General features: G+C 41.4%; 1 protein-coding gene across 1 annotated transcript; it reads left to right on the top strand.

Annotated features, from left to right (window-relative positions):
• The first annotated feature begins 7,626 nt into the window (after nucleotides 1-7,626).
• Nucleotides 7,627-55,444, top strand: pmepa1 (prostate transmembrane protein, androgen induced 1). The gene is made up of 5 exons (XM_049590177.1): nucleotides 7,627-8,193; nucleotides 45,073-45,227; nucleotides 48,342-48,395; nucleotides 48,501-48,871; nucleotides 49,275-55,444. Exons 1-5 carry the CDS (start codon nucleotides 8,097-8,099, stop codon nucleotides 49,585-49,587), a joined length of 990 nt encoding a protein of 329 aa, XP_049446134.1. The 5' UTR covers nucleotides 7,627-8,096; the 3' UTR covers nucleotides 49,588-55,444.
• Nucleotides 55,445-68,053: the final 12,609 nt, after the last annotated feature.

Raw genomic sequence — 68,053 nt, 5'->3', positions numbered from 1 at the left:
TTACCACAGTATTATTCCTGTCTATATTCTGAAGGTTTCTTCATATGACATTTTATTCCTAAAAACATGGAGATTTTTTTTTTAATGGCTGTTATTATTTATGGAGTAATAAGAAACAGATATCCAGAGTTCCCTCTGTAAAAAAGAAAAAGAAAAAGTGAAACAATAACTCTGCTCTTTAGATTTTTGTTCTGAAAATGTGCAAATCAGCACATATTCAACTACGATAATACCTCATGTGCATATTGAAACATAAAACTTTAGAAGACTTTTGATACAAAAAATACTTGACTTACTGTGTATGATAAGAGGGAAGTTTCAACATGTTCTCATCACGTCATCACATATCGCTGCTTTATCAGTGATTTCTTTCATTACACCCAAGGTATCCTGTAGCATCTGCTGTCGACGTTTCAAGGTGCTGCTACCAATGCTGGTACGTCAACTAAAGCACGTCGTTTGGTTTAAATAACTAAAGTAACTAAAGTGGTTAGATTTAGAAAAAAACCCATCACGGTTTGGCTTAACGTTCATACGGGAAGTGTACTATGCTGGCCTCCTGGGTGAAAGTCCAGGGTTTGTTGGACCCATCCACCACTCCTGCTTGCCCTACAGGAATTTACCAGCTTCATATTATGTCGTCAACAGCAGCGTTTCAAACTGATGCCATCCAGCGGCGTATCACCGCTGCAACAGGTACCATCTGGCCTCGTTATGAACTGACTCTGTCCATCTGTGTATCATACCGCTGCGAAAGGTGGCCTTTGACATACATCCATGTCTGACGCCAAAATCACAGGCAAAGCGATGGTATTCGACAACTTTGGAATGAGAAGAGGCTAAAAGTTTCATGGTATCACCTGGGGTGTGTAGTGTAATGTACTGATTTACTGAAGACATATACTGTACCTTTTAGTTGACCTTTAAAAGATATGTGTTGAAGCAATATAATCTGTGCAACTGACAAATTACACATATTTCATGTATTCTTATGACACACACACTCACTGAGCACTTAAGCATTGTGGTGGAGAAGTACCTAGGACTCACTGTGAATCATTTCTAAAAATAGCATGAGGATGGGTTCAGAAAACACTAGTGGAAAATTAGGGGAATTACAGCTTGTCCTGAGAATGACCCTAGTAAGAGGAGGCGGTCTTAGATCTAGGAAAAACATTACTCAGCAGAAATATGACACCATTATGGTGGGAAAAAAGTGACTCAGCAGAGGTGGGATATCGTTACGATCAGAGCCAAGTGGGAAAGAGATGACTCAGCAGAAATTCTACAATAAAAGAGCGAGCGCAAACAAAGAAATTTCGGTCTTGCTCCGGAGCTTGACTCATTGGGTTGTGATGTGTTTGTTGCCTGCGAGCACATTAAACTCAGTTGCATCTGATTCTACTTGTCTCCAGTGATTTTTTTTACCTCTGAGTATTTGAGTTTTTGATATCTAATGGAAGACAAAGAAAGTCCGTTTGAGAGGAGAAGAGCGAGGTCGCGAGCTAACTGGCCCAGCTCCCGACCATTTGAATTATTTTTCTACAGGTGTCTCCCCTTAAAGACATTAAAAGCTATATTTGCATGTTATTATATAGCGAATATGCTGAAACTTTATGTTTAAAGCAACAGGTAGCTATAAAACAACTGCTTTTCATGCCACAGTCCCTGCTGGAAAAACAGTGAGGAGTTGCTACGATACACTCATGTTCAGCGCTGCTGGAAAAACACAAACAGGTCTCTATGTGCCACTCACATTTGGTTCCTCAAAAGCCTTTGGAAATTCATGGCTTGCTAAATCACAATTGGATTTGTTGTTTGTTCAGGTTTGGCAGGCGCCTCGCCCAGGTGACACACCATCCATCATCCCTCCACCTGATCAAAGTTAGCTTATATATTATGTCTCTTCGGAAATGTTGATATGATGTGTATGAAATGTGGTATAAACGTATAAAATACCGAAAACTAAAGATATTCTTTTTGGAATTTTTGTTGAAGTGACCCTTAAAAAGTTAGTTGTGATCACATCTACCAACAGAGGTTTTGGTTAAAAACTTGACCCCTCAACAGCTGTATGTTCTGCCACAGTGCCTTTGAGCTGCCTCTTTCTGATCAGCAGCTTTTAACACTGTCCTTGCAAAATATACACTTTTTAAAATGTTTTATTCTCTGTGCGACACTGACCAGTGAATTTAGGTCATGTCTGTTGTTTCCTCTCTACAAGATTAGGGCTTTGCTGAGTCCAGCTGGGCAATAAAACCACTTTAACATGCAGCTATAAACTCAAGCAGACCTAATTAGAAAGTTGACTCAGATGAGACATGCTGTTACAGTCTCGCCCCATTGGTCCCAGGGGCCTGTCAATCATGGAGCTGACGTAATGCTGTCTGGCTCTGCAGACACACACACACACACACACACACACACACAATAATATTCAACATTTTGAGTCGGCTATTATAGCACTTCTGAGATTAAAAACATTTTAAAAGTTATTTTAAAAGTATTGATATCTGGAAACACTGTTGTTAATTTTGTTTTTGACAAAGTTCGTAATGAGTTTTTGACTGCATGTCAGCTGAGCCTGGTGAACTGAGAACAGGGGGCTCGTACTTTGGCAACATAGTTTGAGTAACAATATAATATGCTGTGTTGTCTGAAGTTCTTTCCACCCCTATCCCGACCCTTCATCAGTGACGGACTCAAAATAAGGGTTAATAAAGCAACGATTCACCAGTGGAAGGTTTTCACTGGGCTGTAAGGTGCTGGATTTTAAGCACTGAAAGGTAACTTATAGCTTTTGGAAGTTGTCTAGATTAAGTCTGGCCAACTCTTAAACACAGCTGACTCTGAAACAGCTGTACTGTATCACTGACACAAAAATAAAAGTAGCTGTCATATTCACCGTGAGTCAGCTGTCAGTGAAACCCCAGAGAGACTGTATCGCTGTGTTGCTTCTGTTGCTTGAATTCAAGATTTTTTAGCAAACTTCCGTTGTCTGTGCACAGAATTTTCGCTGATGAGGACGATAACATGCGGCTGACAGCTCCAAAAAAAAAAAAAAAGCCAGTAGGTGGAGATTTTGCCGTTTCAACAAAACTTTAATGCAATCGTGCATGTTAGAGTCCTTCTCCAGCTGAACCAGTCCATCCCAGACTTCCTGTTGACACATGAATTGGATGAAGACTAGACCTTATGAATGCTACTGGCAAGGGTGTAGATTTCATATCAACTGTGGGGAGCATACAAGAAATGAAGGGTTTAGGGTTCATGTTCTAAACATGAAAGCTACGCCTATGGTTTATAGACTGAATGGATCAAATTCCGATCATGAAACGAGGCATGTCTGAGGGGCTGTGGTAACCAAACCAACTGTTTTTTCGGGCCAATATGTGCCACGTGGTGATCCCGGAAAACTGCAATACTCAGTGTGGCCACCACACCAAAATCACCTCACAGATTTTGATCGATTGATTGTAACCCCTGTTTCTATCTAGAAATGGTCTTTGCTTTGGTTCAATGCTCTGGAAAAAGCACCAGTTGCAGTAATTTTTTTTATGTCAAAATTGTATTGACATTCCTTAAACATGTTAAAATCTTAACATTACTGTTTATGTTCTTTTAATTCGTGAGCACAACTTCAGTTAAGCCAATTGCAAAAAAAAAATGTTGGCATTGTATATTTCTACAAAACATGATACATTATATTTGCACATAATTACATAGCGGTGTGTTAACGTGTAGTTAAGATTAGGCACTAAAAACAAAGTGGAAAACTATGCTGTAGAACAAGTGCTTTTCATGTTACAATCCCTGCTGATAAAAAACAGTGAGGAGTTGCTACAATACAGCTGTCCTAAAAAGCCGCTGGAAAAACAGCGATGGGTTGCTTCACAACAGCAACTTTTCTTGCCACCGCCCCTGCTGGAAAAACAGCAACAAGTTGTTAGAAAACACATTTGGAGCCTCCAAAGCCACTGGAAATTCATGGTTTGCTAAATCATGATTTGATTTGTTGTTTCGTTTGTGTTTGGCAGGCGTCTTGCCTCGGTGACACACCATCCATCATCCCTCCACCTGATCATGTGCTCATATACTACATCACGTTAGCCCCTTTTACACTGCCAGATTTTTGGCGAATGTTGGATCATTTTGCCGGCAAGCTGCAAGCGTTTAGACGCACAGACCCCGATTGGCGAGTTGATCTGAGGTGCCCAATTTTCCGCCTCGTAGGGTAGACATATTAGCAGAACCCTTTTGGTTTAAAAAGAACGAGGCGCCCTTCTGCCACAGGAGGGGCTGTTGATGACTTGTGGGAGGAGCTATTGATGATGCAGCACATGCGAGCCACTGGTGGTGGACTAACAGGAAACAGCTGATAGCAGAAATGAGCAGCTAGTAGCAAGAGGGAAACACAAACCTGACAGACACTGTAAAGATGAGCAACTGAGGAAACAAGGAATTGCGTTCCCTCCTTGTTCTCGCAAATGAAGAGGCCATTAACCGTCAGATGACGGGGACGGTGAAGAACGGGCCGACTAATGAGAGAATCACCGAAGGACTAGTCTCACTCACCAGACCTTTCTCAAGAAAAGAAAGGTCTGGCTGGACCGACTCTCACTTTAAGATTGGAGGAAAAAAACGCTCCGGCTGCTCGTATTTCTTTCAACCAATCACAATCATTCTGGGCGGTGCCACAGCAACGGTGCGTTTGCAAAAATATTGCCGGGGGGAAACAGGTTTTGGTGTAACACGCCCACAAAAATATCGCCTACAGGAAAATGGCAGAAAAATGGCTACATCCCCGCAAGATCAAACACCGCAGAAGTTAGTAAAGGACGTGTTGAAAACGGTTGAAAACTGCTACACAACTGGAGGTGGTAGGGCGGGACTTAAGCGGGTGGCTTGTTCCGCCCAATGAGAGGCTACGGAAGGACTGACCAGCCATGGCTTCCCTCCCACGTCACTGTTAACGTCACACGCTGAGCTACACGTTTTGTTACTTGCTCACGCCCACTATTGCCCCGAAAAAGGCACATTCTGTATAAACAGAAGTAGGTAGGCGGCATTTTGCTGCACTCCCCAATTTTGTTTTTATAAGACTATAAGACTGTTTGCATGAACCAACCAGCATCTTCAACTTTTAACTTTTATCGTTCAACTATCAAAGGGTAAGTTTTAAAAATCTAATCACTAATTTATTGCAAAGGGAGGGTCATGCATTTCCTGCCAGTTACTCACCAAGGCTCAAGGAAAAATGTTTGAGGCTTCAACACGTTCTCATCCTAAGTCATAACATATTGCTGCTTAAATGTTTATGATTTACGCATTAGGTATCCTTCTGCGCCTGCTGTTGACATTTCAGGACAATGCTACCAATGCTGGGACGTCAACAAAAGCACGTGGTTAGGTTTTAAAAAAACACTCACGAGTTCTACATTTGTATGGGAAATGAACACCGGGCTCCTGGGTGAAAGTCCAGGGTTTGTTGGACCCAGAAGGACTGTCCAGGCCCCTATGTGGGGTTTGGCTTGATAATCTTATGGGACATGAACATGGCTCTCGTGGGTGAAAGAACGGCTTTGTTCGTCGGTGTCTGACGCCACAAGTCACTGCCTAAGAGCCAGATTTCAGAGTGGCGTATCATACCGCTGCGAAAGATGGCGTTTAGCGTCAGGTATCTGATGCCAAAATCACTGACAAAGGGGTGGTTTTCAATGATTTCTGACAGAGAAACAAACAAACAAAGAATAGACACCGCCCAAACACAAGTGGTTGGGTTTAGGAAAAAAGAACAGGGTTTGGCAAAGTCGGTGTTTGTCATTGCCGTTAAATTATAATGGCGTCAGCTGCGTATCATGCTGACGTGAAAGGACAGCTTTGTCCATCAGTGTCTGACACCCAAGTCACTGCCCAAGTGCCAGATTTCGACGACTTTGGAGTGAGATCAGGTTGAGCTGACGCCACCCAGCAGCATATCACACTGCTGCAAAAGGTGGCTGAGAAGGAGGTGGTTAGCAGTCCGTACGTTTACATGCATGCAGTAGTCGAGCTAAGCTCATAGCTAGGCTAATCAGTCAAGTCGGACTTCTCGTCTTGTCTGAGTATACATGCAGAAGAGAAAATTGAATTTCTGCCCAAGTATGTCTGACTCAGCCTCGATAGGCATGCTGTGTCCTTTTTAATATAGGGCATATTGAACTAGTTCCTGTTCTTGTTCAGAGACATATTTAAATAAACCAGCGTTTCACGTTTTTCTACCATCCATAAACTTTTACTTTAGCTGTCGGAGCGTGAATGTAGTTTCTTCATTCGTCCAGAAGTGCGTCTTCTGCTTCTCGGTCGCCATGGTGTTTGTTTGTTTGTTTGTTTTTCCGGGAGTTACTGCACTGCTGCTACGTCATCTCCTTCTTCTTCCGGGTGAAAGCCCGCAAAAGAAAAAGTGGTGCATGCGCAAAACGCTGAGTCCGACTCCAGTCAGACTATGCGGTTATGTGCAGCAATAGTTCGATTTTCAGTTGAATTATCTAGGTGTGTTAGTCGAGCTATGGATAGTCCAATTTCAGTCAGACTAAGCTGTTTACATGCATTTAAAAGTCTGGTTTCAGTCGGAGTAAACCAATAATTTTCTCAAGCTGCATGTAAACGCACTGCGTGACTTGTGAATTAGAATGGACTGGGAGCTTCTGGGAGGATAAACAACAAACAAACATACAAGAAGTGATACCGCAAATTGCCGTCTTTTTTCCCCCCAAATGCAAGAGGTTGGGTTTCAGAAAAATGAACAGGGTTTGGCAAATACGGTGTTTGTCAATGCTATTAAACTATAACGGTGTCAGCGGTGTATCATGGCGACGTGAAAGGACGGCTTTGTTTATCAATGGCCGGATTTCGACGACTTCGGACTCAGGGGCAGATTGACGACCTGCTGTCCATCGTCGGTCAGTAAAGCTCTGAGTATCCTGCAGCCACTACCACCATTTCCTCCTCCATTGTTTACCAACTGTAAACGTGTTGTCGTGACCACCACAGAAGACCCGCCTCTCAAATCATCCGATTAGTCAATGGGAAAAAAAGATGACAAAAAAGGGGCGTTTTGAGTTTGAGTTAAAGTTTTTTCCACTCAAGGACTTGAAAGGATTTGAGAAACTCGTCGCGACGCAAAAACCATGAGCAAAAAGCTTCATTCTCATTAAAAACAATTACAAAAAAAGCGCCTCCTGCTGCAGAGTTGCTGTCTGTGTGATCAGGGCCAAAGGTGGCTTCAGGTGTCTGACTAAACAACAAACAAACAAGGAGTCAAACGTCAGCCACCCTCCTCCTGTGACAAGTAGAGAACAGTCCCTTGGTGCATTTCCATGTTCAAGGTCTTGCCTGTTTCACAGACTGCAGTAGTCCTCTGGAACAAATGTGTAATTTTGGGGCTAAATAAATAAAACTGACTGGACTTGTCATCGCCTTTGTTTTTCTTTTATCCCTCTGTGTGTGTGGCAGGATTGTGATGTGCCAAAAGAGCAAGTGGAAATTGGAAATGAGAGACAGACACAGGCAGACAGTGTCACCGATTGAGAAAGGGGGGAGGAGGAGAGACAGGGAGAGTCACTGAGAAATCCCTGGAGACAGACAGCCACAGAGAGAGAGACAGAGACACAGAGAGACACAGACAGGACCAGACAGACGTCCGTTAGCAGTTTAGTCGCCGGTCACTCGGCTGAGAACACGGAACCGTTCAACACGACCCTCAACGGACATTTAAACTAGTTAGCGCTGAGCTACACGTCCAGCAAAACTACATTTAACGGCGGTACCGACACTTGCACGGTACGCCGAGAGATAAATAAATAGATTTCGGAGGAAGAGGAGGAGAAACCAGAGAGAGGAGGAGGAGAGAACCGAGACAGGAGGAGGACGGACGGACCGGAGGGGAAGGAGAGGAGGCTGGAGAGAAAAGAGAAAAGGGAGGATTTTTTGGGGGGAGTTTGGTGTGTCCTTTTTTCGCTCTCCTCTCCTTCTTCTTCTTTCTCTTCTATCTCAGCCTTTTCCTCCCCTCGTCGTCCTCTCCTGGAGCATTAATGTGTCATTTTAGGAGGCTTTAAATGTTGAACTTGATGGGTGTTTTAAACGCCACCGCCGCCAATGTCTCCTGTACTTGTAACTGCAAGCGCTACACCTCCCTCCAGAGCATGGAAATCAGTGAGTAACTTACATTTTCATGACTTTTCTGTGTCTCTTAATCACTGACTGCTACTTTGGTTGTGTCTGTGCATCGGGACTGTGAAGCTACACACTCCGGGTTGTGTATTAATAAGTCAAAGCAGCTAGTTTTTGTGTTACACCTCCTTGTAAGTACAAAAAGGGGATAAAACTGGCTTCATTTTACAGTTTGTGGAGAGCTAGCAGTCTGTTTGTCATGTGTGATATTGAGTCGTGTCTCAGTGACATGTATGTCTTTTTACCTCACTAATGTTGAATCAATCTAATTTTAGTTATAACACGTAAGTTGAGTTTCTGATAACCGCTTGAACGAAACTGTATGGTAGCCAGAGTTAGCTTAAACCGCTAGCTTAATTAAAAGCCGTTAATGCTCCGTGAACCTTTAACCCGTCTGTGATTGATAACTCTTGATTTTGAACTTGAACCAAAACCGCAAGCTTCCCATCTCTTTCCTCAAAGCCGAGCTCGATAAAGCTAATGTTTTGTGAGATTTATAGTGTTTTCAGGCTTTTTAAAAGCTGTTTTGTTCGCCGTGGAGGTGAAGTTTGACAGATTGAGTGATTTTTCGGTGGGGTTCCGGAGCCGTTGGCGTTGTGTCTGCCGCTTTTGATCTTAACTGGCTTCATTTGGGGAAAACCTGCCCTCTCTCTGGGGTTTTTAGCGGTTAAATATAACCGTAAGTGTGTTTAAACTGCCAGGAAGTTGCCGTTGGGGACACTGAGAGCTGTACATGGCAGGAAAAGGTGGGTTTGTTCGGTGGGAAAAGGGGGGAGCTGGAAGTTTTGTCGCCGCTTCGTCATTCGAGCAAAGCCAGACGTCTGTCTAGCCGTCTGCCCCTGCGCGCGCGCGTATGGGGTGCGCGTGCGTGTTCATGTGTGTGGTCGTATCCGGGAAATCCCTGTGTTTGTGTGTGTGTGTTTATATATGAGTGTGTATCTTTGTGTTGCTGTTTGGTGAAGCAAGGCACTAAAGCCATCCCGGGTTTGGGGTTCTACTCCCAGGCTGTTCATTTATACAGCCGTAATAATGAAAGGTCATTCAGATGAAAGCTCTGTGTGTGTGTGTGTGTGTGTGTGTGTGTGTGTGTGTGTGTCCAGCTGAGGTCACTAGCAGGGCTGACTCAGAGCTGAAAGCAGGCAGGATTCAACTGTTTGGACCAGACGATGCATGTTATGTCAGAAAATGGTCGACATAAGTATTGTCCCAGTTTCCCAGTCTGCCCAGTTCGAGGCACTGAATTCAAATGTGTTGTTTGTCGGAGCAGCAGTCCCAAACCCAAAGACACTCAGTTTAGACTCATGTAAGACAAAGAAAAACAGCAAATTTTCACACTGGAGAAGCTCAAAATTGACTCAAAATTAGGATTCTTGCAGATTTTTGACCAAAAAAAGTGTTTCAGGTCAAATTTGTAAAGGTAGAAGTATCAGAAAAAGAGTAGAAGATCTAAACAATTAGTGGATATACAGAAAAAGAATCGGCATGAGCAGTTGTTTCTTTTATTTTAAACAAAAGTGCCAAATCTTCTTAATTTCTAGCATCTCAATTGTGAGCATTTTATTTTGTATTTTATTTTGTCACATGTGATAATGACCGAAAGATACCAGACTAAACTGCAGCTGACAGTTAATTAACGTTAATTAATTAATTAATTAACAATTAATGTGGCTGATATTTTGGGCAATAACATGCCAGACAAAAGTGAAAATAACAATTTCTCACAATTTTCTGAAGCCCAATGTAGCATTCTTAAATGTCTTGTTTTGTGCAAACAACAGTCCAAAACGGTTAGCAATATACCGGTTTTGAGGTATACCGTGTTATAATGCATAAAAAAATGCAACTTTATTTTTGTTATTTTCAAAGGGGAAACCTTTTACACATACTTCTATTAGTAATAAAATATCTGTTCAGCCTAATGACAGTATAAATTCTGTTAAAGCGTAAAACCATGATATTTTCTGAGATGATTATCGCATTGTGAAAATCTCATATCTTCCGACTCATCAATTAATCCACTTTCTGCAGCTCTAAACTGAAAATGTTTAGGTTTTAGAGTGTTCCTCAGACAAAACAAGCATTTTATAAACCAATAATAATCAGTTTATCCAGATAATAATAAAGATATTATCAATATAAACTTAAAGCAGGCATTCAGTCTCACAAAACAAGACTACTTTCTTTGAGTTCAATTCACACGACATGATTCAAGACAGGAAACCACGCAGATTTGAACTCAGCGTGGCCACATATCAACCAACCACCGACTTAAAAGGAGTGTTAAAATGACGACGTGACGTGCCGCCGCTTGAAAAACAGTTTGTTACAGACTTTAAAAAGAAGTGTGATTCAGTGACTCTGTGACCTTTCTTTCCCACCTAAGATTTATTTAGAAACTGATTTTCTTGGATGGATGGGGACATATTTTGACAGGCTTATTATGATTTTCCAGTTTTAGATTTGGAAGAAAAGATCGTTGAGAACACAGTGAGTAATGTGCTCCTCTAATCGTGTGTGGGAAGGGTTCACGCCGGTGTCATCCGTCATGTACTCACCATGCAGCCTACTTGAAATGACATTTGTCCTGTGCAGATGCTTACTGAGTCGGAGTAAGAGATGTAACAGTAACAGCAGTTTTGTAGGGGTATTAGTAGATTAGAAGTGGCAGTGTTACTTTAAACGGATAGTGTGGATCTTTTGAAGTTGGGTTGTTTGAGGTACCGACACTGAGGCTAGGTGATGTACTGCTGTGGACGGGGTCAGCAACAAAACACATTTTAGCCACCTATAAAAATCAAAATCAGTTTAAGGTTACAGTAAATTTTGGGTGTTTTCCCTGCTTTGTCTGCTGATGGGGAACTGAAACCTTGCGCTCTTGAGAGCCAGACTCCATTGAGAAAAACACAAATTTAACATTGCTGAACACATGAGCTTCTGGTCTACCGCTGCTTTGATCACTAAGTTTCTTTGTGTGATTGTGTGACTCTGGTGTTTTGAAGGGTTAGCTCGGATTCAAAAGTCACACAATAACACAAACAAACTGATCGAGGCAGCGATAGACGAGCTACAACCTTGTTCAGTGAGCTTAAATTACCGCTTTTCTCTATGGAGTCTTGTGGCGTTTTGCTGCAGCTTCTGCCCACAGCAGTACATCGCTCAGCTTCCGTGTCTTGCTTACAAAATCTGAACTACCCCTTAAAGTTAGTACAATTGCAGTATCACTACTAGTGTTAGTGGAAGTAATAGCAATATATTGCATGACCACAAGTATGTGGACACCCAAACATTACACCCATATGTGATGGTTGAACACCAAAGGCATTAACCTGCTGCTCCAAACAGCCTCCACCCTTCTTGTTTTTGGTTGTAATCAGCTTTTCAGCTCATCATAAAGGGCTCAGTGTGAATCAGTTCCTTCACACCAGACTGGCAAAACAGCGCATTTATGGAAGGGAAATACATATGGAGGTATTGTCATGTTGAAACAGGAAACTGTTCCTGCCAAGAAAGCTCGAAGCACATTATTGTCTGAAAAATAGTACATCATTAAGATTTCCCATCAGTGGATACGAGGTGGCCAAATGCACATTAAAGTATGTCCACATAAATCTGAGCAGTTGTAACGTTAATAGGTTTAGCAATAGTAATAGCAATCAATCAGTGTAATGCAGATGATCGCCCAAACTTGTAGCAGAAAGGCAAAATAAGAATGCAGGCAGACAAACACACAATTCCTCTGTCTGAGAGCAGACATGATGTTTAGTCTGGAAGGCAGAGGGAGGGAAACAGATAAACCAAAGGAGCAGAGACAGAGGACTGCAGAGACGGCAGGGAGAGAAGGGAGTGAGAAGAATATGTCAAAACTTTAGAAACAAGGAACAAGGTGTCAGCAGAAGAGAAACCGAAATAATCGAAAAGAGATGGAGAGACATTTTGGTGAAGTGAGAACTGTGTAGGAGTTGATACAAACCTGGTATGGAGGCTGAAGCTAATGATGCACCAGTCTTTATTTTCGAAAACAAGGTTATGTTTAAGATGTTTCAGCTGCACTGGACTTTATGCAGTGGAGTGTGACAGGAAAGATGAAAGACACAGTGGAGGAAAGTATAACACAGGATAATCCACGTTATACACTTGAGATGTAGTGATCAAAGGACGATGTCGACATGATAGAAAAAAAACAGGGTTTCCCTGCGACTTTACTTCAGAATATGTTAAAAATAGACCAGTATCTGGGAAAGAAGCTCTCAGCTTATAACAGACATCTGATGTGAGACTGAATGTGAGACCTGATTAACAACAGAACTGAAGACACAAAGCTGTGAACAATGAGAATTACTTATGATGAGCATTTCTAATCTAGGTATCCAAAGAAAAATAGTGATCTACAGCTGCTTTGTTGCAAATATGTCATTTAGATAAAACATAACAGCAACTCAGCTACCTGGTTTTTGGAAAAGGATAGTTACATATTTAATTACAATTTGCAGGAAAGCTCAATCAGTCTTCTTTCAGCATTGGCAGTATAAAAACAAAATCAGGGAGTGTAGCAAAATGCCGCCTACCTACTTTGTTCATACAGAATGTGCCTTTTTCGGGGCAATGGGGGGCGTGAGCAAGTAACAAAATGTGTAGCTCAGCGTGTGACGTAAACAGTGATGTGGGAGGGAAGCCGCGGCTGGTCAGTCCTTTAGCGATTCTCTCATAAGTCGGCCCATCCTTCACCGTCCCCGTCATCTGACAGTTAATGGCCTCTTCGTTTGCGAGGACAAGGAGGGTGCACAATTCCTTGTCTCCCCAGTTGCTCATCTTTACAGTGTCTATCAGGTTTGTGTTTCCCTCTTGCTACTAGCTGCTTATTTCTGCTATCAGCTGTTTCCTGTTAGTCCACTGCCAGTGGGTCACACGTGCTGCGTCATCAACAGCTCCTCCCACAAGTCATCAACAGCCCCTCCCATGGCGGAAGGGCGCCACGTTCTTTTTAAACCAAAAAGGTTCTGCCAATATGTCTACCCTACGAGGCGGAAAATTGGGCACCTTGGATCAATTCGGCAATCGGGCTCTGTGTGTCTGAACGCTCACAGCTTGCCGGCGAAATGGCCCAACATTTCTCGCAAATCTGGCAGTGTAAAAGGGGCTACTGTTTGTCTGAATGTACCTGTATTCACCCTCTGTCTGAAACGCTCCATTTAGTGCTTGTCTCTTTAAGCCCAGTTTGCTCTAATTGGTCAGTGTTTCTGGGTCTTGTGCATCGGCCAGCAACCATCTTTTGTTCTGCAAAGTAAAATGACTGTTTTTGTCAATGGAGTCTGGTGGTTTTAAGATAGCGGCTTCAGTTCCCAGTTGGAAAAAGCTGTCTAGTGCCAGGGTGAAGCGTTAAAAATATTGGAAAACATAGTGTACGCTAAGCCGGATTTGCTTAGCGACACTTAATTTTATGTATGTGATGCAGAGGTTTACTCCCCAAAAGTTACTGTAAGCAAACATTGTGATTTGGTCTATATTGTGACATCACAACTTCACAGAAGTCCTGACAGCAGTTTCTGAATATGGACTGTATTCATTTCTCTGTGGATCAAGCATTTTGATGCTTTCACAGTATTTCTATAGCACCTAAACCTGCTGTATAGTGTCAAAGACATGAAATCTGACTTTCTGCAGAATGGGACCTTTGATATTATCGTGAAAAGGAAGCTCAATTTAACCTGTCGTCCCATGCACCTGCAACAGCTGGATTTATAAATACTTTGAAGTCTCCTAGTTTAGATAAATGCAGACTTCCCAGACTTGTGAAGGAGATGCAGAGACCCTGACTCACTTCAAACTACCACTCATCTGTCTCTCATCTGGATCTGTGAAGTTGTAATTGCAGGGTTACATATACCTGTTCCACCCTCCGACATATAAAAGCGCACACACACATTATGCAAAAACACATCTGTTCTGAGCAGCAGACATTGCTAGTCAAAGCACATGACATCAGCATTACTCACAGGCTGGCCGTGTGTGTGTGTGTGTGTGTGTGTGTGTGTGTGTGTGTGTGTGTGTGTGTGTGTATGCGGTGAAGTCATCGCTTGTATCAGTTCTGAAGAATCATTTCCTACCAGCAGCTTGGTTTCCCTGTACATTTGTTACTACATGTCTGGCAGTCTTGACACCGACACCTCCACAGTCTGTCTCGATCGCCAACATAAATGTTGTCTGAGTGTGTGTGTGTGTGGGTGTGAGTTCAGCTGGAGGGTAGTGGTATTTATTTTGATTATTGAATTCGAGGAAAGAGTCAGAGTGTTCCTGAAATGAACAGGAGGTGACTGCAGCGTCTGGCACAGGGAAGACATGCTGTGACTGTGCGTCTGCTGTGGTTAGCACACACTCCTGTTAACTGTTTAGTCACAAGTTTGATCCCTAACACACTGAACCCTCTAACTAACACTTCTTGACTTATGGAGGTCTTATTTTTAGGTTGCTCATCGAATATTGATACCTCAAAATACATATTTTTTCCTCTTACCTGAAGTGCTGTGTGTTAATAGAGATCGTTCAGGCATGAGTTGCCAAATGTTGGAGATATTGGCCATAGAGATGTCTCCCTTATCTCCAATGTAATGGAACTATGTGGCACTCGGCTTGTGGTGTTCAGAGGGAAGCGTCTGCTACTGCTAGCCTCACCTGAGCTAGCTAAGGTTAAAGCTCAGCCGAGGAGGACTCTATTATTATTTACATCTCGCAAAAGCCTCTCGTCCATGAGTAGATGCACACTTCCTTCTGCACGATGATACAGTTGAAGGGTGTAGTTTGGTAGAAAGAAAATAGTTCCTATGTAAAACTGCTCACAACAAGGTCTGCGGATTATCGTGAGTAACTGGGTCATGATTTCTTGGAAGACACGTATATTTTTTGGGCGCTTTTAGCACCACAGGCCGAGCGCCATCTAGTGCCATTATATTGGAAAGAAGTCAGACATCTCAACGGCCGATATCTCCAACACTCGGCAACTCACACCAGAACAATCTGTACTGATAAATACAGCACTAGAAGTAGGAGAAAAATACATATTTTTGATTTTGGGATGAACTGTCCTTTAAAGTTAAATGTAAAAGATTTATCTGAGATGTAGTTCTGGGCAGAAACAATTAACAGCACGTAGAAACACCCTGAAAATGAGGATATTAACAAGATATTAAATAGAGTGGTGCAGTCTTTGGCTGAGCACAGACGCCGGCTTGCAGAGAGCGCTCAACAGCCAAGTTTCACTGAGGCCTTTTGGCAGGTGACACAGGGCATTAATGTTAATTAATTACAGCTAGAGAAACACCAGCAAGTCAGGCTGGCTAAAAATGAGAGGCTTGCTTACCTGAGTGTTTTGCACACTGGGAACAAAAGAGAACAAGGATAGACAAAAGATGTGTTTGCCTGTGAGCCTAAGGAACCAAGTGGAAACAGCTGCGCTGTAGTTTGAGTCGTGGTTTCATTTGGAAGTTTGGTTACTGCGTCCACATCATCCGCTCAAACTTTACATTAATATGTGTACAACAGCAGCAGCAGTCAACAATGTTACTGTATTTTTAGCGTGAACAAAAGTCACTCTCACATCTTTGTGACTGTCATGTGTCATTCTGTCACTGTCATGTGTCACAAACATCACTCTCCACATCCTGTTCAGGCGGCACCTCCCGTGTGACACAGTGATGATGTTTACTAATCAGTGTAAAAATAAGAACAGTGTTTTTTCTTCATCCAGTTCCACTTTTGACAGCGTAACTGTGGTGCAAAGCTACATCCCGAGGCAACTTGCGTTCAGCTCCATCTTTGATCGCTCAAACTGTAATAGCCGTACCAGAAGCAACTTTTACACCATTTAAATGTGCCGTCACTGTGGCTTAGCTGCAGCAGTGTGAGTGAGCCAGGAGACACAAAAATGGAAAGAAAGACAAAGAGTTGAGAAGACACATAAGTTCAGGCTCACACTGTAATTGAACAGCGTTAGTGTTCATTATTGTTACCATTGGTTTAATGTTTAAAACAAAAAAGTAGAAAAAGCAAAAGTAGCAATACCTCAACGTAAAAATACTCAGGTAAAAGTTAAAGTTCTGCATTCCAAATCGCACTTAAGTACAAAAGTATTATAGCATCAAAATATACTTAAAGGTATACCTTGTAGGATTGTCAGTGACTGTTGTAAACACGCTCACAAGTAAAAGAAAAAGCCAACCTCAGATTCAGTCATGTTTTAGCCTCGCGGTATTTGCATTCTTTGGGCGCTGGGTCTCTGGGATGCCTGCTGCTTATGGTGTGGCACCTGGTCGCTACCTTTTTGTAAAGCTCCTGCCTCACCTACACGCTGTGGCGGTACATGCCGACATCACAAGCACAGAATCTAAGAAGAAAATAAGAAAATCCAGGCAGTCTGTGCAGATAAATACTGCAGAGAGCGTGTCATAAATGATGATTACCTCTGTATGAGTCAACACCAAATCCTGCGTAGTTCAGAAAATAAAAGTACACATTATGCAGAATCGCCCGTTCAAAGTCATGTTAGTTATATTATAATTATTGAGGCATATATTTTGACATCACTTTAATGTTGTAGCTTGTAAAGCTGGGGGTGATTTATGTACTGTTAATTAGATTAACTTTTAATCATCATCTTTTAATCATCATTTACTTGCTCACTTGTGATATTTACTCAGAAAATATTTTAAAAGAAGTCTAGACTGTTAAAACTTGTACTGGGCCAACCTTGTGATAATTACATTTTTTCTTGATTAGCATACACAAAAGATGTCAGAGGCAAAATCTGATGGGGTTAATGTCTTAACAAAATGTTATATATTTATTAAATTCACAGTAGTCGTATTGAGTAACCATTTTATTTTCTAAACTTGGTAAGAATTCACCTAATGCTCATCAAAATACTCCATAATTCTTATATAGTTTTGATTTAGAAGGGCGACAGAGTTGACCTGTTCTGGTTGAGACAGACCTGATAGCAATATTATTTAATGAATTTATCAGAAAATTGGAAGCTTAATAGAACTTGAGCAGGATTCCCGCCTTTTTGGAAACCAGAAAGTGAGACAGGAGTCCGCAGGATTTAGCTAACTCCTTTTAAATCTGATTTAATTATGTTTTTGTTGAAATTGAGGGACTTGACAAAAATCTGGGACACGTCTTTGAAGGGCCAACACTTCCATATTAAATATGCTTTAAAACAAATACATTTGTGACACCGGTATTATCAGTAGGTACTGTTAGATTAGATTTTGAAGGCTTTTAACATGTTTTTTTTATTGTTTGATGTCATGTTTTACCCCAGAAACGGACTTAGTATGTTGGTAAGTTATCATGTTAACTGTTTTGTTTTTGGTGGACATGATTCGTCTCAGTTCTCAAAACTGGATGAGTTGATGTACATTTTGCATTAATAACCCGAATCTGCAAAGTAACTGGAGTTACCGAATAAGTTACATGGAGTACGCCAGAAAAGTATTTGCTTTTAAATGTAGTGGAACAGAAGTATGAAGTGGCACAAAATGTGAAATACCTCAGAAAGTGCTTGTGTCATTACATTCCATCACTGGGCTTCAGGGAGAGACGTTTCAACAGATCCATGTGGGAACTGAGCGCTCCAAAAAACAAAAAGTGAAAAGAAGTTCAGCTCTGTCATATTTTTCAAACATGGCCAACAGTTATTAGGCACTGTTTGTGTTTCTTGTCTCTGTCTTTTACTTCTCATTGATTGGTTTTCTTTCCTTTCTTCTGTCTGTCTCTCGTTCTGTGTCTTTTTCTCTCTCACTCAGTGAATCATGGAAATTAAATGATTGAGTCTGTTCTGGCTGGCCTCCTAGACTTATTATGTAAACCTCTCTGTCTGGCTGTCTCCGCGTGTGTGTGTGAGTGTGTGTCAGCGTGCACATGTGTTATTCGGCACTTGTCTATTAATTTCCTGTCTGTGTGACTTTGTGCCTACGTGTGTGTGTGATGTTGTAAAAAGAGGATTTTTTAGAATTATATAAAAAATTCTGTTCTACATTTGCCTTTTCTTGCGGTAAAACAGAGCTGCAGATATGAAGTGTGTTCACAGAAGCCTGTGTGGATCAAACTCTGCCTTTTGTGTTTTGTTTTTGTTCTATGATTGACAGCTGGCATCGTCCCAGAGCCAGAATCGCTTTAATCCTCGTGTACGATAAACAGACAGTAATTTGTCTCGGAAGAAATTATTTATCCACCAAAAGTCGACTCAGCTGCCTTCTCTTTGTTCCCCTGTTTCATGTACCACATGACACTGGGAGCTGCCCAGTTCAGCCACAGCCTCAGTGGAGCACATCAATAGAAGCTGTTGATGCAGGGAGGAACATTTGCAGAGGAGTGTCCCTGTCCAGTTTTTTGGGTCCTGGTGAAAACTTTGCTGCTCTTCTGTCCCCATTTATCTCCCCCTTAATACAACTACAACTCCCAGGGTGCATTTTAGCAAGAAGCATCTAACCACAGAGCTTAAATTCCACGTACGGCAGGTGGAAAAAAAATGAAATATTGACAAAACTTAAAAGACAATCTACATCTTTAATCAGTTCACTTTCAAATTCTAGGTCAACTCTGAATAAATTCAGCAACTTATGTCGACACTAGAAGACTCTGAAAAGACTTTGAAATACTTATGAAAAACAAAAGTCGACACCCTCTAACATCTAAAGACAGTGTGAGTAACACTTTATGATTTTGCCAAGACTGGGGATCTTGCAGGGTCACTATTTGCAAGACTACAACTAGATTCCTTTTGAGATTATGGGCCTGTCCCAATACCCACACTTCCCCTAGAAATACCCACTTGCACTTGGTTGTGCACATTCACGTTGAGGCTAGTGGTGTCCCAAAACAGAATTGAGGTAGTGGAAGGGGTTTCAAACACTTCACGCACATCCGACCTAGACTCCAAAGGAGCCCCGACCCACACTTACAACGAAGTGGAAGATGAAATTTCCCAGAACACCTTGCGAAGTCAGCAACTTTGTCAAGTTTTGGAAAACAATTTGTTACTGTACGATAGGAATGTAGGCTATACAAACAACAGATGATTGGGCTAGCGTAATCAACTTACCCGAACAAAATTGATCAGAACTAGAAGACGTCGTAGGCACCTCGTGTTTTCATCATTTCTTCTCCGTTGATTCATCAGATGGAGAGGAATAAAGATAGCACACGCCACAACACAAGCGGTGGAGCCGACATTTTTAAACCTCAATGACTACCAGTAGCAGTATGCCTTCACGTCAGCCGTGCCGATTTGCATGAAGTGGTGTCCCATTTCTTTGGGAAAGGTCTCCACCCTAATATTTCTCACCTCCCTCATCAAGGGTTACCTCACAGACGAGGGCACTCAATACCAAGTGGAAGATTTAAGGGGTAGAAATGGGACAGGCCCAAAATGTTCCCGTTGGAAAATATTACGCCAAACTTCCTTTAAGAAATGTGACATATTAACAATTCCTTACGTGTCTTTAAATCAGATAACCCCAGAAACACAAGATGAAAAGTGTTATATGTTGGCAGTATTTTCATCAATTCGGCATCTATATTATCTATAAACATAAACTCTATTTATGTACAAACTTAACATTTTGGATATTGTTGCCTCAACACTCTATCAGCCTCTGTTGGTTAGCTGCCCTATTTTAGTGGGAGGAGACCATGGAAATGAGAGACAAACTGTTTAAATAAATTAAGATTTCTCATTAAAATAAGTGCTAGTTGGTGGATCAGACACACGCTGAATTGAACACTTGTTCACTCAACAACTCCGCCAGTTTCTCCTTCTTTTTCACAGTAAAGGAGAAGCGAAACTTGTTCACAGTCTTGTGCCTCTCCCAAATCCCCTTCGTGTTTACTGTCTAGCCAGTTTGCTGCTTTTTGTTTGGTGCCGGAGAGAGCGAGGCTATAGGTTGTTGACAGTGTTCACAGCGTCATTGACCTTCAGTATTTGTATGAGCCAAGACTGACAACTTATGATAATGTCTGGTTTTGTTGGAATGTTAAGATGAGACAAAGAGTGACTTTAGACAGCTTAGACTGAGTTTTATGACTATCTATCTATCTATCTATCTATCTATCTATCTATCTATCTATCTATCTATCTATCTATCTATCTGTCTGTCTATCTGTCTATCTATCTATCTGTCTATCTAAGATGCCATTCAAAGAAACATTTTAAATGGGAATACAAAACGTGGACGAACACCTCCAGTAGAATTACCCCTCCATCTTGGCAGCTCTATAACTTCCTCCTTTAAAGCTGCTTCCTGACCTCCTTCCTTCCTTGCCCACATCCTCCATCCTTTCGTCCTTCTTTGCTTCCTTCATTCCTTCCATTCAGCCTCTCAGCTGTTCTTTGTTTCTCGGTCTAGACGCCAGTAACACACACAGAGTAACCAAAAAGAAGTCATCATCAGGGTCTCATCATGCATATATGTAGATGCATGCAGCAAGCACGTCTGGGGGTCAAGGTCATCGTCACATTGGGGGTTGTGTGTGTTTGTGTGTGTGCTCTCTGCGTATAATCTGCATACAAGACAGTGTTCAGCTGAGGCCCTTGTGGTCTGTCAGACTTGTATTGTCCCATTAATTAGTCTGAAGTCAGAGCTGGCCCTATATGTCTGTCTCGCAGTGTGAATAAATCCATACAGAGACTGTCTGAGGACCGAGAGCCTGCTCTATAAATAAAGGCAATGACTGTCTGCCTGCTATATGCGTAGAGCGTCATGCGACAATGTGGAAAAGGTTGTCTCTTGTTTTTAATTAATTGGTCTGAAGCAGAAAAAAAAACCCCAGTATGGCTGTCTGGTCTTCTAAATACTCCAACTGTAGTCTGTTCATGCAGGTCAAAACAACCGTGTCTTGTTTTTCATTAATTAGTCTGGCCCAGGGGAAGTTGGAGTTGGGTTGTTGGTGCAGTATGTTAAAGTGTTTTTTGGCTTTTGTTAATTAGCCCAGTCTGAAGTGCTCAGAGTTACCTGCTAATGTGGAATAGATGGTAAATGTAAGGTTGTCTGTATGGGAAATGGGAATAGGCTGCACTATGATTGGTACACATTTCAATTAGACCTAAAGCAATAAGTCGATTAAACAATAGAGTCCTGCTGGGAGGTCTTATTCATAGGCCGACATGGAAGTTAGTGTTGCTGTGGTTAAAAAGCCAATGGGCGTTTGCGTAATAACAGAAAATCAGCCCAGTGGCAAACAGAAATTTATGATACTTAGATGTTTTGTTTGGCAAGACAATCCTCACAACACCACGTTTGCAGGAGGATCAGAGCAGCCAGTTTTGGTCAAAAATGATAAAGGAAAAAGCACTCTTTGGAAATATTTAGTGAAGTGAACACAGCACGCTGCAGACGGCAGGTACAGCCCCTCCCCTCACTAGCAGCTGAGCAGCTGGTGTCTCCAGCATCAAACTAAAATATAACTTCTAACGTTAATGTGGGAGCTAAGCAGAAAACTTTATCAGTCATGCCCGTCTGTAACATTAATAGACAATGTTAGTTTAACAGGACGACACAATTATGTGTGTCTGAAAAGTTACGTTAACTGTAAAGTCACAGATTGAAGCTGAAGAAACGTTTGGTTTCTCCCGTAACCCCTGGTTCTCTGATCACATAGTGAGGTAGAAACAGGAGCATCCTGAGCCTAAACTACCAACTCTATTTGATCAGCAACGAAAATATGGTGCCAATTCACCAGAAGCACAGAAAATAAACAGGGCTGTAGATAAATACATTTGTATGGACAGCTCTTGTTTCTGGTTGTTATTTATTTTGGGGTGATTTTTTGTTGTTATCATTGATGTTACTGTTCTGATCTTTATTTAAAAAATGACATGCCTCTTAATTTTTTGCTGCTGTATTGAAAAATGGTATGGAGTATTGAATATTTTCCTGGGTATTGATATCGAGTTTGAAATTTTAGTATCGTGACAACCCTAGTTTTTATAGTAGAACAAAAGCTAAAAGTCTCTTCAGCTTGCGTTAACCACCGACCTTATATTAGGCATCAAACAAAAAACCCATTAAAAAACCCATTGACTTCAAGGACTCATTCCTGCACCACTCTTATAATCCATCTACAACTGTTTGGGTAATAAATTCATGATTTAAGTTATTTCTCAAACAAAAATATCACCTACTTTCAGCTTCAGCGACCTTAAATATACCTGTGTCTGCGAGACTAAAATGTCCCGTTGCACCTAAAGGTTGATATAATCAATTGCTTATAGTTTGTCAAAAGAGTCCATTAACCAGTCCAAGGCAGGGAAAGTGGCTTTTTGGCTTTAAATGTTTAAATAAAATGTCCAGACCAGAATGTGCTGCTGCACAATTTTGCCTGTTTGAAGTGGCTGAATGAACGGATGCCTGAAAAGAATGACTGTGATACTGAAGTAGTTCATCGCTTACAGAATGAAGATATTTGTGCTGCAGAATTCAGTTGAAGAGAAGAGAATTCACTTTTTAGTTATTTTGCTTTTCGCAACTCTTTAGCTACCTGAAAGTTCCTTTTCATCCAACTGATTTTAATGTTTTAATGTGAAATGAAATGTAGAAATGTAGCCTTTAAACTAATACATATCTGTTTTAATGTCATCATATGCCTGATGAACACATCTCATGTGCCAAGAAACAAGAAACACTCATGAGTGCTTCAGTCCGCACACATATGTGCAGCCTATAATTGCTATTACACATTCAGATATTCAGATGTATGTATGCAAATGCTTGTTGTGTCGATGCGGGATTTTTTTGCATATGAAACCAGTGTGGCCGTGCATCTGCAGGGGAGAGGGGGTGAAGTGAGGCAGTCTGGGTGTCTGGGAGGGCAAAGGTGAAGGGTCGGGTCATGAGGAGGCAGGGAGGGGGAGGGGTGAAAGGTTCGTGTAGTAACAGTGGGGGCTGGTTTTGGAGCTGCATGTGTGTATTTGTATTATTTAGTAATATTTCACTGCAGTTCACTTCTCATTGCTTTCATGTTTTATTATGTTGAGCCAGTTATCTCTTATTGCAAGCAGTTAAACATAAGTTTGTGACTCTGGACATTTGCACTCACTGAATTTATTGATGTCATTGATTCGTTCAGTTTTTTTTCTTGTTTTATAGATTGCAGCAGACACATTTAGGTGTGTGTATGAGGTCTTTGATGAGGTGTTACTGACTGATTTGTCTCTTTGAAGTCATCAAGCTCACAACGCTACCAATGTACATATGTAATATAGTGACTGAAAGATTGGGAGCTGATTGTTTGTGCTATCATCAATACACTGATTAGAAGGATGTTGTAGCCTATCAGAAAGTCTCAGTTGCACAGGCTCAAATATCCTAAATATGCATATTGAGTTTACATTCTGACAGCTCTAGGTACTGTAAGAAATACCTTAGTTTAGGGAATATAAACTTTATTTCTTTTACTTTAACAAATAAGCCAAATTGCTTGATGAATCCTTGGTAAATAAAGAACTTTACATTGATAAAATATTCTCTAAAGTTAGAGACAGTTACTGATATTATAGATACAATATAGACATTTAATAAATCACGAGAATCACGAGAGTAACGCTGACATGTTCCTGACACAGTGACACACATATTGTGCTTTAAATACACGCACCTCAATATCACGGGCTGAGACGTCACTTCAGTCAGCTGGTCTGGTTCTGACTGCAGACCGAGTCTAGACAATAGACACTTGAGTCTGCAAACCACGCGCACTCGCTCTAAACCCCCCCCCTCCCAACACATGACACTGGCGTTCATGACCGTGGGCTTGACCCCTGTACGTGCACATGTACACACACACACACTAGGTTGCACACTCACAGACTTGCAGGGAGGACTGCGTCTGCCTCATTTTTGCCCTCTGGCCCGTAGGAAACAGCTGGGGCCACAACATTTGCATCCACAAACACACACACACACACACACACACACACACAGACGACAGTCTGACCCCACCTCTCTGTTTATATTACTGAAAATTATCATCCAACTATTCAAACACACAGGCACAATGAAAAAGGTATTCTTATTATAAACACCCAGCCTGACATGAACCAAGCTCCACCTCCATGACAACAATCCTCACAATAAAAGTGCACATGACATGTTATCACTCTATTTTTTTAAAGAAGCACTGCATGTGGGATTTACGACAATACCTTGACGTTAATGTTAACTAGGAAGCTGACGTGATGCTACGTTAACAGAGTCTAACAACAAGCTTACAATGCACAACAGTCACCAGCAACGTTTGATACTCCCACAAATGAGCTTCTCTGTCTCTGCTGTGATCGTTTCTGACCGGCATATCACACAGCTCGGGATGGATTTTACACTAGAAGTGCACAGAGTGAGCACGTAAAAAGGTTGGCGTGCTCTGAAAAAAGGACACAGGCCACATGCGGCCACATATGCTCTCTCCTCATTGGGAATAATTGAAAAAAGAAAAACGCTGGCACTCATAAAACAACGGGATGCAGACATATTGTATTTTAGTTTTGATTCAGGCAAAACAAGCAATTGTAAGACTTCACCTTGGACTCTGGGAACTCGTGAACAACAGTTTTTACCATTCAGTGACATTTTGTAGACTAAACAATCAATTAGTCATGAGAAATGCATCGTGCTCGCAGTGGTATGTAGATTAAGGGCAAGTGTACTTTCCATCTGCAGGTCTGTAATTTCAAGGAATGTCGTGAATGTGTCTGCACAACGTTTGTGGTGATATGGGCTCCTTGATTAAATCTTGTTGGAGGCCAAAAACAAACTAAAATAGGAATGAGTATTGGACTTGGCTGAAAGAGAAATGAGCTTTGAGCATCTGTTTCTGTTTTGGGCCTTGAGAGCGTAGCGCCGTTATCACGTCAGACTCCATCTCGCTCTGATGTTGCTCTGAGCACAGTGTGTTGGTCCAGTTCAAGCACAAGGCCTCTAAGGGTGAAATACTTTTCTTTTTAGAGCGTCTATAAAAGAGGAAGATGTGGAGGAAAATACCTAATTGGGAAAGTTTGAAGAACATGTAGGATAGTCTTGTTGCAGGAAGTTAACCGCAAGCCAACGAAAAATCTCCCGTCACACCTGAGTTGACAGATTCTTGGCAACATCAGCAACACAATCGCTGGTCGCATTGTGTCCGACAGCCCCCCACACCTCGCTCAGTGAAGAGAGGGCAGGCCTTGCCAGCTGGCACACAAAGACACACACACATATATATGAGGCCCATATCGTTTTGTGCTCCGGAGGCACAGAGCCAGATTCCCAGCTTGTTTGCCATCCATCCATCCATTAAGCCTTCATTACTCAACTCCAGATCCCCTCATGGTAAACATTTCTGACATTGATGCTGTAGAGAAACGTTATCAACGTAAGTCACTGTCAGCTGCGAACTTGAGTGCATGGGAATCTCATATACAGAGACTGAATGAGAAATTCCAGGTGTGTGTTGGGTTCTTTCCCAGACGTCACATGTGATAAACGTCGACTTGAGATGTTTTCCAGCCAGCAGAAATGCTGTTTCTGGTCCACGAGCTGCCGAAAAACATTGAAATACCCAGACAGTTAAATATTTTGCTTCACTGCACCTCCCTCACACACTCCCCCCTTTTTTTTAAACTTTCCTCGCTTCATTTGAACAGCTTTGTCACCGTGATCTTGTTTGGGTGTCTGCAGAGATTTGTTTTGTCTAAAGTAGTGGTTATCTCGCTCTCTCTCTCACTCACACACACACACACACACACACACACACACACGCACAGACACAAAAGAGAGGGCGAGTTGATTCATGTGGAGGATCCGGGCTGATTTGAGCCGAGTCTTTGAGGAAGAAAAGATCTTTTCAAAGCCAGGTGTTTCTACTGTTTCTACTGTTGGCCGCTGAGCCGCTGTGGTGAGGCAGGTGAAGATTCTCAGTCCTGCTCAAAGGCAGCTGATGGTGGAGAAGAGGAAGCATTAAAGCATTACTATGTGTCCTTGGTTTGTAGTTTCTGAGGGCAGCACCGTGGTGGTAGACAGACGGAGGGTCAAGCATATGAACAAATGAAATTGTAAATGATTTCAGTATTGATATAATGCCGTGTGCTGAGGAAACTATCTTAGCCTTCGATATTACTATTGTGTGTTACAGTGGTCCTGTATACTGTTAAAATTAATGGATGTTTGCCATTTTAACTGTTGCCATCTTGGATTATTGGAGCAAGAAGTTATTTGGACAAGAGGGTGGAGCTAACCCTAACGGGAGCTGCTAGCTTGGTTGGCATAGTGCATTTACAGCTATAGTTAAACCGTGATAATGCTAATGCTAATTTTCACTTGTGAAAAACAGGCTTAAAACCATCAAAACAAAAATGTACTTAAAGGAAAAACTGAACATCCGATTCCGTAGAGGGTCTTTTAGTACAACCAAATGCCGATCAAGACTTTTTTAGGCGACCAAAATGTTACAGTTGACTTTGGTGAACTGAAAACACACAGCTACACCAACACCATCTATCACCATGGTAACATTACCTAACCAACATTGTGGTAGCGACTTGTCAGCAGACGGCACCCACCTGTCCCTCAAAGTGGTAATGACCTTAATCGTACGTAACTTTAAACCTTAGTCATATTTAAATGGGTGAGTTATATAAAAATTCACTCCCGCACAGTTGTCATGAACAGAAAAACTTAGCTATAGAGCCCAAAACTGGTTTATGTACCAGGCTATAAACTTGACATTTTAACATTGGGTATGGAGATTGACTCGCTGTTGGAGCTAGCCTCAAATGGCCATTTGACGAACTGTAGTTTTTGGCTCTTCTGCGTTGGCTTGGCTTCATTTTGTACAGCCTTGAGTCTTCCTCAACCTTTTTGGCCAGTGTGAATGTGACTTATGAGCAGTTCAAGCAAACATTATTTTTCTTTCTTAGGTTGTTTCGTTTGAAAAATTGTCAGAGATTAAGAGGTGGAACTGTACCAAATTTCACCAGAATTTTTTTTTTGAATTAACTAAAATAAACCTTAAACCAACTTATGATGACAAACATTTTAATAGTTCCTTGATAACGATATGTCACTATGTCAGAACTCAACAACCGTCTGATGCATTTAAGACCTGTAATCACTCTTGTTTTTGCTTTCATTTGGTCTCCACCAAGTCTTGAGCAAAGTCTTGGCGACAAGGTGTTGTTTAGAGCGTTATGTCTGGAAACAGTTTCCAAAACTATAAACTGAAACAAACTTAAAAGTCTCTGTGGAGCTGCAGGGCTGGTCTTAATCTTCTGTGGGTTCATCACTACGACTGACACCTCTCACATCATATCACGTCTTTTGATTTACTGTTAATGTAAAGTATTGATTAGTGGAGCTTTCAGTAAAGCTGCGTAGATGCTAGTTCACTGAAAACAGCCTGTTGAATCATGGCACGTGCTCACACACACACACACACACACACACAAACACAAACCGTTTGAACACACATGCTGTAGATGTCCATGTAATACGTTAACATTATTCATAATGTTGGCCTGTTTTCCACACATTCACACAAACTGTAGCCACAGCTAGATGTGCTTTCAATTCATTACCATTGTTTATTAATGTGGAATTGATTTTCCAAAACACACACACACACACACACACACACACACACACACAGGGTCAGACATTCAGAGCATTCAGACATTGTTTTGTCTAGCCAGGTGTGTGTGTGCGTGCGTGTGTGTGTGTGTGTAAGGACCGGCTGAGCTGGTTTTGGTTTGGCAGAAAAACACTGTTTGGACAGGAACAGCATGTCTGGCTCTCTCTCTCTCTCTCTCTCTCTCACACACACACAAACACACACACTTCCCCACATCCCCTTCCTCTGCAGGCTTGATCTCACACTTTATCTAACACACACACTCACACACACACCTGCAGCTTCAGCACAACAGGTTTGTCCTTGAATATATTTTTTGACTCAGTTCCTGCCCTCTCAGTGATTGTAACTGAGACACCCGTAATGTTCTTAAGAAGAAGACAAAAGTTGAATGTGTCCAACTATCAGAAAATAAACGCATATGTATCGATGATGTCCATAATTCTGACTTGTGAAACATGAGTCAGCTTAAGACCTTCAGCTACAGCTGAGTTTTGGGAGGATGGTTTTGAGACAGCAGAGTTCTCAGAAATTGATTTACGACACAGAATGTAGCTGTCAGTGTGGATGTACGGATAAAATTTGCTTGTTCCTGCAGCTTCTGTCGATTTTTTTAAATTGTTTATCTGAGAAGGGGTCAGATGCTTGAGGCCAATTTTATTGAATTACAGAAAACCGAAAACAGTCAACTATAGTTGTGTTTTGCCTGATCGTACATGACAGCTGTGTTTTGGGTTTGCCTAAAAATGCAATGGTTCGAAAACGGGTTCCAGAGTGCAATTTTTTGGAAACATTACCGTCTCCATTGTCACGGACTGTTACTTTTCAGAGGAACTGCATATTGCAGTTCGGACTTATTGCAAAACGGACTTTTCGCACATGTGCAGTACAGTTCCAGTCACTAGGCATGTGCGAGAAAGTCGACCATCACAAAAACAATGGCGGACTACCGAGCTCTGTTTGTGCTGCTCACCCTGTTGAATTTATCAACGCCTCTCCAGCAAAGTGTAGATTTACTGTAGTAACTCCACATGGTCAGCCGTCAAGACAAATGTTCTTGTGGTTGCCATTTTGTGTGTTTATACATCACCGCTCTGTAGAAGGAAACGCATGTGCACAGGCGCATGTTGTTTCATTACACATCGCCAACTACTGGCCTGGCATATATTCTACAGCGTCTTTGGTTGTATTTGCGGTAGGGCTGCAACGATTAGTCGACTAATCAATGACTAATCGACTATAAAAATAATCGGTGACTATTTTAGTAGTCGACTTATCTGTTTGAGTCATTTTTATTAGAAAAGTACTATAAAAGTACCCAAAATACTATTACTGCAGCTTCTTATGTTCAGATATTGGCAGCTTTACACACTCTCCCATGGTGGTGAACTAAACCCTTTGGTGTGAGTACGAAACAAGACATTAGATGACATAATTTTTTGGTTTGGGAGAGACAGACCGACATTCTTCAACATTTTAACACATTTTTTGATAAAATGATTAGTTGACTAATTGAAGAAATAATCGACAGATTAGTCGACAATGAAAATAATCGTTAGTTGCAGCCCTAATTTGCAGATCTGTGTGCACGGCGATTGTCATCAAAACGTTGTTGTCTGAAAACGAAAATGAGAACCGATTACGTTTTCAGCGAATCGTTTTCGTGTAAACATGGCTGTAGTCAGCACCTGACATGAATGGAGAGCTGAAACACTTACGATTATGGATTTATCTTCCAAGTGTCCAAAAAGACACTGCAGTTCAAGGCTGGATTATAAAGCACCTGAAAGGGTATGATCACACCGGAGTCCTTGTTGGAGCGGCAGGATGGCTAACGTTTGCTGCTGGGCTAAAGATAGGAAGTCTCTTGCACGCAACATTGCAGAGATATTGGAGGTTATGTTGTACGTGACATCATCAACCCCAGATTTACCTTCTATGGTGTCCAGTGTGTCAGATTTTTCTCATCAACGCTCGGTGGTAAGCCAGACTCACACACGCAGTTCAGCTAATGCTAATTTTAGCTCTTTAGCCCCCTTATTTTAGTGAGCAATGACATGCCGCAACAAAATACCATCCATTTTCTATCCAAGCAGCGCTCAAGTATCATTCCAAATTACTTGGCTCCAAGTTTAGGAGAGAGACTGAGTAAATAAGAGATAAACAAAAGATGTACCAACTCTAACAACCAAAACCATCGCCATGTTTCTTTTTGTCAAGCTTGTCTGATTTAGCAACAGTAACGAAGGATCATGGGACTCAGGATCGGTCAATTTAAAATCGTGACTCGTGTCTTCTGATGTTTTATTGACCAAATTTTTAATCCATAATTGAGGAAACAGTCAGCGGATTATTAGATTTAGACGCCTTGGCTCGAGGGCACTCACTGCAGCCAGCAGGGATTTAACCAGTAACCTCCATTACTAACCTGATGCTCTGTGAATGTGTGGCTGTGTGTACATAAACACCCTGCACTGCAGACTGTTAATGATTACTATTATGTCTAGTATCACATTGGATCACAGCCATCACACACACACACACACACACACACACACACACACACACACAGCCCTCTGCATGTGACCTGCCCTCTGCGACTCTGTCTGACTTCCCTCTCTCTTTCACATTCAAATGAACAGTGTGTGTGTTTGTGTACGAAGGTCTGTGTGCGTGTGTGCGTTTGTGTACGTAGGACTGTGTGTGTGTGTGTGTGTGTGTGTGTGTGTGTGTGTGTGTGTGTGAGTGTGTGCGTGCGTGCGTGCGTGTGTGTGCGGGGGTGCGAGACGACAGGGGTTGTCTAGCTCCTTCTGGCTTGAATTCTAATGAGCATCACACACACACACACACACACACACGTACACACACAAACACACACACATAGAGAGAGAGAGCCAGACAAGCAGCTGATAATGAGGTTTGATTTTCATATGTTTCAGACAGAATGCTCCGCAGGTCAGCTAGTACACAGAGAAGCAGTGTGTGTGTGTGTTTGTGTGTGTGTGTGTGTGTGTGTGTGTGTGCGTCACAGTGACTGTGAGTGATTCCTGTTGGACTTTACATACTCTCACTTTTTCCATTGTTAACAGTAATGACCGTGTGTGTCCATTACAGCACTAGGTGTGCCGTTTGCGTTTGTCTGTTTTGTCTCCATGTTACTGATGTCTCTGATGTCAGAGCAGCCAGACCTCTGGTTGATTTTTATTTGTTGTATTTATTTCTAAAGCACAGCCAGACTGCTGCTTGTGGTTACATTAAAAAACAGAAATAACACAAGCATTAAAACTGTTTTAAAGTCTCTTTGTATGTCCTGTGTCAGTCACACAGTGGTCTGCATTAAGCATTTAATGTTAAATCCTCTCTTGAGGTACATTTTAGGTCATTAAATTGTGACCTAATTACAAAAATGTCGGCTGAAACAAAAGATGAGAAAGTTACAGCATATATAAAGAGAGACTGAGTATTTGATGGATACTTGCAGCAGCCACTGGGGCACAAGTTCTGTCATTATTTTTATGTCCCTGGTGCTGGAATGGAAAATCATAGGTCATTACTGAGCATACCAGCTGACGCAGACAGTGTGGAGATATTTTGTAGTTCAGCCTCAAACAAACCACAGTCCCCCTCAGTAAATACATTAAGAAAGAAATCACTCATTCTTGGGAATTGGGACAAAATTTTCTACTCTTCAGTTAGGCTGAAATGTATTTCAAAACATAAAAGTATTAACTATTAACCCTTGTAATGAGCCAACCTCCAGTGATTTTTCTTTTTAATAGTATATGTAATGTCAGAGGTAAGATCTGACGGAGCTGACAGAAAGTTATATATTTATTAATTTCACAGCAGTCATAGTGAGTAACCATTTTATTTTGAAAGGTTGCTGAGAGTTCTCTTTATACTAATCAAAATACTCATTTTAAACCATAATTCCTATTTAGTTTTAATTTAGAAGGGCTACGGATTTGACCTGTTATGGTTGAGTCAGACGTGAATTTTATCAAATTAATTTATAAAAAACAAAACAAAAAAACAAAGTGTACCACAACTTGAGCAGTATTGCCACCTTTTTAGAAACCAGGAAGTGAGACTGGAGCTAACCTCTTTTATGCCTAATTAAGTTGTGTTTATGTAGAAATTTGATGGAGTTGACAAAAAATAAGAAATTTATTTTAAAACATTTTACATTTTTACACTAATATTATCAGTACGGACTGTTAGTTTTATATTTTGAAGGCTTTAAATGCATTTTTTTAAATTGCTTGAAGTTGTAAATTCTCGTCCGGGACAGGGGGGAGTTCTGGCGCAGGGCAGTTTTAGAAGTAAAAAAAAATGAAAACAGATCAAAATATTTTATAAATCACATTTATTTCATATATACAAATCCTTTAAAATAACGTTTCACCCAGAAGTGGCATTTATTTGTTGATGAGTTATAATTTTAAGGTTTTTTGTTAGGACATAATTTGTCCCAGTTCTCCGAAGTCCTGTAAAATAAAACTACAAATAATGTAAATTTTAATTCTTTGAGTTCTTTCTCGTGACATTACATCACTCTGATGAGTTTGCACAGTAAGGTAGGAAGTGCTAATAAAGTAGTGCCCCTCAAACTAAATTAAAAATGACTTTAGATGTCACTATTTGCCCCAGTGATGTGTCCAACTCCTCTTTAAGTTGCAGAAAGCTCCAGCTGTCTCTAATCAGCTGTCGGTCCATGTTGCTGTTGCTGTTGCCGGCCTGATGTGTTGCTCATACTAACAATGAATCACAGAATTGGAGGCGGAATGACAAGATCAAAACTGCGACCTTCACTGTTACACGATGCTCATTTTCATACTACTCAGCTCTACTGAGTAGTGGTGACCTTCTGTGATGTATCGGCCACTTTATTTCATTCAGCGGCTCATTCTCCCCACTCAATGAAGGCGCTGGTGTTTGATGGACTGTACAAAAGGCAGTTTTGGGGATGTTAATGTCGGCCTGTCTGTTGATGCACCTCTTTGATGTGGATGTGAGCAGGGTGGGTAGTGTGTGGACTCATAACATGAACTACAGATGCACCTTTGCTCAGGAAGTTGAATTTGTCAATGAAGGAAATCTGAAGCTAATTAGCTTCACAAAATGCTGACATGAACAAAGCTGACAGAAATGCATTCTGTGGCCCATGTTAAAGATCACACTGAAGATTGAACTTATTTAAAAAGCATTTGATATATTAATGTTATATCAGAGTCTGTGGCCCCCTCACTGTTAGCATTAGCATAGCTAGTGCTCCAGATGGGACTCACTGTGCAATATGGGAGTTCCCTGGATTAGCATGCTAAATTTAGACTAATGCTCCTTTCTCTTCTCTTCTACTCTGATCTCCTCTCTTTATTCTAACCTGTCTTACTCTACTTTATATTCATGCAGTACTCTGTTCCTGTTACTTTTACAAATACCATGAGATCTGAGATTTTGCCATCAACGATCAGGACTGCTTTATGGCAATGTGGGATTTCCATATGATTTTTAAATCACTGTGATGAAGTACTTTCATTTGTCACATTTTTATTCACTGAATTAGACAAAAGGCATTTCCATCTGGTGGTTTTACCCATGAAGAGTTTATCAGATCATTTTCCAGACATTAGAATTTACTGTATTTCAATATGACAACATGGAATAACATTTACTGTGACAGGACTTTGGTTAATTCTCCAGCTCAAGTGAGTTGTCCCAAACCAGACGTGTTGAAAATGACGTTTCCTCTTTCAGAGCAAAGATAGAAAGATGAGAATCAGACAGGAGAAAGACAGAAACATGAGGAAGGGATGATAATCGACCCCCCCCCCCCCCCAAACACACACAACCACACACAACCCAACACACACTCTCACACAAACACACACCTCCCTCTCTCTTTTCCCACTGTTGAAACCAGTAGTGGGAGTTTTGTGGACCAAAGTTCCCACACTTGTTGGCTGCACCGTGACCGTGGCTTCCAAAGTCAGTGGAGTGTGTGTGTGAGAGTGCGTGTGCGTGTGTGCGTGTGTGCGTGTGTGCGTGTGTTTGTGCTTGCCCCCCCCCCCCCCTCCCCGAATTCACCCCTATAGCCTTTCTCATGGAAATTGGCAAGCAAGCAAATTGTGTGCACCTATGACCTATTACTCTCTCTCTCTCTCGCACACACTCACACTCACACTCACACAGACAGACAGACACACACACACACACACACACACACAGACACACACAGCTGTCTGTGCTATTTCTGACTACCCAGACTGTCGAGTCATCCCAGGACTGAGAAGGGAGCGGGGGGGAGGAATTAGCAAGCTTCTCTCTCTCTTCCTGCCCTTTTCTCCTTCCTTCTCTCAGCCATTAATTTTTTACTTCTCTCTCTTTTCTCTCCACTTTAACTTTCTTTTTTCTTCCTCTATCACTCACTACCCTTTCTTCTTACTATTTACCATCTACTCTTTGAGAACTGTTTCTTTTCTTTCTCCTTTTCTCATGTGTTTGCAAGAAGCAGGGGCACTGAGAGGGCTGCAGCTCCCCCCTAAAAGAAATAGATTACAGGGACATATATGGATATTTGTGGCAGGAAAGAACCTCTACTTAATCTTCCTTACGTTAATTATCAACATGTGAGGTCTATTTATAACACTTCCTGCAAAGCGATGCAGTTGGCGGCAGGTTGGAGCTTTTCTGCAGAACACATCGAAGTGTTTTGGAGAGTTCAGAGTTTTTCAAGTAAATCATACAAACCAAAGACGTCAGGGCACGGATCGTCTTGTCAGACAGACCCCTGGCGAGAACTCAATCCAGCGCTTTGTGTGATTTAACTGCAATTACTGTGGCTGTGCAGCGACTCCGTACAATAGGATCTGTGCTTTTATAGCTCTTGATTATAGCTCTGGTAACTAGAGGTTGCTCCAGTTGAGTTCTGGGTGAGTCAGCTCTCTCGGGCTGGTGCAACAGACAGACCAAAGTGGAGACATGAAACAAAAACTTATGTAACTCTGTATAATCTCAGGTTCTCAGTAAAGTGTGTGGACTGCAGTGCAGAGTGGAGTCTTTGCTAACAGTGACAAAGCATCTGATGGCTGTCTCTTATTAACGATCCAGCGCAGGGCTGCATTTGAATATTCGCTTGTCTGTTTTCTCTCCGCACTGCATTATTATAAACTACTGTATGATTAACTTGTCATATGTCTTCTTCTTCCTTTAGTTTTCATACTGGACTGTTGGTGCTTGTGTAATGTCTGTGGCTGCCTTGACAAACAGTATGTTGTTGTTCAGGTTTGCAGTCTGTTTGCAGCCATTCAAATTAATGCAAAAACTATGAATATGTGCAGCAGGTAGTCATTACATAGACTCACCTCTCAGCACCTCCAACCCTGATTCACCTCTTTCCTCTACATATATCCTCCCTTACTTTTATCCTTCCTTTTCCTGCCTCCTTCCTTCCTACAATATTTTCTTCCACCCTGTCTTTTTCTATTCCTTCCTCTCTCCTACCCTCATATCATCCTATTTTCCACCCTTCCCTCCATTCTCCTGACCCCCCCTCTCTCTGTCTGTCTGCTCTCTCTGAGCCATCTGACTCGGCAATGACCGCCTGTGACCTTTAGCTGAATGCAGGAGGAGGAGGAGGCGCATAGACGGAGAGCAGGCAGCGGATGACAAATGAGCTAATTGCTTTAGATTAACCATGGAGTGTCTGCCTGCCTGCGAGGCTTACAGCCTCCTCCTGTCTAGACAACACCACAGAGGGAGGGAATAGATCAGCAGTCTCTCTCTCTCATGCCACACAACCGAGAAGTGAAAATGTTTAAATGGTTATATTGTTGTTTTCTTCCAAGTTGCACAAGGCAAGAAGTGTATATCCTGTCAGATGAGGTCAGTAATGCTCAGAGCACAGGAGCATGTATATTAAAGGGGTACTCAAGTAATTTAGTATCATACTTTTGTAAAGTCAGGGGACTCACAAAAGACAGGTTTAAAAAAGAATGGTCAAAACTGATGCAGCAGAGGTGGAGATATCCTGACTTTTAGCTCCTGTCGAGCTCCAAAAAAGCGCCTACATTTCCCACAATGCACCCTTTTAGTGTTTTCTTTCAATCCTGGTAAATGTCCACATCTTTCAAACTTAATACCTCCAGTTTGTAACTCAGGCTTCATATATATTGTACTCTGCAGGCCCAAGCTGAGCTGTAAAGTGCATGTGAGTGCTCCTTGAACTTCACTGGTCACTAAATTCTCAGTAAGTCAGTACATAATAACAAGAGAGGTTAGAAGCTGATGAGTCAGCGTGCTCAGTGACCAAACCTACAGCGGCATGTAATGTGAGTAAATTTCTCAGTTAACAGGAAGTAAGACCCTAATCATTCTTCTGCAAGTCTGTGACTCCATTAGACGCTTACACGAGAAAACCAACAAGTCGTTGTTCTGCCGAAGTCTGAAACAAAGCGGAATATGATCTCTGGTTTGATTACGCATCATCAGAAACACCACGAAACATATAGATCAGGACACATATCAAGCCAACATCACTTTGAAGGATGTGGGTGCTGTAAGGGTCGGAGCTACTACACAGGTCGTGCATTTCTTGCTTCCTTTTACACTTCTTACAGTTGTATGCCAAAAAAATCAGTGATAAACAAAAATAAATGGACCAACAATCTGACTTTTTTTGTCGAACAGAACTTAATGCGTTTTTTTACGTGTTCAAAGTAAATATGAAATATCAATATCAGATCCTGGCAGAGTAGAGACAGCTGTTTAAAACCATCATGTAGAGAAGCAATTAACTTTTCCGATTAATACCTTTTAACCTCAGTATTTCTGAAAACAGTCAGAACATTCAGTTTGTAAAATTAAACCATGCATTCAGTATTTTATTTGTATTTGGCGTGCATAACCGGCTTCACAGACTCGGTGCGCCCTGAGTCCAGTTTGGCTCAGTGTTAAAGGAACAGTGTTATTATGTATTTTCACTGATGCATGTTTTGGCCTTAAGGATGTTTTTCACTGTTGCATCTGCACAACACATTAAACACTATTTTGTCATGCCAAAAAAGAGCCCAAAAATGGAAAGGAACAGAAGTAGGAATGAAGAATAAGGAGCAGGAGAAGAAAAAGAGGCAAGAAAGTAGAGGCATTTTTTATGTGGAGTTTTTGGGTTGAAAATGAGCCTGGATGTTGCACAAAAATGTTTCTCTGCTCTGCGAAGGTGGAAAAGAAATGGTGTATCAATATTGTTATGTAATCTCGTTGCACCCTCGTTTGGAAATTCACCTCCAATGTGCAGAACATCTGGATGGAAACACAACATAAGAAGATTATTTCCCTGTTAGTATGCAGAATGGAAGGAGTGAGGTAAGGGAGGGAGGAGGGAGGGCAGGAAATGAAAGAGAGGCAATAGAGAGAAAACGGAGAGAGGAGGTCTGCTGACTGACACCGTGACCTCTCCATTTGGGAGCTGTCAAGTTTTACTGCAGGCTGGCAGACACACACACACACACACACACACACACACACACACACACACACGCACACACAAACACAGTCAGCAAGTGTTTTCCTATGAATTATGACTCGTCAAATCAGAGAAGCTGAATGGAAAAAGCTCCTCTATACCACTACAAAGCGGCCACACTCTGATTAATGATCCAATTACTATTAAAATAATAATTAAATCAAAGTGTAAAAATATACACATGACTCTTAAACTGGAAGCTATAATAAAAGGGGTTCATGTTGTAACTCACAGATACATTATTTCAGGGGGGAATGTGGAAAGTGTAAAGGACACTGTTTAACACAAATTGATTAATAACTAGGGACGCACAATATTGGATTTTTTGCTGATATTCAATATGCAGATATATAACAACTCATTTGGCAGCTACTGCAACTGATACCGATGCATCTCTGTAGTTAACCATTAATGGGTTAACCACAGAGAATATATCTGACCTGTTATGCGTGTCAGTCTAAAGGTTAATTTTGCTACTCTTCAGTCAACTGCATCACGCACCTACTGGGTCTGGTGTGAGCTAGCTACAGTAGTGTTAGCGGCGCCACATATTTGGACATTACTGCCAGCAGCACTGTCCCAACCCAACAGCGTTGCTATGGAAACATCGAGCCAACCCTCTGGCCTCCCTTCAGTTGCCCTGGTGAGTAAGCAGCTCAGTTTTGAGTCCTGAAGACCCCTTAAGCATTGTTGACTCCCTTACCACCGTAAGCACTGTAAGCACAGCTAGTGGTGCTACCATGGTAAACAAGAAGCATCACCAGAAGAAACTGCCCAGTGAACTGCGCCGCTAGCTTACTAATGTTAGCTCCCTCCCAAATGCGTAGTGCAGAGTGGTTAAGAAACCCAGTGGACACCAGAGTGTGTCAGCAAAGCAAACAGGAAATACAATAAAAGGTACATTATTAAAATTTCACCACCTCTAATTGGATAGTGCTTTAATATGCAGCACTAAAGCCCATTAAGTCAAAGGAGCACCAGAGTAAAAGGAAAGGCCTCTTTTAAATTAACCATTTAGTGACCAGTTAATGAGTGTCTGCCTTTCGAAAGTAAAATTAACTAAAACTGACATCCTATGAATAACTTTGATTACTGCAGTCACTGTCAGACCTGAGAGAACTGTTTATGAATCTAATTAACCTGGAAACAATAAAGAAAAAAGGCTGTCATTTTTCAGGTTTGCAAAATTTTAGAAAGCACAGCAACATGTAAGGTACAAGATGGACGGATGGTTGTCAGGAGAAAAAAATCTGGTGATTATCATCAAACAAACACAAAATATGAAGAAGCTTTTCTGTGTCTCATTGTTAACGTAGCAGGAGAGTCTTGTGTTTGGCAGTTTCAGCAAAGTTTAACGTCCATTTTCAAGAAAAATGAATCAAATTTAAGTGTGAAGAAAAGTAAAATTCAGCTTAGCAACTTTTGTTAGTAGAATCCAAAGTATTATTATTGGTTGATCAATGTGTGTGTAACAAAAATCATGATGTCATTTTATAAAGTAATGATGACTGTTGCATTGGTGATGTAATAATCTGGTATAATGAAGGGAAAACAACAAGACAACAAGGTTTTGTTGTTTTTGAGGTTTGAGAGAGGTAAACAAGAGAAACTGAGAGAAGAGTTGTGGGAGTGTTTTTGGCTGAAAGACGAAGTTCAGCACCAGCTGACAGAACAGAGAGACAGACAAGCTGTCAGCAGGCAGAGTGCCACACACACACACAGACACAGACACACACACACACACACACACACACACACACACACACACACACAGTAGTGGAGGTCTGGGTGGCTTCACACAGATGGCGAGGCTGGCATCACAGTGTGTTCAAGTGTCTGTTCCTTTTCGCCTTTTACAATAACACTTCTATTGAACAAGCGGAGGAATGTGATCTGTTTACATTTCATTGTTTTAGTTTATGTTTCCTCGTGTGTGTTTGTGTTTTTCTCCTTTTTCTTTCCTTCACTTCATCCTTTACTTTGTTTGCCCACAGTAGTAAATATAATGACGACGACTGTGGAGAATTTTCTTTCTTTCAGTGATTAAAATACCTATTCCTGGAAGTAACTGCAATATTTCAACAATTAAAAGTGGAAGTGTAAAAGTGGAAATTGGACCATGTGACTGTCTGATGTTGGTTTTGAACTCAGTAACCACAGCATAGTCATACTCAGTATGTGTGTGTGTGTGTGTGTGTGTGTAGTTGGTGTCTTGCTGGCTAAGCAGCAGTTCACACATTAACCCTCATGTTTTACAGCTGGGAACAGACTCAGCTCCAGACTTGTCCTTCTGAAAATGAATCCACTATTTCTGTCCAACGCCTCATTATTGAGTTGACACTGAAAGTATACCTTATATTTAGACTTTTATTTATTCCTACATTGCACTAAAATATATCTGTGAAGCAACAACCTCAGAAATACTGAAGCGAAAAACAGGCTTAAAACCATAAAACCATATGTACTTATTGGAAAAACTGAACGTCTGAGTCATTAGAGGTTCTTTTGGTTAAACGATACACTAAACAAGACTTTTTTAGGGGACTAAAGCATTACAGTTAACAGAAAACACGCTGAAATAGTGACAGCTACAGCGAAACATATACCCATACTGTGAATCTGGGATTGTGCCAAAGTGGCTGCCTCCATGGCTGAAAAATGGTACCATTACGGAAGTGCAGTTCATCTAATGGCCACATGAGGCTGGCTCCAAGACAGAGTAAATCCCCACATGTTAAATTACTCAACTTTACAGCAGAAATAAACATGTTCACAGCCTGGTACAAAAACAGTTTTAGTCTCTTTAGCTAATTTTCCCGGTCATGACAACTGTACGGGGAGTGAATTTTCAAGTCACAAGTTTATATTTTTTATTAAGGCCCAAAGTCTGTGAGTCAGATCCACCCCTCGCTTCTCCACAGCTCCAGCCTTTCATCCAAATATGGTCACTTAAGGCTTCAAAATACCAAGATGGCGATGGCCAAAATGCCAAACTTGAGACTTCAAACCAGCCATCCACAAACCAGTGGATACGTTATGGACATGTTACCAAACCAATAGTATCTTGGTTTATCTTTTATCATTTACCCAGGATTTTGAAAAATCTTTTATCATTTACCCAGGATTTGAAAAACCTTGATGCGTTTCCACAGAAATTACCTGGGGAAAAAAACTTTCCCTCAACCCCAAACTTTCCCTGAAAAAAAGTGCCTAATAGGAAGGTAGGACTTGTTGAAGAATTTGCTGATTGGTGGAACACACACTTGCAGTATTCTGCACTTCCGTGCCAGTGTGGCTGCAAACTTCATTTCATTTCTACAAGCTTCACTTAGTTTGTGTTTTAATTGTTTGGAAAATGGAGCAAAAGAAGAGAAGCTAAGAAAGGTGGACGGACAATGAGGTCCAGGCTCTTTTGAGCATATTTGACTTCGCGTCGGAGAGTCAAAACGACCGAGTCTATGGAAGAATAGCCGACAAGCTGGCAGAGCTAAATATAGGGCACATGCCAAAACAAATTCGTTTTTTATGTCTTTTTCCACTCCCCACACGTCATCAGCCTGATTTCAATACATTTCCTGATCTTTGAGGTGCGGTGGAAACAAACCACATAGATTACCAGGAATTCTTTTAAATAAATTTAAAATAAATAAATTTCTGGAAATAAAAGTTCCTGGAAATGTTGGTGGAAAAGGAGCTAATATTGTGGTAGCGGCAACGTCCTTAATTGTGCATGACTGTAATAAGTAAATAAAATCTAAACATGTGAGTTATATTACAATTCACACCCCCATACAGAATGTTGAATTTAGCTATAGAGACCAAAACCATTTTTTGTACCACGCTGCAAACATTTTTATTTCTGCTGTAAAGTTTGGCATTTTAACACGGGGCTCAATGGGGATTGACTTTTAGAGCTAGCCTCAAGTGGCCATTCAAGGAACTGCAGTTTTTGTCGCTTGCTTGTCACCCACCTACTACTTTCCTATAAAAACAGGAAAAATGGTCCCTGCTCATGGAGTGCACACTAAAGAAATACTCCAGTCAAAGTCTGAAGTCTGTAGACCATGAAAAACCCACCGTTTCCCAACCCTCATAGTTTCTCCACAGCACAACAAAACACATCACCTTCATGTCAGTTTATTGGCAGTGTGTCTGCGCTTTCAATACAGAGGAGTTGATCATCCTAACCCTCACAGGACAGCTTTTCAGTGGAGTATCTCTTTCATAATCATGAACCGTATTTCTTTTAAAATTTGACCTGTTTTGTACATAAAACCACAAAACATACACGACTTCAGAGCTACTACAAATGATAGTTTTTATATTTTGACGTACAGTTGGGGCCTGATTAATGCTGAACACAGTGTACACAGCAGTGTTGGTGTGAAGCCTCAGGATCAACAAGACTCTTTGTAATAAATAATGAGTTTACAACAAATTAGTTTTCCAAATTTATTTAAATTTCTAATGTGTAGAGAGGGTCCCCCCGTCCGACCCCCGTCTCTCTCTCTCATCATTATTCCGTCCGTCCCTCTGACCCATCTGTGTCTCCCAGACGCTCCCACCACTCCCCCTCTTTATTTCTCCCCTCTCTTTCTGTCTCTGTCTCTCCCTCCCCTCCTCCCTCACGTTGACCCCTTTTGTTCACAGCTATTGGGTGGTGGTGGGGCGGCGGGGGGGGGGGGGGGGGTTGTCAGCTGTTTCCTCAATATGTGTGTGTGAGTCTGGACAGTGTGGGAATGTGTGTGAGAAAAAGTTGCAGACAAAGCTCAGTGGAGCCTCAGAGTGTGTGTGTCAGCCGGTGAGGACACACAGGGTGTCAGAGCATCCGCAGGAGGACATGTAGTTTGGAGTTTATCTCTTTTTTAGTTTCTTTTATTTTTGTTATTTTGTGTTTAGTTTGGGAGGATCCTCAGGTTGTTATCACAGGAATACAAACATCCGCAGGAGAAAATCTCGGTCTGAGCAAAGATCTTATAGAGCGGAGAGAGTATGCAGCCTTCGTCAGGCACTCACCACCATGACAACTGTGTTCAGACGCAACTGTGCGGTGAGTTTCTCATCTGTGCTCACAGAGAGGAAGATTTAACTTTGATCATCTCGGATTTCATTCTATACTGTTGCTAGTATATCATTTCTTTCTGTGGTTCTTTCTATGTAGTTATTTCTCTTGCTGGAGTTGTCTAAAATCGCTTAGTTGATTGACAGAAAATGAGCTTTAAGTCATTCACCAAGCTGATGTGCCAAATAATGACTGATTTCAGCTTCTTAAATGTGATGATTTGCTCGTATTGTGTTGTTTGTATCTCCATAGATTGAATATCTGCAAGGTTTAGATAGCTGATAGGACAAAAATGCAATTTGAATCCGTTTTCTTCTAACCTATTTCTAAATTGTGATGATTAGATAGAACGAGTGTTGGGCCGCCAGGTGGTGACAATCCCTGCGACTGGTGCTCTACTTGATAATAACAGGTGTCTGCAGGTCGTTAAAAAGTTTTAAGATGTCGAACATTCTCTCAACGTTAGGCCTTGAAAGTCATATAATAGTCTTGAATTTTAATTCGTAAGTTCTCTTGTGTAGAAGGCCACATTTTTTTACTTCATACTTGCATTTACCTGGTGGTAAAATGTACCAAACTCACTCTAATAACCATGCTCCTACATAAAACATACCTCTGAACAGGACCACATACATACTTACATTTATACCTACAATGTTTGAATGAAAACAAGATGATTTATCCAAAAATCTGTCTTAAATTTGATTTAAAATTATCTTTAAAAGGTCTTGAAAACCATTAAATTTGAGTGTCTGCTATGTGTAGTCACTGGTCATTGTTTTCTCACCTGCGACAGATATGAGCCATCAAAACTGCAGTTGTAAATGTTTCTTAAGTTGTTAAAAAATTGATTATGGACCAATTTTTTTTGCAACTTTTCCAAAAATTAACAGAGAAATAAATCGCTTGTAGCTGCATTCCTGATGAGCTCGACACCTGACAAAGAGATCTGTAACCATTACAGTAAATTACTTATTAACGAAGCGATTAGTTATATAATGTATAATCTGTTTTTAAATTTAAGGCTGCCTTGTTAGTAAAGTTGTACCTGACTTTCCAGAAAATGTACTGCATTGTGATATGTATGGATATACTGATGCAAAGTGATTTTGTCCTACAGTATGTGACCTCTACATGTTACGGCTGCTCTGTTTAACCCACTGGTGTCACACATGCTGAGGCTCTGTGGACTTCTGTTGTTGGTCATGTGTTATAGGGTGATTTTTTTATTGAGGTCATGTGTTCATGTAGTGTGTGACCTGGTCAGTAGTGTCGTGAAGCCAGAGGAAGTAAACATGTTGAATACAGGTCTGAGAATAATGTATGAAAGGTTGAATTCATAGTAGTTTATGAATGAGTTATGAGGGTCACCTGACTGTGTGTGTGTCTGGTTAGCTGGTCAGACAACTGTGAGAACTGGCGTGAACTGTCTGAAAACCTGTCTGCAGCGTGTGTGTGTGTGTGTGTGTGTGTGTTGTCTGCAGGCCTCTCTATGTTCTGCTGTCTGACTTGGCCCTGACCTCCGCCTGCTCCCTGTGAAAAAAAAAAGTGTGAGAAAAACGCTCCGTTTGTGTGTGTGTGTGCGTGTGTGTGTGTGTGGTGGGGGTGGTGGATGCAGGAGGGGGGTCAGAGCAGACTGCCTCTAAACAAAGCTAGCCCTGTCTGTCTGGTCTAGTCTGGCTGTGTGTGTATGTGTGTGTGTGTGTGTGACCTCTACATAAGGACTACATCTCTGTCTGGACTGTGTCTGAAAACCTTTTTTTTCTCTCACAGCACAGAAACATACAAACCTTGTGGTTGAGCTGACATGTTACAGTCCAGACTCAGACACGATTTTAATGTTAAACTGCTCATTTGAGTCATTTTATTTTCTATCACCACATCCAATGAAGAAACCCAAACCAACAATAAATGAATCAAGTGTTTCAGTCAATAAGTTGGTTAATCAATAGCTCCCAGCAGATAAACAAAAATGTCAATCACTGTCTGGTTGTCCAGAATAAGATCGCAGCTGTGGATGGTTTTATATGACTTAAAATTCAATGTCCGTCACATATGAACAATTTTTCCGATGTCATTCTTTTTATTGTATTGACAGATTTTAATACAAATGTGGGAAGATTAATAGGAAGTTAGGTCATACCTTTATTTGTATCCATGTGACAATATTGCTTCAGCTGAAGTGAATACTGTTTCTCTCAGGACCAAAGCACGTAAAAATGAAAGTGTATATGTGAGACGTTATCTTAAACATTTGTTGTAAAACATAAAAAAGGTGTGATGGTGCATTTCTCTAAATTTTCTAGTTCACAAAGTTTAACTGACCTTTAAAGAAAAAGCAGTAAGCTGTTGAATGAGGTGCTCTGCTTTGCTCTGTACATGATCTCCTGAGTCATCCTACACTTCCCATAATGCATCTGGATAGTCTTTTCATTAGACTCTCCCTGCCTGGGAAATGCCCATGTTTTGCAAACTGAAAAACTGAAGTGTCCAAGCCCGAGCGGAGATAACCCTGTTGACATCACTATGACATCATCAGGGTCATTTTCCTTTGTACAGGTGAACAGAATGAATCATGACGAGTGAGCTCATCTTGATCTGTGTCTCCGTTTTGTTCTTGTAGCCCAGCTGGAGTTCGTCCAGATCCTGGTGATCGTGGTGGTGATGATGGTAATGGTGGTGGTCATCACCTGCCTGCTGAACCACTACCGCCTGTCAGCACGCTCCCTCCTTTCCAGACACGCCCCAGCACGCAGGAGACACCTGCCACTGGCCAACGTGAGTCACACAGTTACACCTAGTCTGTCATGATACTTACATTTTATCCAGATGACATTTATCCACACTACTTTTACATTTCGGTACAACACAATAGAGCGTAATGCACAGAAAAGACCTCTTTACATAAAATAAGGTAATTAAGATAAAGATTAATAATACTGCTGTTTTTTAAGGGATCTGATTTGATGAATCTCAGGTACATTTATGTCTTGTATTTAAGCGTGGCCTGATGGCTGTCTGATTTTTGAAGATGCATATTTTTCCAAAGTGTAAAAGGGGATGACATTCAGAGCCTAACGCTTTGGTCATTCAAAGAACAAATGGTGGCAAAATAATGATGTAAAAATAACTGCTAATTTAAGGTGAAACTGAATGCTGGCTCACATTATTAACTTTCATAGCAGATATCTATATGCCACAGAACTATAAAGCCTACTCTACACTATGGCACTCGGCTTGTGGTGCTCAAAGCGCTAAAAATACATTTGAAAATCTCAACGGCAATGTCTCGTTCCAGAAATCATGACCTGGTTACTCAAGATAATCCGCAAAATTAATTTTAAGCAGTTTCATGTAGGAACTATTTTCTTTCCACCAAATGACATCCACCACCCATATCACTGCGCAGAAGGAAGCGTGCATCTGCTGCTAGCTCACCTAGCACCACTGAGCTAGCTAATGTTACAGCTCAGCCGACGAGGACGGGAGTTAAGAGTCCCATAAATACTGGATTTTTGGGCTAATGCCGCTATTACAAAGTAAAAAAAATCCTAATATTGATAGATAAGCCTATATTCTATCAATCCATCTTTATCTCTATCTAGATATCTAATGCAGTTATCGCTCAAATATGGTCATCAAACAGTTATGGATCAGAAACTTAATGGAAGCTGAATCACTTAAAGCATTTTCTGGATTATGTTCTGTAAACAAAAAAATCTTTTCATATCAGTGCATATCTGACAACATATACGTCAGTATCGATATACCTGTGAGAGGCCAGTATCGGCCGATGAAACTGGCTGACCGATATATCAGTCGGGCTCTACCATGAGTAGATGCACACTTCCTTCTGCATGGTGATACAGTTGGCAGAAAGAAAATAGTTCCTACATGAAACTGCTCACAAAAAGATCTGTGGATTATCTCAAGTAACCAGGTCATGATTTCTGGAAAGAGACATTGCCTTTGAGTTTTTCAGATTCAGTGCCATCTGCTTCCATTATATTGAAGAGTACGCACAACAGCACAGGGGTGAACTGTCCCTTTAAATATAAACATTTAAATTGCAGCCTGTATCAGTGTGAAATTTAGAAACAGTCGAACATGATTAGTCGACACAGATATCACTACAGAGACATACAAACTGTACATGATTCAGTAAAAACATGATCAGGTCTAAACAGACTTCCCACTGTGCTGAATGAGGGGAGGAGCCGAGTTATCAGTCAGGTCTCAATGAAAGACACAATCAGAAGAGTTCTGAGTGACAGCATGTGATCATGGTGATTAAACACTGCTGCAGGCGAACGCTAACACACTGACTCATTTCTTCATTAAGGGCCACAGCAACAACTATTTCAAGAAACACACACACACACAGACAGATGCACACACACAAAAATGCACACACACGCTGACTTACACCTGAGGCCTCTACAAACATATGATTTCACTTGTGCTCCCTGAATCACCTGCTACTGAATCACTGATGTGTGTGTGTGTGTGGCTCCAGTCTGCAAGTAAGACATGAGTAAAGGATGAAGCATTATCACACACACACACACACACACACACACACACACACAGACACAGCTCCTGATAAGCTCAGGGGAGTCATTGTCCTAGTTAATTTGGATTAGCAGACAGACACACTGACACACATACAGTCAGTCAGCCAGACATGCACACAGACAGACAGGCAGTCGCACTGTCGCACGAGAAAAAACTGCACAAAAGTTGGAAAAGTTCATTCTAGACGTTTCTATAGAAGTGAAGAGCTGTCTTCTCGCTGAGGCATTGAGACATGACTGATTTCAAATTATTTCCATTATGTGTTTTCACTCTGAAACTTTATTGATCCACGGGTTATTTCAGCAGCAAAACGTAATAAGATCTGCAGCAATGAGGAGAAAATAACAAACTGTGCATCACTCAAAACTCTGATGAATTAAAATAGATCGATTTGAGTTATATTTTAAAGTATCAAGAAGATATAAAGATGCTGCAGTAAGTGAAGCCCTCTAGTGGACAAAAGTATAATCACAGCACAACAGAGCAGAGTTCCACGTACATGCACAATACAAAATTTAAACATATTTTGTGCGTGTAGTTTTCATTCTGAAAAACACAACACAAAGAAGTGTACTTAAAAAACTCACTTTTGATGGACTCGGTGTCTCACAGTGCAACATACAACAGGAAATAAACACAAGAGCTGCTCACAGCTGGGGAAAAAATGAAATATAGATGGTACAGTGTTCATTTTATACATTGGGAATTGACATAGAAATGTTATTATGGGTCCAAGAAAAGTCATCGTAAAGTTGTGTCCATGAAAATGTGTGGGAACCCTGTGTGTAGCGTTCTGTTTACCTCAGAAATCAGAGGTCAGGGCTGGGAATGAAGTCACACAGTTGAGTGATACCAGTACAACACATTACACTGTATTTTGCGCATGCTAACGTTGAAGCAACATGTCCACAAGTAGAGGTCGGTCAGTACTGTGTGTACGTCTATTTTAATGAGACTCACATAGAAAAAAAAGCGCTAATAAACAGTGTATTTCTACAGCTTTCACTGCTGTTGAGGCGTGGAGCACACACCTTGGATATTGAGGTTGGGTTTGGTGAGATTCCATCAAGTTTACATGTTGGAAATCTGACTTCAGAAAGTGCTACCGTTAAAAATTCAGACTTCCCAGTGCAAATGTAACGCCATATTACTCCCTTAATGTAGTACATATACTACTCTCATGTAGGTTTTATTTAAATCAGCTTTATTGGCATGAATATAGTGCAGTATGACAGTATGAAATAGTATATAATAGAGGCATGTGATACTTTTGGTAAATGGGTTTAATTCAAAATGAATTTACTCTCTGTTTCTTAGGAGGGATGTCTGTGGTCTTCTGAGGGTACGGGGACCAGCAGTGGTCTGAATGAGGTGAGTTCAACCAGAAATCTGCTGAAATAAACTTATGTCGTAACAACTCAGTTTAATGTTACACAGTTTGACACGGCACTAATATGATGTCTGTCCTCACCACAGCACCAGGTGTATAACCCACGCCCTCCAGACAGAGGAGTCCCCTCGTCCTACCTGCAGCGGGAGCCTCAGCATGCCCAGTCCCAGTCCCAGTCCCAGCCACCCCTCCAGTCCCAGCGCTTCCAGCACACTTACGCCCCTACTCGCTTTCAGCCGACGTACCCCTACCTGCCCCAGAGCCTCATCGATCTCCCCCCCACCATATGCCTCTCAGATGGGGAGGAACCCCCGCCTTACCAGGGCCCCTGCACCCTGCAGCTTCGAGACCCGGAACAGCAGATGGAGCTGAACCGCGAGTCGGTCAGAGCGCCGCCCAACCGAACAGTGTTCGACTCCCACCCCCTCGACCCATCCAGCTCCTGTCTGCAGGCCAGGTAAACAAGTTACTATACAAGAGATTGTTCCCAATGTTTCTCATTTCTTCATGCTCTCATCTCTGTGTGAACAAAACTAAATTGTAGAAGCTAAAAAGTCAATCAGCAACTTAAACTCCACCTCAATAGTTCCAGGACCATTAGAAAGTACCACCTCCATGGCATCAACTGTTTTGGAGTAGTTACTGTGGCAGGGAACTAAATTTAGACTTTGGTTCCTTTGGTTCAAAATACATGTGTTCCTGAGTTCCTTAATGGGTCCTATGCTCCTGGAAAAGATTTGGATTTGGTTTAATCCAACATTCTGCCTGTTTTCCTTCATTTTCTGCTCCTCCAGTTGGTTTCATTCATGCTGTTCTGCTCTCATCACTCTTGTTTATGACCGGTGTTGTTTTGCTTCCAGACTGCAGGCCCCTCCTCCGAGCGTCCACTCAGGCGTCAGTGTGTTAGAAGCCCAGGAGGCCTTGTCCCGGCACCAGAAGCAGGGCTCTCGAGTAGAAGGAGCTCCGCCAACCTACAGCGAGGTGATCGGGCACTACTACCACCCGACGTCCCTGACCCCCAGCCACAACAGTCGGACTGTGTCGTCCTCACAAGCACCGCCGTCCTCGTTCATACACGGCCTGCTCCGACCTCCGCCTCAGCAGCAGGGAAGTGTGGACAACAGGAACACGAGGAATACGAAGGAGAAGTCCCAGAAGCCGCAGCAGGTGTGACAGTACTGCTTCCTTATTCCTAGCCTGTGGGAAAACCAGGATTTTTTTGTCTGCTCGCGACTTGGGAAGTGGTCAGTAGTCAATGAGGAACAACCTGGTGAATAGTAACACCCCTCTGAATGGTTTAAGGGCTGGTTAGTCGTAGTTGTAGTCCCACTTCACGGATCGGGCTAGGACTGGGAAGAAGCGCACGCTGGCTTCTCGTCAAGAACACCTGGAAGCCACATCGCTCCTGCAGAGCACAGTTGCAGGAGAAAATCTGGTACTTCCTGTTCCACGGCTTCTTACTTCCTGTCTGAGGAGCACTTCAGATGAATCGATGATGATGTCAGAGAAGAAGGGCAGAAGGTGCAAAGGGAAGGGCGGCTACAGAAGCCTCCTCCTTCTTCCCTAACGCCACCTCGTCCCTTCTCTACTGGACTGATCTAACTTCATTCATATAAATATTTACTTGTTCTGTTTGTTTCTATAGAACCTTTTGTTTGTTTGTTTGTCTTTTTCGCGCTTACAGAAAATCTTTCTATTCAGGCAAATGGCGAAACGTTGCAATCTTCTTGGTTCTTAAAGGTTTTGTTTTGTCCTGTAGTGATAATCCCCTCTCGCTGCTTTGACTCCGTTTAGTTCTGTTTCACGTTCACGACTGCATCGGCGGCGACTCCTGCACTGGGCTTTAGCTGTATCACTGGGACGTGTTAGCACGTTAGGATATTTCCAGAAAGAGTTTAGATATAGTTAGCTTTATCTTAAACTAGCTTACCAGTCGTAGCACAGTGCTAATTGTCCCCAAGCTAAAGGTTTCTGCCTTATATCGACCAACAGATGCAGGAGTTGCCGCTAAAATCCTTTTTAGTTTTTTTATCTTATGTTTTCTAAAGAAGGTTTGCACAAGACAGTTCACCACAGAAAAAGAATCCGCAATATGATTGACGTAAGAGAGAAAACAGAGAAAGTAGGGGTATTTTTCTAAACTTGATAGATTGTTACGAGAAAAGATGTTTTTTTTCTGTTTTTATATGTTGTCTAGTTTTAGAAAAAGAACATCATTGATCTGTTGCCAACTTTCACGTTGAACATTTTGTTGCATACATGTTATTACATTTTGAGTATATATACACACATGTATGCAAACCGAGAGCGAACTTAAAAGCACGAATTTAGAGTTATTTATATAATTGCTGAAAAGAATTGCACTATTTTTTAGTATGCGCAGATGGAACGTGTGAGAGAGACTTTTATTGTGAAGGAACTCTGTGTATTGAGGCGTAAACAGAATGAGAGACCTGAAACCATGGGGACTCACCAGAGGGTCGGACCTGCTCGGTGCACAGCGACCTATCACAACAACATATCACGGGGAGATTGGTTCAACGGACTCGGATCAACCATTACTGTACCATTGATATATAAAAAAACAAATCCCTCATTTATGCAAACATCCAAGTCCTGCGAGCTAAGCGCAAGTCAGCGTTCAACCTGTGGGCCCAATCAGAAACTCTGCTTGTAGCTCTCTCTGTCTCATCCTATTGGCCGAATCGTTTGCCAATCCCAAAGCTGGCTGTCACTACCTCGACCAAACGAGCCAAGCACAGTTCGCTCACGTTGATCAGACTCTGTCACATCGATCAGACGTCTGAACCAATCACGACAATGTGTAATGTAACAGTAGAGTAGAGTAGGATGTAGTCGAGTTTTTAATCCTGCTGTGTGTTATTTTATTCGAATGTCAGAATTTTTGTTCGTCGGGTGAAAAGAGAGAGACACAATGCAGACCTAGTGACACCTAACGCCCCCTCTGTAGTACACTACAGAGGAGCCAGGTCACCCTACAGGCCCTAAATGAGTGATACGCTGACTGTGCACCGCTGTGGCCACACACACACACACACACACACACACACACACACATTAGACCAACATGTTTGGTCACAAACACCTCCAGTTTCATCTTTCCTGCCTTCGCAACACACACAGTCTCCTCTGGTGAGTCTCTTCTCTTGCAGGCATCTCTGAGCACTTTACTGCAGCAGGAACGAGACAACAATCTTCGGTCAGCCAGCGTCAGACGATAAAAACTACGGTAGAGCCCTTTAATATTCTAGGTTAGATTCCCCGACCTTTAGAGCCACGATTTTAAAAGATGCAAAGTGTTGTGGTCCGAAACTTTAAATATCCTTAAAGTGAAAAACAAATTCTAACTATTACAACATTTTTGATGCCTTACTTTGAGAAATAAAGAAGGGTTTTGCCACAAAATCCTTCTTTATTTCTCAAATGTTAAATTTTCTTTATACAAGCAGCAGTACAAGAATTTTGGTCAAGTAAAATACAGTATGAAATTGGCAAAAACTTTTATCAAAGTTAGGAACTACCTTATCAAAGAATTAGTGAAAAAATGTCAAGGTTCAATACTCAGTTGAAGTAATGACTTTGAACGACTTCTAGCAGCATAGTATTTTTCTTTTGGATATTTCACTTTTGGAGCAGAACTCTTTGCGCGCTGAACGCAGCACGAGATGGGTTGTCGCAAACTAGGCACGCCGAAGTGTTGAAAAGTGACACGAGTGTTAATAGCAACTCGTCTCGTGTCGTCTCTTCGAGAGCGTGGAACTAAAGGTCGAGCTTTAGCTTACTGATGTAGAAGATTAGAACATATTTGTAGTTTTGTCTTTTAGTTGTTTCTTGTGTAAAAGTGTTCGATGGAGCCTCCACTCTGAAGTTGAACTATTATCGATGTGAAGGCGCCCTTTAGAGTCCAGCCTTTATGCAACAGCGCCCTCCACAGGGACCGAACCAAGCCGCAGCCAAAACTCCTGAAGCTGAATCCGCTTAACTTTTCAGCCCGAGGAGAGGAGAGAGTCAAAAGGCCAAAAAAAAAAAAAAAGATATTGTATAATTTTTTTTAATCTGATACGGTGAATCCTGAAATCCTTTGTCTTTTCTTTCACATGTGTCATCATAACGTCAGAGTTTCAGAGCGAAACATCTGGTTGTCTGAGAGATAAATCCTGGTGATCTTTAAAAACCTTTAACAGCACTTGCCTCTGTTTTGAAGTTCCAGAATCCTTAAAGAGTCTTTTAACCATCTTGATAAAAATTCAGTCGCTGTGCTATTGTGCAGCAGATTTTATCTAGTTTGTCTGTAAGTTTTCTGGAAATACATTATCCTCAAAACACATTGTGGTGTGTGCTCACCGCTGTCTGGGTTTGTTAAAAGATTTTCAGTTATTTGCCCTTCAGAAAAACAGATGCTCAGCTCTGTGACTCGACTGTAGCTCTTCTTAAACAGCAATCACCCTCATTATTTTTGATTTTTCTTTTTACATAGCAAAACCAGTTCTTCCCCAGATAAACAGAGAACAACTACATCAGGTTGACAAATAATCAAAAGCGATTCACCTGTCTCTCTTTCTCCTTTTGTTCCTGTGCTGATCTGCCATATTTTATTTAATGACGAGCACTTAAAGAAAAAAAATCATGATATAAAGAAATTAATCTCTTGACCCAAAGCAGCTAAAGGAGCAATGAGTGGATCAATCAAAGTGTGAATCAACTTTGACCTTAGATTGAGATTACGGGCCCGGTTCCGACACAAGTCTCGATAACTTGACCCTCTCTTTCCTTTTCTTTCCTCTTCCCCTCTGCCAGTATTATACTCGTGTTTGGACCGGGCTGTTCCCTTTTTCAAAATGGTTCGGTTCCCTGCCCTGGAGGGTTTGCAGCGGGTATGAGAAGGCTGAATCGGCTCTGATCAGGGCGCCACAGTAGAATAAACGATAGTAGTGATTAATCTAATGTAGAAGTAAAACAGTGTAGGATCAATCTCTCACTTCAGGGAAAACTTGCGCTGGCTGACGACACAAAAAGAAAAGACAGGAGGGGAGAGGAGGGGAACACAAATCACACATTTAGTCACACAGATGAAATGATTATACTGTATATATGCTGCTTATACACCACACACTGCCTTCACTTACACGCTGGTGTGTTTACATGCAGAGACAACAGATTTACAGCCCTTTAGTTCTTTAATAACTGTAAGTTCAGCTTAAAGGGTTGCTTCTTTATTTTTCAACCCGGATCCTATTTGACATGTTTAAAGCGACTAATGGAGAGAAAACATTTCCAGTTGGTCCAGTGTTGAGAAAAAGTGCTGCAGCCGGCGGCAAAACAAGCTGCAGTGTAAACGCTCAGGGCATTTGTGCACCTTTACGTCCACTAAGAGTGTTTGTTTTGCTACTGACAGACTCAGATTATGATTGTGTAATAAGTGCCTGACAGTATTATAGAAACAGTCCCTACAGAGAGAGACCTGTTTGTTGAAGATAAAAATCCTTTTTTTAAACCAGAAACAGCCCCAGAGTTGGTCCCGTCAAACCCACCAGACTCCATTTAAATAAAGAGTAATTTAAGCGTGTATAGAGGCAGCGCATTTTAACATCTAACTGTGCAAATTATTATGATTAAGGGTTTATTTTAACCCAACTGGAGTTAGTGATTGTTGGAACAGTGCGAAGACAAAGCAAAATGGCTTTTTTGTGTTTAATTTTGTCTCAGTTGACATTGGATGAAGTTTGTTTTATGATATTAAAATCCCTGTTTATTTGAATGGAGTCTGGTGGGTTTGGCGAGGGCTATTTCAGGGCTGCTTGTGGTTAAACATGAAGGTAGATCTCTGTTGGGATCCTTTCAATAATGTTGTCACACTTAGAATAACAATCTGAGCCTGTCAGATGTGGATGTAAGGTGACATTGCACGATTGCCCCAGGTTGTTATGTTGCAGCTGGTTATACTGGTAATACTGGACCAATTAAAAAACCATTCGTCTTTTTGGTCACTTGACACAATATGATGGAAAAATATGGTCCAGGTTGAAAAATACTTCAGCAACCCTTTAAGCGGAGTCGATTGAGTGAAACCCACATTAGCTGTCGGTCACGTCTGAAACCAATCATGTCTCTGTCTCCTAAAATGTGTCCAAGTCAGTAATAATCTGTTTGAACTGGTCACACACGTCTCTTTGCTTTAAGCCAGCGTGAAGGCAGAGTTACAGCAGTGTTTTTGTAAAGTCAGCGGACTTTTCCCAGAGCAGAGTGTGTGTGTGTATGTGTGTGTGTGTGTGTGTGTGTGTGTGTGTGTGTGTGTGTGTGTGTGTGTGTGTGTGCTATTAATGTACACTGATTTGCCCTGGGAAAGACCTCCAGCTGTCTAGACAAAAACTAAACACACTCACGCAGAGCAGACTAAACAAACTTACCTAAGAACCAGACCTTGCACACACACAGGTGCACCTTCATTCATGCACACACTCTTATTGTGGACCACACAAGATAACAAAAACATTTATCTAACACACACCTGGCCCTCACCCTCCTCCTCCTCCTCCTTCTTCCTCCTGTCTCAACGAGCTCTTCCTGTTCCCTAGAGATGCCTGCTGTCCAATGACAGAGCTCCTCTCAGACCGGCCCTCGCTGCCATTGGCTGTCTGTCCGTCGGTCTCCGTGGAAACGTTCATGTATTATTGTTGCTATGTCGTACAAGTGTGCCTGCCTGCGCTGAGACGGGCGAAACGTGAGTGGCTAGTTTGGGCTGTCAATCATCCCGGGCCACGCCTCCTTACTGTCTCAGATGATGATGATGATGATGATGATGATGATTGGATGATGATGATGAGATTGAGGATGATGAAGATTGATGTTTTTGATAGTGATGCCGCAGAGAGCGTTGCAATACACCTACTATTTGCCTTTTTGATATTAGTCATTTTAACGTAGTGTGCTAAGTGTAAAGTTTTTTATTGTTGTTGTTATTGTTGTTGTTTATTCACTTGAGAACAAAAAAAAGGTCATTTTACTTCAATCCATCGATCACACTTTTTTATTTTATTTGTAAAACCAACTTTGAGAGTGTAAAACTACCTAACACACACACACACACACACACTGCAGATCACTGGGCGGAGCTGTAAATACAAGACAACGTGCGTCTGCTTTAAAGTGCCATTTCACCGTTTGTCAGAGGACGAAAACTCGCGCAAACCACCGCTCATTCAGTCGCGAGCTCCTCCTCCACGCACTTACAAGTCCGAGTACACGTCTCTGTGCATGTTAACATCAAGTCCTGCTCACCCAGTTCGTTCACTGCACCCCTAATCATCACCTCTCCTCGCCCGGCCCAGCGTCTACATGTGTGCCTTCTGGTGTCCCGGCTTAACGGAGACCTCGTCCTTCTGTAAAACACTTCCCCTCAAATACTCCAGTACTGTTGCCTTTTGACAGACGACACCAACGTGTTCATGAAATACACCTGATGTATGGAAGCCCATTCAGGTCAAGAAAGAGGGAGAAATGGATCAAATGTGAGGAGTGATAAAAACAGAAATACTCAGATTTATTTTGACAACATGGACGAAAAATCTTTAGTGTGCTTTGAAGAAAATGTAAATGTGAACCTCTACATATCCATGACAACTGAGAAAACAATCTGCTGAGGACGATTGTTTGATGCAATTGAAAGCTCCAGAAACAGCTTAGGAGTTGTTGTGGTTGTTTTGGTCAGAAATACTCAAAATTTGGACTTTCTGAGTAAAGAATTGGACTTAATGAGCCAAAATTAGAAGAAAATTATAATTATAATGACACATTTTTTTTTAACTTGACATGAATTTTACTTGAACCTTTATTAGCTGTTAGCCCCTTGAGATGAACCATCTTGTACTCAAGGGGGTCCGACACAAACCATACATACATGGCTTATTTTTTTACTTAGTATCTAATAATTTTGAGTATTTTTTTGTTTTATCATTCAGATTTTTCATCTGTTTTTCTTTACCCATTTTCCTGGCGTGTATGGGCTTCCATAGAGATAAAGATAAATAATGTTGCGTTTTTAGGGATGTCGGAAAGTTTAAGTGTTGTAACGTCTACAATGAGCTTCACTGAAGTTGTATTTTTCGCACAGCGTGACCTCAAATGCGTCACATTGTCATGGTGCTGAAAAACTGAAAAGCTCAGTCGCATCTGATTTCAGCTGTTGGGTCGTGAAACAGTGAAACTCCCGCTTTTTAAATTTTGGCTCGAGGAACTATGGAGCCACCAGCTGGGATTTTTGTCTCACTTTAGACATTTAATGGAACGCAACATAAGAAATAGCACCGGAGCCAACATGGCTGCCAAAAAAAATTGAACAAAATAATAATCTAACACATTCAAACACACTACAGCCCTGTCCTCTGTCCACTGCCTCGTTAAAGACATTTCCAAAGAAGGAATCATCCTAAACAAGACTCTTGTTGCTTAAAAAAACCCAACAAGAGTTACACCTGACTTGAACTTTTCTGTTTTTTGTTTCTTGGGTGAAACACTTTGCTTTACCGAAGCCTTTTCCCAGCTGCTGTTGTAACAAAAACACGTCCTGGTAAGAAGTTTGAAAAGAAGAACTCGTTCAAGTCGTGTTTTGTTACTGCTCAGACTGGGGGAAGGTGAAGCGTAAGAGAAAACTGTTTTGCCCTTTTTGTGTTTTCGCTCATTCTGCCTGTTCTTTTCTGCTCTGCTCTTTGAATCAGCGCTGCACGGCGCCTCCTCCTCCGACAATGCTGAAGAAAATATATGAAAACACTCTCTTTTGGTTGCGGTCGGTATGTGTGCGTATTTAAACAAAGCCTCGATATCTTACAGGACGCGGCGGCGCTCTGTCGCTTGTCCACCGCAGTGACTATTGTAGAAGTCTTCCAGCTGTTTTATCCTGCAAGCATCTAAAAATGTGGGACTTGTACAATAGATCCGTTTGTCATGGTCAGGATTCCTACATGTGGCGTGTGTCAGATAAGACATGAAGGAACTCTGACCTGTTTCTGTTGTAAAACACTCAGCAGCAGGCTCGTCATCGTCCTCCCGCCGCAGAGGGAGGAAGGTGACGACTGCTGACGTGACTCCAGTCTGTTCTCTGTTCACAGCATGGCTCACATACTTATATAGAGGCCTACTTATTCTCAATGATAATAATTGCTTATTTGTGTATTAAAAACCGTTTATTTTAATTTATATTGAATGGTCTACGTGTTGCAAAGGTTTGTTACGTTGTTATTTTCTTCTCTGTTTGTTGCAAACAGAAGACAATGGTTTATCGTTGTTGTCACAGAACATGGTATGAATCGGACACATTTCAGTTATAGCCTTCGATTTAAAAAATAAATAAAAAAGTTTTATAAATACGTCCTCGTCTCCTCTGGTTATTTATTTATCATTTGTTTGGTACAGTGGTGAATAAACTCCAGAATTTCAGTTTGCTTTTTTTAAATAATGGAACTCGCATGAGAAATTGAGAAGAAACAACTTCACCAGACTAGACATGAATTTTTTATTTTTATTTTTATTTTACCAGTCAGCTGCAGTGAATTTGCATGTGTACTGACTGCTGTAGCTTGTTTACTTTTCTACTGGACTGAGTATTGTGGCGTTGGATCGTCCCCAAGGGGCTGTTGGCCCTGTACAAGCCCCCGTTGACCTGCAGTGGAGGATCGTACATGGGGCCACAGCTGCTAACACTCAGATCCCGGTTCGGGGGGGGTTGTCATTTCTGCTCAGAGACAAACACAAAGCAGTATCTGCACTTGAGTATCTGAACGTTTCCTCCTCAGCTGCTGATGAATGCTGTGGTCTGTGTAATGTCAGCCAGCATCCAGCAGGCGGCGCGCGTCACTCATATTTGTTTTTTAAATCCATCCATCACGAGTTTTATGAGGCACACCTGTGTCTTCTGTGACTTCCTGTCAGAGGTTGTCTTCTACCCAGAATTCTTTGAGGGTAGTTTCTGCTTTCAGTGAAGAAGACTTCATTTAGATGTTCTGAGTTTTACATGATTTAGTTGTTTTAAAGTTCAGTATTTAAGTGTCTGTTCATCTTGTGTGAACTGCACCAAAGTACATTTACTCATCTCCTGCAGTCAAAGTGAGTAGTTTTTTGTTTCATTCAACACCTGCACTCAGTGGTTACTTTGCAAATTCAGATTTGCAGCTCCTAAAAAAACAACTCATAAAATATATATATTTGATAAATTAACTGTTAAAGTTAGGTCAACCTTTAAAATAATAATCAGACAGTATAACACTGACAGGGACCTTTCTGTCTGCACAGTAAGGAATGAGATAACATTTTGAATGCCTGACTGTTGTTGACATGCAGGTGGCTGGATGGAAAAAGAAAACAAGCCAGTCGCCTCCCTGTGCAGTAATTTTCCATCCAGCTGAAGCGACAGCAGGTCACTGACACCTCATCGATATCACAAAATCAGATCATAACTGTGCACGATTATCTTTTAGATATCAAACAATATGGGAAGTGGTTAAAATTATGACGATAATGAGCACTGAAGATAAGAGAGTAACCATGGCAACAAGAAATATGGAAATAAAACAGTAAATATAAGAAGATACTGCAGGTTACAAGCTAAGGTGCGAGTGTGTGGAAGTCAAATCAGTAAGAATTATTTAAAAAATTTAATTTTAGTATCAACATCAAATATCAGGTTATTCAAAAACTATTTTCTGGTCATAATAACTGAAAATATATATTTTTTTAAATATCTGTTATTTTCCTCAAATCATTTCATGTATCTCATCACAAAGCTCCTGTACTGCTGACATTTCTTTCTCTTTTTATAAGTGAGAAATGATGTGAATGTGTGAGTCGCCCAGTGATAAATCAGATAAAAGACTATTGATATACAATGATAAATAAAAATAGATAAAAACAGTTGCAGTACAGGTTTGAAATTTAAAGCATGTTATCGTAATTTTGGTGCCATAGAAAAATATGCCTGCTATATTTCATGGTTCATCATCAGTTTTCCTTCCTGTGCAGCAACATAAGGCTGAGAATTAATAAAAGAAAAGAGAGAAAACGTACCCACACATGCACGCAAAAACAAAAACAAAACAAGACAAGACCAAAAAAAAAAAAACAGGAAAATGAATACATACCACTTAGACTGATAATAACTGAAAATCCTACATAAAAAAATAAGGTCTGTGGTATTTTGTATTTTGCACTTTTTCTCTCTAAAGCAGGATTCTGTTATTTAGTCACCTCTGCAAATGTTAATGTACCAAACATGAATATGTATAGTGTCCTTTACCAAGTTTTGTATTTCAGTTTTTTTCTGACAGTATCACTTTACTTCATTTGATTATTTTGGTTTCCGAGAGGAAAGTTTTGCTGCTCACAGTCGTCTTCTCTTTGTCTCATCAGGAATAAATCAGCGTCTTATTGGGAGGTGACTAAATTCTGATTTGTTTTGTTCGGAGAAATGAGGCGCAAGAATAAATAAATCAGCAGGAGTTCGTCTGCTCAGAGTTTCTTAACCCTGGCAACAGGTAAAATAGAGTTGAGACTTGAATTTACTGAGACACATTTATTATAATAATAATGATAATGGAAATAACTAAAACAGACAAGACATGGAAACAACAACTTTTAAAAGAGTTGATAAAAACTGAGGAAATGAAAGAGTTTAAATGATCTTCAAACTTCAAAGGCTCTCTGACAAAAGTATGTTTTGAGAAGGGCCTTAAAAGAGATCTCTGACTGGGCCCACCTGAGCCTCGGGGCCCTGACAGCAAACGCCTCTCCCCTGCTCTGCACAATTCATGAACATGTGCAGGCTCATTTATAAGTCAATCAAGTTTTCTTTTGAATCTTACTGTGAACTAAAGAGCTGATTATGTCAGACATATAAAGATGACTGCAGTAAGAGAGGAGAAAGAGCATTTTAAGATCTTAAATTAGGATCAGGCCGAGACCAGAGGAAGCCTGCTTCTCAGGAGCTGAACATGAGGAGAATGAGGAAATGGTTAAAATCTTATACTGATGTTATATTGAGCTCAGTTATGTCGAGGACAAAGAAGAGATCTTACGTTGATTTTCCCTTTGGGAGATGATGATGACGTTCATAAAACCTGTCTGACGTGTGACTTAAAGATGTCAGATCATAGCTCTAATTATATCTAGAGAGAAATGGTGATGTTTTTAATCAGCTGACATTTTAATCCGTCAGTAGGAAAACAACTGGTGACTGTAATGACACTACAATGCATTCCACTGAGGCATTCCTGTTCCTGGTCATTGTTCTTACAGGTGTGACTTACGGAAAACATTAAATGGAACTGAGTCATTGCTGTTGTTGGGATTTACAGCCGTGCTCATCGTGATGTGTCAAAATGTCTCTTCCTTGAGCAGAGACAGGAAGGATGTGATTTAGAGATCACTATTCATTCAAACAGCAGAGCAGCGATGCCTCCATCCATTCAGCTGTTATCTCGCCTGATGTCTGGTTTCACATGGGACACTATCAGCTGTGTCCTGGGTGAAAGTCTGAAGCTCCCACCTGCTCTGTGCAGACTTGTCCAGCTCTTTCTACTACAGAGTGTCAGTAAAGGGGCATCTGATACAGAAGTTTGAGGGTTCCTCCGTTCATTTGTGTCTAACACCGACCGGCCATTTGACGAGTTGGGAGTGAAACCAGGCTGCTATGTATAGCGGACACAGTGAAACTTTACATTAAAGCAACGCTGTGGTTAACATGTGGTTACACTTAGGCACAAACCACTTGGCTGTGGTTAGAAAGGATCATGTTTTGGTTTAAATCCCTGGTGTTTGAAGCACTACCTCTGTTGAGACACTCTCATGTTTGGTGGCTTTAAAGCCGCTGCAAACACAGTTGGTCTCAAAAAACAGAAGGCTTGACTTGGACTCAGAATAACTTGGGACTTGACTTGAACCTCCCCACCAGGACTTGACGTAAGGTACTTGAACATCCAACACATTCTCGCTCCAACCTCGTCGCATATTGACGGCTTGGTAATGGACTCTCTGTTTGTGTTGGTTGTTGACGGTCTGGGACGCCTTCTCAAGTTCTGCCTGTTACATGCATTGTCCTCTTTCAAAATACACTTCTATTTTCACAGGAAGTTTACCGTTTACATACAGTCTCTTTCAAAATAAGTGCACTATGTCGGTACAACACCTCCAATTGATGTTTTTTTCCTTCAACAACAAACACACATGGTTAGGTTTAGGAAAAAAACAGGTTTAGCTTTATAAACATACGGGAAGCAAACGCCGCTCTCTTGGGTGAAAGTCAATGTTTGTTTGATCCACCCACCACCGCTGCCGCCCACCCCACTTGGACATTCGCTGCCTCGACTTTCGTCCTTGTCGCACTGTAATTCCCCCTGATGCCGCCGGGCACTGTTAGTCTATAACGGCAACCGGCCGTGTGTCATGCCAACGTTAAAGGACACCTTTTTCCTTGATTTCTGACGCCGATCTGGGACACTGTGCCAACTTTGGCCTGTTATGTGCATTGTGTTCACAGGAAACATACGGTTTGAATACAGTCTCTTTCAAAATAAATGTACTAAGTCGCAAATTGCTGATTTTGTCCTTAAAAAACAAAAGCACATGGTTGGTTTAGAAAACAGTAACAGGGTTTGGCTTTACAATCATACAGGAAGTGAACTCTGGATCTCCTGGGTGAAAGTCGGTGATTGTTGGACCCATCCACCCACCCTACTTGGACTTTTTTACTCCCTAAACTCATGTTGTTGTCAGGGCGCATTTCCTCCTGATGCCTTACCCCAGCTGCGTATCCTGCCAAGGTGAAAGGATGGCTTTTTTTGTCTGTGTCTGATATGGAAGTCACTGACCAAGCACCTGTATTCAGTGACTTCGGAAAAAGAACAGGTTGGAATATTGGGTCAATGGACCTTTTTTTTGGACCTGTCATAGTAGGAAAGCACAGGTAATGACACTGACAATGGCTCTGCTCTATTCAAGAGTCCCAGTGAGTGCAATCATGAACAAGCATGCACAATACCAGGATCCTGAAATCAAAGCAGCAAAATGGAATTCAGCCATCGACAAAATGTCTTCTGTGAAAAAGGCCTCTTGTCCCTCTAACCTTTAAATAACCTGCTGGTGTAATTTGTCAGTAAAATAATAAAAGCTTAGGTCTCTTCTTCCAAATTTTTCTTGACATAATGTTTAAAAATAATTTTACTTTGCCTTCAAGACTTCAAAACAAAGGCAGTAGGAGGCGGGGCTTTGGGATCATCCCGTCACGGGCATGAGATCGACACTCTGCAGGCCACAGGTCAGTGTGTGTGTCAGCTGGCAGCTGCCTGATCACTGGATGAATGACTCCCAGCCAGCTATTGATCAGATTCCAACGACTTTAAACTGTATTACACTCTTTACTCTTCCTGCCAAGTTTCTACGTCAGCTGTCGCCTCAGAGTACGACCTCACGCATGGGTCGATAACTCTACTATCTGTCTCTCTTTCACTCTACTATCTGAGTTGCTTCACAGTTGGCAGTCTGACCGCTGGCTGCAGGGTGTTTATGACTCACTTGGCAGAGCAGAGGAAACGTTGCATGAGTTACTGATGAACTGTAAAACGGAGATGGGATGATGAATGAGGTGAGGTGGTGAAAAAATGTGGGCTGATCACTGAAATAGATTTCAAAGATCACTCGAGTGATTTTACAAACCTTTTCTCCTTCCACCATTGTTGCAGTTATCCCACTATACCTTCAAAATATTCCTGACCCTTAACAGTAATTCACTTATACTTTGTGGAGATCAGAAATCAATCACAGTTTTGGTGTATGATACATTAAGTACAGAGTATAATCACCTGAAATTTAGAGTTGTTGTGTTGTCCACGGAGATTGCCATGTTGCACCTCCATGTTTCTAGATGGGGCCATTCATTCACTGTAGTTAGCAGCTCCAGTACGCAACATATTCTCACTCCCAAGTTGTCACATGTCGCTGATTGGTTAGTGGAGTTTGACGTATACACATGATGCGATGGGTATCCTGGGTGTGTCTGTTGTCGGAACACATTCTCACTCCGACGTCGTCACGTATGGACATTTAGTCGTGGACTTTCCACGTAGAGATATGATGTGAAAGGTACCCTGGATGTGTTGGTTGTTGACGTTCTGGGACACCGTGTCAAGTTCTGCCTGTTACATGCATTGCCTGCTATCAGGATACACTTCTGTTTTCACAGGAAATGTACAGTTTGCATACAGTCTCTTTCAAAATAAAAGCACTACGTTGGTACAACACCGCAAATTGATGTTTTTTTCCTTCAACAACAAACACACCTGATTAGGTTTAGGAAAGAAGAACAGGGTTTGGCTTTAGAATCATACGGGAAGCCAACACCGGCCTTTGAAATGTTTTTGTCCCGCTGTGTTCCCCCTGACGCTGCTGGGCACCATTGAACAATAATGAAGACGGACCACGTATCATGCCAGTGTGAAGGGATGCCTTTTTAATGTCAGTGTCTGATGCCGGAAGCCACTGATCGAGCACCAATTTTGGTGACTTCAGAGTGAGACCGAGTTCATTGTTGATATTCTGGGACATTGTGTCTTTTCAAAATACACTTCTGTTTTCACAGGAATGTGCAGTTTCTGCTCGTTAGATGCATCCAGTCCTCTTCAAAATAACCTTACAGCTTTAGTGAGACATCCCGTAATTAAGTTTATTTCCTTCTGCAACAAAAGCATGTGGTTTGGTTTAGGAAAAAAACCATCATAGTTTGGCTCAACATTTGACAGGAAGTGAACACCTGGTTCCTAGGTGAAATTCTGGTGTTTGTTAGACCCATCCACCGCCCCTCCCACCTGCCATATAGGGACTTTTCAGCTCCTTAAATGACATAGTTGATCAGCAGCATTTCTTAGTGATGCCATCTGGTGGCATATCATACCGCAGCAAAAAGATGGCTTTTTTTTGTCTGTGTTTGACATGGAAATCGCAAACCAAGCGGCGGTATTTGACGACTTCGGAATGAGAACAGGTTGCTCCGTGACAAGCAGCGTCTGACAAACACAGATATTTTAATGTTAAACTGCTTTTTTCAGTGTTTTTATCGGTTTAGATCACCTGGTCCGATCCAGAACGCCACAACCAATGGCTTGGATGACAAAAGTACATGGTTATCTTCAGGCAACAAAAGCACGTGGTTAGGTTTAGAAAAAACATCATAGTTTGGCTCTACATTCACACGGAAAGCCAAGATCGAGCTCCTGGGTGGAAGTCCAGGGTTTGTTGGATCCATCTAACGCCCCTCTCACCTGTCGTAAAGGGACTTTTTAGCTCCTTATATTACGTCATTACCAGCAGCGTTTTAAAGTGATGTTGTCCAGCTGCGTATCATACCGTAACATCGTGAAATGTTTAAACGTTTAAACTGATGTTTACGTTATGTCTGGCTGTTTTGTCAAATCGACTGCACCCAAAAGTGTATTATACGTCAACGAAAGGTGGCTTTTGCCGCCAGGTGTTCGACACGGAAATCACTGACAAAGCGTTGATATTTGATGACTTCGGAATGAGAACAGGGTGGACACGCCAAACAGGAAAGAGGAAATATTGATTTGTAACGTGAAACTGTTTTTTTTTTCAGTGTTTTACTGGTTTTAATCACCTCATGTGTTTGACTTGGAGAGGAAGAGACCTCTGCAGACAAATCGGCTCTAAGTAAAAACCTCTTGAACAATGAGCACATTGTTCGCCATATAACACAGAACTTTTGGAAATTTTGGAAGTTAACAGATGTCAGACTCAGAATAAAGACACTTGGCACGACCTCTAGCTCATCTCATCACTGTGTTGTCTTGAATGGATTTCAGTCTGATCTGCTTATTCAGCAACGTGGTGTTCCCCAGGGGTCAACTCTTGGCCCACTGTTATTTTCTATATATGTAAATGATCTACCATCAAGTCTTGCTACATGCCGTGTTCAACTTTATGCCGATGACACCGTCATGTCTACATCCCGACCTGACATACCACAAATTCAATCCTCTCTTCAATCTGATTTCACCTCAGTTCAGGAATTGTTATTTTGTAATAAACTTCTTCTCAATGGATCAAAATCCTATATCATGATATTTGGTACCAAGCAAAAATTGAAATCTAGACCTGGTTGCTGTGTTTTAAACTGTAATGACGGCTCATCATTGCATAAAGTTGAAAATAAATATTAAATATCTCGGTGTATGGCTAGATTCTGAACTTACTTTTAAACTTCATATAAATCATGTTCTACGGAGAGTTAACTTTGGTATTAATATGTTATATCGCTCCCGTAACTGTTTTACTATCAATGTCCGCAAGAAACTTGCCACTCAACTGATACTTCCAATCATGGATTATTGTGATTTCATATATCAAAATGCTCACAAATCTGATCTTGCTTCACTTAACACAACCTATAATAGACTCTGTAGATTTGTCCTAGGTTGCCCGACTGGCCATCAGTGAATGTGAGAAGACATATGCACTGGTTACATCTTATATATAAATGTATTTATTTTAATTATGCATCTTATTTACAGCAGTTTCTTATACTGTATACATCAAATTATCATATCAGACATTCTACCCATCTCTATTTTTCTGTTCCTAGAGTCAATAAATCATTCGGCAGAAGATCATTTATGTTTAAAGCACCAACAGATTGGAATAATTTACCAGCTAACATCAGATCTATTTCATAGTTTGTTATTTTCAAGAGTCATTTGTCTTCTTACTTCAAGGTGGCCTGTTCTTGTTTTCATTGAAACTGTGTGACCTCTCTGATTTGGTGATTTAATCATATACATTATTTGCTGTTGTTTCAGTGTTTCAGTGTTGGCCATTGTGGCCTTCTTATGGTTGTATTGTCCTAATGTTGTCATGATGTTAACTGTGGTTTGTCTTCTATATATATATATATATATATATATATATATATATAAATTTCAATCATCTGTTAGTTTGGGCCCCATATAGGCTGAGGGTTTGATTCCCACCTGCGACCGTTTGCTGCGTGTCATTCCACCTGTCTGTTCCCACATTCCCATCAATCTCTAGCTGCACTACAATAAAGGCAAGAAAGCATTCAGGCACTCAGATAATATAGTGGAGTGTAAATAAAGTGCGCTACATACTAAATAAGGATTGATGTCAGTCACAGATGACACTTCAGTGCTGTGTGGAGGCTTCAGGCAGCAGGATATTCCTCTACATCACCAGGGATTCCCTGCAGCACTGAACAATCACTACCCAACCCTGATACGCTTCATTGCTGACGTCAAATAGAGGGTGAGTGTCCGACCGGACCCTCTGTGATGTCACTGTGTCACCTCTTGCAGTTGTGTAGCCCACTGTGCAACAACACACACACGAGGCTGATAAGGCCTCAGCTTTGATGTTACTGCCTGTCCACCTTTCGTTGCACAACTTCCCTTCATGCGGTAATCTCTCCGGCTCAGATCAGTTGCACAACTTTTGTTTTTTCCTTTTTCAGTGTGAAATGTTTTTCTTATCAGTGCAAACAGCAAAATTCTGCATACATATATATAACATTTTCAGTGTTATAGTATAAAAGTCACATGAAAAATATAAAAACCAACAATATGTTAAGGTGGATTTATACTTGTGCATCAGCTCTATGCAGACCCTCCGCCAAAAAGACAGATAGGATGTTTGAAAAGTCAAGGCAAATTTTCTTAATTTAAAGTAGGATATCACATATGGTACATACAATAATCGTGTGGGTGCACACATCTTTAATCTAATGTTTAGCACAGCTCAGTTGTAAACAGCTGATGATGATGTTACTGAGTGTGTGTTTTATTGGTGCGTGTGTGTGTCTGGGCTTCCTCCAGCTTCACTTTTCCTCCTGCATGATAAACTGAGGAGAAAAGGCCAACCCCACTTTGCCCACAGTGTTAGAGCTCTGAGTGTGAATGAGCGACTGTGTGGAAGTGAAAGCTTTCCCAGCGTCCTCGGCTGCGGGTCTGTTGCTTGGCAGCGTCTCCTTGTGTCCTCAGGAACTTCACATGACCTGAGCTCCATGGTTTGAGCAGCAGGAAGTCTGATCCTCTCTATGTAGTTGAGGAAAATACTGCTCTGTGATTGGTCAGCGGGTTAAATGGCAGCTGCGTCAGTCAGAGACAGTTTGTGACCTGGCCACCATGTTGAAAACAGTCAAGCCAAAATGAAGCGCAAAAGCAAACTTCTCAGGACATAGTGACAGTTTCAGCAAATATGAAAATTACAAAATAAAGCAAATTATGAAAGTTACCAAAATTTAGCTTTAACCCTCGCTAATCTGGACCGATAATCTGCTTGTGACTCAGCAGCAACAAGCAGGTCCTATGGGAACATATTTACTGTTGTTAAAGTTCAGAAAACTGAGAGCTTATTCGGTGGCAGCATGAGGCAGAAAGTTTGTCCATAAATATCCTCACCTTCTAAAACACACTGTCACATTTCATGCGATCCTCATACATGACACAGAATACATGCATTATATTTTGGTCATCCACGGTCCATTTCAGTACTTTAATTTTCAGTGGCCTACATTTAATCAAGTGACTGAAAAATGAAGCCAGTGCAGGAAGTG

The sequence above is a fragment of the Epinephelus fuscoguttatus genome, linkage group LG1 (genome assembly GCF_011397635.1).
Source record: "Epinephelus fuscoguttatus linkage group LG1, E.fuscoguttatus.final_Chr_v1".
NCBI lineage: Eukaryota > Metazoa > Chordata > Actinopteri > Perciformes > Serranidae > Epinephelus > Epinephelus fuscoguttatus.
Note: the sequence above shows the minus strand (reverse complement) of the source record. Positions and strands in the feature narration are given on the sequence as shown.

Coding starts and splice junctions, on each gene's coding strand:
- pmepa1 (XM_049590177.1), top strand. CDS start 8,097: ATGTTGAACTTGATGGGTGTTTTAAACGCCACCGCCGCCAATGTCTCC. Junction 8,194..45,072: donor CCTCCAGAGCATGGAAATCA/GTGAGTAACTTA, acceptor TTGTTCTTGTAG/CCCAGCTGGAGTTCGTCCAG. Junction 48,396..48,500: donor CCAGCAGTGGTCTGAATGAG/GTGAGTTCAACC, acceptor TCCTCACCACAG/CACCAGGTGTATAACCCACG.